This window comes from Corvus kubaryi, unplaced genomic scaffold, assembly GCF_017639235.1.
Source record: "Corvus kubaryi isolate FWS band 111438036 unplaced genomic scaffold, C.kubaryi_AGA036_p1.0 split3-37304, whole genome shotgun sequence".
Lineage (NCBI taxonomy): Eukaryota > Metazoa > Chordata > Aves > Passeriformes > Corvidae > Corvus > Corvus kubaryi.
Window position 1 is genome coordinate 1,038,471 of NW_024582087.1, and position 70,542 is coordinate 1,109,012.

The 70,542-nt window shown below is 50.5% G+C and overlaps 3 protein-coding genes across 14 annotated transcripts in view; 1 reads left to right on the forward strand and 2 right to left on the reverse strand.

Annotated features, from left to right (window-relative positions):
* RUNX3 (RUNX family transcription factor 3) overlaps nt 1-4,912 on the forward strand; it is a 35,571-nt gene extending 30,659 nt beyond the window's left edge. The window contains exon 5 of the mRNA XM_042015621.1: nt 1,464-4,912. Coding sequence (XP_041871555.1) covers nt 1,464-1,987 — 524 coding nt within the window. The 3' untranslated portion in view covers nt 1,988-4,912. The remainder of the gene's footprint in view (nt 1-1,463) is intronic.
* Nucleotides 4,913-30,034: 25,122 nt separating this feature from the next.
* On the reverse strand, nt 30,035-56,714 carry CLIC4 (chloride intracellular channel 4). Its single transcript, XM_042015388.1, has 6 exons — nt 56,523-56,714; nt 41,959-42,068; nt 37,133-37,258; nt 36,168-36,274; nt 34,807-34,988; nt 30,035-34,055 (listed from the first exon to the last, which is right to left on the reverse strand). Exons 1-6 carry the CDS (start codon nt 56,592-56,594, stop codon nt 33,891-33,893), a joined length of 762 nt encoding a protein of 253 aa, XP_041871322.1. The 5' UTR covers nt 56,595-56,714; the 3' UTR covers nt 30,035-33,890.
* A 12,898-nt stretch (nt 56,715-69,612) lies between these two features.
* SRRM1 (serine and arginine repetitive matrix 1) overlaps nt 69,613-70,542 on the reverse strand; it is a 17,235-nt gene continuing 16,305 nt past the window's right edge. For 10 of the 12 annotated variants that reach the window (XM_042015432.1, XM_042015436.1, XM_042015431.1 and 7 more), the window contains one exon: nt 69,613-70,542. This exon is cut by the window's right edge and continues 62 nt beyond it. In XM_042015432.1, coding sequence (XP_041871366.1) covers nt 70,500-70,542 — 43 coding nt within the window. In that variant the 3' untranslated portion in view covers nt 69,613-70,499. The other 2 variants (XM_042015428.1, XM_042015425.1) reach the window with 2 other exon arrangements.

The window sequence follows — 70,542 nt, forward strand, 5'->3', positions numbered from 1 at the left end:
CGCCTTTCCCCTCTGTGGAGCCTGCGTGGGAAGGCAGGCGCTGCCGGGCGCCCGCAAAAGGGCTGCAGGGGAGGGAGGATGCTCGCCTCCCCTTCTCCTTCCACGGCTGAAGGACTCACCTGGGATCAGAAGGGAGGTTCACATCAAATCCCCTCCATACCTGCTCCTCCAGAGCGTGCCCGTGTCACTGGGTAGCTGGAAGGGATTAAATCAAGTGTTTTCTCCTGGGGAAATGCTTCAGGGCCTGGAACGCCAGCCCTGAGAAGTTAAAAATGCTTCATTGTAATAAAAAAATCTAAAACACACGTCCCTGTGCATGCAGAGCAGCCACACAATCCTGTGTGTGTGTGTTTGTATGGATACGCATCTCCAAAACCAACGAGCGTGTTTAGCATACTCACCTCGCATTCTCTTGCTCTGAGGGATACAAAATCCAGCTGATGTGACCAAAAAAAGTCACTTTTGAGGCTGGATGGCATCCCACTAGCAAAGGAGAAAGGCCCTGCTTTTAACAAGAGGAAAATAAAGGAGGTCTCAAGGACAGAGGTTTCGCTTCTCTGCTTGGAGCACAAAACTCATTTCTCCCTGCCTTGATTCACCGAGGCCAGAGGTTCCTGGGCTCTGTTGGGGATGGCACCAGCCTTGGGACAGCGGAGAGAGCCACAGGAATGCCTCCAGCTCCTCAAAGGAGCCTCTGCTGTGGATTCCCACCTCTAACCTTAGCTTCCCACAGGAGGATGGGATCCAAAGCCAAGGTTCCTCTCCATTTCCAAGCTGGCTGTGACCCCCTTTGGGGTTAGACCCTCCAGGAAAAGGCATGAGGGGCTCCATTATCCAACAGAGCTGGGGAACATCCCCACCACGCTGCTCCGAGTCTCCCTTCCCCCAGCAGAGAGCCTGAATTTCTCACTCTCTTTATCCTCTTGGAAGGAGAAAAATACACAGAGAACTCAAGCAGAGGGATATTGTGGCTCCTGGCTTGGGAGTTTTCAGCTGTGTGTTTATCAGCTCCATCCCCTGATGGTATCAGCACGAACAGGCCACCCACAAGAAGGCTTAGCAGGCTGGTCTGGGCTCCAGCTTTTCCTGCCTGTCTCCGTGTGTGTGTGTGTGTATACAGCAGGGATGGATGATCCCAGGGCCCGGCCGTCTGGGGCCTGCCTCCATTTATTTACTACACAGCTGATGTCATGGCTAAACATCTTTTTTCTGTGTTTATGGGGTGTGCTGCTTTAATCTGCCGGAGATGAATAGACCCCTAAGAGAAGTCAGCTTAGCCGTGTCCCTTCTTGGATAGGAAACAACAAATTTTAGGACAGGAAATGGGAGCAACTTAAACAAATGGGTTTAGGGTTTTTATTTAAGTCCCCCCAGCTCTCTTCCCTGGCAGATCCAAGAGGTGCTTTTCCTTCTAATTCCTTGGGAATGATCTAACCACCCCCTCTCCTCCTGCACCCCGCCAGGCACGTCGGAGCTGAGCCCCTTCTCGGACCCGCGGCAGTTCGAGCGCTCCTTCCCGACGCTGCCGGCGCTGACGGAGACGCGCTTCTCCGACCCGCGGATGCATTACCCCGGCGCCATGTCCGCCGCCTTCCCCTACACGGCCACGCCCTCTGCCACGGGCATCGGGGGCATCAGCATGACCAGCATGCCCACCACCACCCGCTTCCACCACACCTACCTGCCGCCCCCCTACCCCGGCTCCACGCAGAACCAGAGCGGGCCCTTCCAGGCCAACCCCTCTCCCTACCACTTGTACTACGGGACGTCCTCGGGCTCCTACCAGTTCTCCATGGTGGCAGGAGGCGAGCGCTCGCCCACCCGCATGCTCTCGTCCTGCACAAGCGCCTCGGCAGGGAACAACCTGATGAACCCCAGCCTGGGCGCGCAGAACGACGGCGTGGACGCGGACGGCAGCCACAGCAACTCCCCCACCACCATGAGCACCACGGGGAGGATGGATGAGTCCGTCTGGAGACCCTACTAAGGAGGAACTCAGCGGGGCACCGATGTCTTTAACTTAATCAGCCATCGTGGCTCCTTTTGGGAGCGACCGAAGCGATGCCGAGGGAAAAGGTAAACCAAAGTCTCCCAAACCCAAAGCAAACCAGGATCCTCTGCATGCAAACATCAGGCGAAGATGGACCAAGACCTTCGTTACATTTCAAGGTGAACACCCACGAGGCTTGAATGTGTCGCTTGATGTGGTTCCTTCCGTATGTTTTAGGTATGTGGACTGTACATAGGGAAAAAAACCCCGAGGACATGTGGAATCAGATGTTCGGTACTTGCAGAACACTTCTCGTTCATCTCACTCACACCTCTTCCCCACATAAAGCATTCAAAAGTGAGAAGAAGCTCACCCTTCCTCTGCAAAATGGTTCAGAGAAGAGAAAACACCAGGGAGTCGTCCGAGCCATCTCTCTGCCAGTGCAGGAGGACCGAACTGAAAAAAAAAAGGAGAAAAAATAGAAAAAAAACCCCCATTGTCTCCTGTCCTTCCCTCCCTGCTGGTGAAGGGTCCCTGAGCACCAAAGAGCAGTGGGGTTTGCAGCACAGCCAGGGGCACTGGGGCTCAGTCAGCCATGTGAACAGGAGCTGTGATGTGATTATTGTTATTATTTGTTGACGACAGAGGTTGTATTGTTCATTTTCGTGTCATTGTCGTCGTTTGTCAATCAGTAACGTGGCTGACCCCGGGCCTGGCCGACCCCTCCCCTCTATGTTTACACATGAGATGTACTTTTTACGGAGATGTTTTGTTTTGTGTGTTTGCTCTCTTGTCCTGACCTCACCATTCAGCTCTTTGCTCCCCTTAGCAAACCTCAGTGATGGTGGCTGAAGTGAAGGCGGCTTTCAGGACAATCCAAGATGTTTGAGATGCACTTCCAAGGGGCTCAGGAGCCTTTGGCAAGGCCTTGCCACCGTTCTCCAGGTGTTCCTTTCATCCCCTCTGAGTGGCAACACTCGCAGCTAGTGGCAAAGCATCACAATTCTGTTACGGTCCTTTCCCATGTTCACCCACAGAGGATTAACACAACTTCTTATTCTGACTCACACGTGTCAGTTCATCCTGAAAGCCCTGAGATCTGGAGAAAGGAGCAACTTCTACTCCTGGTGGTGGGAATGTTGTGAATTGACGCTGTGCAGCCTTTTCCATCCCCTCACCCTCCTGTCCCTCCCCCAGGTGACCCCGAGCACGGGGATCTGGCTGTAGAGGAATAAGCTGAAGAGGGGGCACTCAAGGTGCCTTTGGTGGCGGTGGCATCAGGTGGCATTTGCAGGAACCAGGTCTGCCAAGCACCACCCACCCTCACAGCTGATACCAAAGAGATTGCAACCAAACAGGGCCGTGATGGGAGGCAGCTGGAGGGGTGGTGTGGGCTTCTCCAAGGCCGGGTCAGGGGCTTGGCTCTGATGCACAACACAGGGTTTGTCACCTCCAGCAGGCCAGCTGTGCCTTCTGCTGGCATGGGAATTGGGGCTGGATTCAGGATTCCTCGTGCTGGCAGGGCTGAGGGTGCACAGACAAGTTCTTGGGGATCCATAACTGCAGTACCCACTGCCCTGCAGAACCCTTCCCGCAGAAAGAGGACAGTCCCAGTGCCACCAGTAAGCACGCCTTTTTAAAAAAATTTCCCATAAATCTAAGAAAATTGAACCCCCAGAGCTGCCCTCCCAGCCCCTGTGCCTCAGTGACACCATCCCAGCCTTGTCACCTGTCCCCAGCTCCCAGCTGGCAGCCGGTCACCCTCAGCACCGAGCGCTGTAATTGCACTACCACGGCGAGGCTGGAGCAGCACGTCCTGGCTGCCCTGGAGAGCTGCCATGACCACTCAGAGTTCCATAAGCAACAAAGAACAACTCTTTTCAATAATAATAATAATGATAATAATAATTTTTTTAAAAAGCCTTACCCCAGCAAAACTGCAACCTCCACTTGCCTTAGCGCCGGCACTCGCTGGCTCTGGAGCTGCACAGGGCAGCCTGGGTTTTGATGCCTTTTTACATTTGTCATCCCATCCCACTGGTTGAAAGCACAAAGGAAACAAGGCATTCGTAGTTGTAGGTTAATTTAAGACTGTTTGTAGTGAGTTTTAAAAGAGAAAATAATAAAAAGAATGGCAACGATGTTGTTTTTATGACATATTGTCATGTGAAGGTGTAAATAGATGCACCTCTGTTGTATGCAAATGGTCACGAGACAGGCCAATGTTTTTTGCTTTGCACTATAATTTGCTTTTTTTTTTTTTTTTAAATGCACAATCGCTTGTACAGTAAAGCCCCTTTGTCTGGCTCACAGAATATTTAACTATAAAATCTAATTTTTGATCTTACTTGTTATAATAATATAATTCTTAAATGTGTTGAAGGATACGATTCTTAATAATGCTTCTAATACTTGTATGTGCAGGGTAAAATAACACCAGACTAAGGAGATGAGATCACAGATCTTTGTAGATAAAGAAGGCTAAAGTTATTGGGTTTTTTAATGGTGTCTCACGATGGACATTAAAAAAAAAAATGCTAGTGATACCAAAAAATGTGGTTATTTGTGTAATACCCCAGCCCTACTTGAAGGTAATGCCCTATATTTAATATGTAGCCCAATTTTTAACCTGTAGCACTTGTCACTGGGGAGGGGGGGAGGTGGGGAGGGGGAGAGGAAGAGGAGGGGCTGCTCCTGGAGAAGTCCTAGGGAAAGCTGCGGCTGGAGGAGTCTCCCTGCTCTGGCTTCCCTGAGAACGGCCGGGCTCCGCGGGGATGGCGTGGGGACAGAGCCACGGCTCGGGGGACAGCTCTGCTTTTCTGGGATGGGGTCATTTCTGCTCCGATGGCCGTGGCCGTGGCCTCGGGCCGCCGTGTAATCCTGTCAATGCCATGTGGAACAATAAACAAATGGTTGCAAGTGGCCGCGCTGCCTCCCGCCTGTCACTTCTCGCCGGGGGCCGTGCCCGGGGCAGGGGGAGGCTCCTCACGGGGCTCTTGCTCTGCCCCGGTGCAGAGAAAAGTTCCTCGCGCTGCTCTTTCTGCAGGCTCTGATTTTCCGCTCATTCATAGCACACCCCGGTGCCAGACCCGGTGTCTGGGAGCTGCTCTTGGCCACACTTTGGCACCCCAAGGGTGTCCAGGGGGAGGGCAGGCAGGGATGGGATGGGATGGGATGGGATGGGATGGGGATGGGGATGGGGATGGGGATGGGGATGGGGATGGGATGGGATGGGATGGGATGGGATGGGATGGGATGGGATGGGATGGGGTGGGGTGGGATGGGATGGGATGGGGTGGGATGGGATGGGATGGGATGGGATGGGATGGGATGGGATGGGATGGGATGGGATGGGATGGGATGGGATGGGGTAGGATGGGGTAGGATGGGATGGGATGGGATGGGATGGGATGGGGTGGGGTGGGATGGGATGACCTGAGCTCCTTGAAAACCCATTTAAACCTCTCCAGAGGGGTCTGGAGCACTCCCCGTGCCCGGGGGCAGCCCTGGCGGGGTGATCCCTGCATCCCCTCCCTGCTCTCCGCCTGTAAGCGCCGTCCCGAGCCGCAAAAGTTCCACACAAATCCAGCAGGACCCAAACTCCCGGGCGGAGCGAGCCCAGACCCCTCAGCACTCAGCGCTCGCCTCCAGAGCCCAAAGGACAGCTGAAAGGCAAAACGAAAAAGATCCCAGCCCACAATAGGATCCGATGCCAAGGCGCTGCGGGCCGGGGCTCCCGAGGAGCCGGGGCACTCAGCGCCAGAATTATTCATGAGCCATTCCCAAAGCTCTGTCTCCCCTCTGCAGCATCTCCGTGAGCGTAGCCCACAGCGGCGTTTGAGTGGAAAGAGAAAAAAAAAAAAAAAAGAAAAAGAAAAAAAAAAGAAAAAGAAAAAAAATTAGGAAAAGCCCAAACCAAACCACAATAAATGCTCATACCCGGCTCCTCAGCCCTGGCCAGCGGGAATATGTTCCAAGGAAAACCCGAGACATAGCTGCCTTTTCTTCACAGCTACCGGGAGAGGAAACACCCTGAGGTGTAGCTGTTATTTACAGGAACTTTCTGTTCCAAACGGATCCGTGCTTTTCTCACAGCCTCGGTTAGGGCTGCAGTGGGAAGAGAGAAGGAGAAGGAAAGGGGTGAAAAAAGAGGATAAATAAAAAGGATTGTATTGTCCTGACATGCAGTGGATCATCCATGAGATCCGTGGGGTCCAAGCCCTCTGCCAGGTGGTTTTGGTGCTGGTGCCCATGGAGGGGATGAGGATGAGCTGGACCAAACCAGTGCCAGGGGAACAACAGCACCTAAAATCCTGATGGGAGGCCAAGGGAGCTGATGGTGCTAAATGTGCCCAGCACCTGAGGGCCAGAGGGGTGTGATTTTTATATGGGCATTATTTTTATATCGGCATTATTGTTATTTGTATGATTATATGGGTGATACTTTCATAAGGCTGATGTTTTTATATGGGAGATATTTTTACCCGGGCCACCTACCACGCTCAACATCCAACGTGCTGCTGCTGCATTGTGCTTACACACAGGTTTTGCCCCAATTTGTTGAATTTAAATGGGAAAGCTGGACCTCAGCACAGCAGTGTGGGGCTGTGGGGTGCATCAGCCTCTCCCAAAGGCTCTGAGGACTCCCACTGTTCCAGGGGCACGCTGAAAAACAGGGCTGGAAGCAGCAGAGTGGGGCAGTCAGAGCAGGAATGTTTGGGTTTTCTTTTGCAACAGAAAACTGAAAGAGGGAAAAAAATAGCTGGAGCTTGGAAAGCTATTTTTTTGAGCATTCAGATATTAAATTGTGTGGAGTTTGGACTAAAAAATCTCTTAGGGAAAATGAAGACTATTTCCTTTGAGATCAGAGCTAACAAAAGTCTCAGCAAAAAACTTGTTATGTTCTCATTCCAGCCCGAACTCTAAAGCCCAGCCTCTGTTTCAATGACTCTGTTGTGTCCAGATCGCCTTGGTAAATAATCTTTTAACTTGCACAAATTCTGGGGCTACACAGGATGTAGGGGAAAGATCCTGTCTCTTGCCTTGCCCACATCAAGCCCTTAATGAACCGTGCCCAAATGTGCAAATCAGCATCATTAAGGCCCACTTCTGTTCATCTGAAATAGGAATGAAATCCAGTTCCTCTGAAATGGAACCAGATGGCCCTGAGAGGTGCAGAGCACCCATCCAGCACCACCAGGGACCCGTGGACCTTTGGGCACCCAGCTGGAGCAGAGTGAGATTCCCACTTTGGCATCACCTCCATGGGCATCCACGGGGGGTTAATCCTGCTGCAGGGCCTTCCTGCTGGAAAGGATGGGAGGTTTGTGGGGTTGGGCCGGGTGTTTTTGTGAATGCTGCCTATTTAGAAGCTAAATGATGGAAAACATGGAAAATTCATTAGGGTGTCTGGGCAAGTGTTGGGTTACACGTCATTCACATCCACTTACTCAGCAGGACCTCGCGCCTTGGGGGAGAGATATATTTATATACATTTATATACATGTATTTTATATAGAGGAGTGGTTGGGGGGTTTTTCCCCTCCATTTAATTCCCGGACAGGCACAGAAATGAGACTTTTTGCTTCTCTTCAAAACTCGCTGGCCCCCTCAGCCTGGGCTCTCTGGGCTCTGTCCCCTTCCCACCCCTGAGAGGTAACTGGTGCCATTCCCACTGTTTGGAAAAGCCAGGAGCTCTTAACACAGGATCCATAAAGGGCAAATCCACGGCCAGGCCAGGACTTGCTGGCTGGGATCCCCAACTGGCTGTTCCTTCAGTGCTGCCTTGGGGAGGATGGGAGCTGGGAGAGGAGCAGCAGGTGGAGGGCTGGTCCAGTGCCCAAAGTATAAAACCCTAAAAAAAAACCCCAATCCTTCATTCCTGATAACTCAGAATTTCTCCAGTTTGGTGCAATACAAAACCAACCGAATAAAAACATTGTTCCGAGGTCATAGGGGCTGCTTTGTTCAGGAGGTTCCATTTTTCAGGGAGCTCTTTCTCCCCAGCTTCAGCCTGTCCTGACACCACCCCTCCAGCCCTGAGCCACATCAGAGATGCCACCAAGCAGGACCGTGTCACCTCCTGATGGCACCAAGACCTGCATCCAGGTGCTGGCAGCCCCAAAAACCACATCTTGAAAGCCTCAGCAAGCACCTCGTGTGCTGTTCTGTGGCTTAATGGCACATTTTATTTTTTTTTAGTCCATGCAAACCAAGGCCCCCGTGTAACTGTTAATTCCTGCCAGCAGCAGCCTGGGACGCAGCGAAGGTGTTTTCTTCTGCAGAGGCTGGGCTGGGCCGGGAGATCAGAAGAGTTAAAATAGGCTCATGTGAGTCTTTATTCTTGGCTTAGCCCACAGAAGCTAAAAACGCTGTTAAGCGACGCAGCGCCGGGATCCCGCCGCTGTCAGACACCCGGCCCTGAGCGCAGCTCCACTTCAAAGCGCCGGGGCAGGGCACGACGGAGAGCGAGGCCCCATTAACCCTGGGACTGCGTTAGATGGGCCGATAGCGGGCTCTAATTAGGGCAGGAGGGGCGGGCAGGGGAGCCGGGGCCGCGCCCCGTGTGTGAGTGCGCGGGGCCGTCCCGGAGCATCCCCCAGGTGAGCGCCCCGGGCGGGCACCTGCTGCGTGGGCCGGGCTCACGCGGGACGGGGCAGGCCCGTGTGGCGGGGGACGCGCGCCCGGCGGCTCCCGGAGCCTCCCGGAGGCACCCGCAGCACCCGCAGCTCCCTCCGCCTCCCGCCGGCCCCACCCGGGCACTCCCGGCCGGCGGGTCCCCTCGGGATGCGCCGCTCCCCCCGGGATGCTGGGCGCTGGCGGGGCGGGATCCGCCTGGGGAGCGGGGTTGGGAGCGTCCCCCCCGCTGCTGCAGCCCCCGAGGGTCAGGCAGGGCGCTCGCACGGCGGCTGGGGTTGTTGGTGATGCTCCCTGGGCTCCTGGCAGGCGGTACAGTGTGCCTTCAGCCCGGCGGGGCTGGAAAAGCCACGGAACTCTTGGTTGGGCAACCAAACCACCCCTGGGATGGCGCCGGGGCATCAGGAGAGCGCTGGGAGCAGCGGGTGCTGCCCTGAGCTCCTGCCCAAAGCACCACCGTGCAGCAAAGCAGGAGGGCAAGGAAACCCCAGGCATATTCTGGGGGCTGGATCACCCAAATCCCGGCCCTGGGATCACCCACACCGCGATGCCGACGGGGTGGGCGGCCAAGGATCAGCTCGGGGTCTCCATCACCGCACGGAGATTCAGCGATCCCCCTCCGGAGATGCCGGGAGCCCCTTCCCCAGCCCCGGCCGGGCTCTGGCGGCGCTCCAGGAGGGATATTTCACACCAGCGCTACCAGGCGCAGTATTTCCTTTCCATCCGAGCGATTTGCAAAGCCCCCGGGTCCCTGCAAACATACACAGCGAGGGTTTTAATTCGGGCAGGAAAATAACCACAGCAGAGCTGGGTTTGGCTCCGGAGGGCGGTCCCGGAGGTGCCGGTCCCGGTGCAGCTCCCGGTGCTGTTCCCGGTGTGTCCCCACGGTGGCTGCAGCCCAGACCCCACCTTGGCAGGTTTTGCTGTTTGTTTTGCACCCCGTGGGTTTATTACGGCCGGGAACACCCAGGTTTTTTTTCTCTGTCTGCCATGAAATCGATACAGTAATTTCATTTCTCAGCCATAAATGAAATGAGCTGTAAAGCAAAGTTGGGTGTTTAAGCCGGAGTGAAAGAATGAATTGTTCTAATGGGGGACGTTAACGAGGGGATTAAATGTTCCTGCGAGTCCTGAGGTTCCCCAGGCTGCCCCGACTGTCACTGGACATTTCTGGGGCTCCCTGCACCCCTCCCTTGTGCTGCCTCGGACCTGTGTGGTCCAGCACCCTGTCCCCGCCTGGGTAGGCAACAGAATTTCACCCGAACCCCACCAGGGGCCCCTCCGGGCACGGAGTGACTCCGCGGGATTTGAGGCACTGGTGGCTAAGGCAGAGACCCGAGGGAAGGTCCATGCTGTGGATGGGGCTGGTGGAGAGCTCTGCCAGTCCCTCATCACCAGCATCCTCCTCATCCTCATCTCCTCATCCTCATCACAGCAACACTTCCACGTGGGGATAGACTAAAAGGAATGGGAAAAACAAACCCAGACCAAAGAGATGTTTGTTACCAGCAGCCTTTCAGCTGACCCAAAGCAACTGGGGGGGTTTTATGCCGAGCTTTTTCACGGGGACACAACCCCTGCTTCTTTCCGAGGAGGGTGGGCAGAGGTTTCCCCTCCTGGGGCCGGGCAGTTTGCAGCTCAGGGGATGTTTTTCCCTGGCACGGAAGGCAGGAGGTTTGCCCAGCTCCACACCATTAAAGATTAAGCCCAGAATTTGGTCTTTGCTTTCCTGCCCGCAGCCTGGCAGCCCGACCTCGGGAGCCCTCCTCTCATGGCAAGTGCCCAAGACCCCCAACTCCCCTCCTGCCCCTGCTCCATCATTTATTTTCCAGTGGAAAATAACCCAGTGCTGATCCAGAGCACTTTGACAAGTCCAAAAACACGAGGCCACATTATCTTTAAACCATTTTTTAAAAGCCCCACAGTGAAAGCCCTATTGGGGCAGGAGAAACTCCAGCCAAGTTCCCCACGTCCGCCCCCTGCTCCAGTTGTATTCCCCTGGAAATCCTCGCAAAGAAAAACACAAGGCCTCAAAAAAAATTTGGTTTTCATTAAAACCCTCGAATGTGAGGGGTTCTGTAGCTTTCAATGGGGCTTTGATTCCTATAGATGATGGAATGTTTTCAGAACATTTAAAAAATGTTCTCCACCTTTCTATCTTATATCGGCGGGGAACTGCACCGGAGTTTTTCTCCCTGATAGAAGTGGAGAGGGCTGGGTGCAGATCCAAACCCTTTCCTTTATTTACCTTGAGGTTTCGGTTTAAAAATGTGATGATATTTTCTTGTGGCTTTGGAACCAGAGGAGATAATCCATGTGGGGGGAAAAGAAATGGGTGGAAAACGCTGCAGGAATTTTCTTCAAGGGGGATTTTAATTTTTTTTTTTTTTTTCCATGGAGAGGAAGCGGGGTCACTCAACACATGCAGGCACCCACGTACCTCTCTGAGCTACGGAGCTGAGAGGCATTTCCAACCCTCTAAATCATCTCCAGCTTTGTGGAGATTGCCTAAAGAGATGATTTTATTGCCCTCTTCCATCCCTGCTCCTGGGTGCGCCAGCTGGTGGCTTTTCTAAATCCCGTTTTATAGGAGATCAGCCTTTTAATGTAATTTAATTCCATTTTTTTAGTGAGTGTAAAGTAGGTTCCTGGCCTTGGCATTGCTGAGGGTGAGGTTTAAAGGGCTGAGGTGCCCCTTTCCATCACCCCCAAGCTCACCTGGTGCCAGCGATGCCCGAGGAGCCCCAGGATGCTGCACATGCTCCGGTGCCAGGCTGGGACAGCTCCGTGTCCCCTCCTGAGCCAGGGGTCACCCCCACCCCAGGGAATGTCCCCAGGGCCCAGCCATCCACAGGGATCTCTGCACGCAGTTTTATTCCAGCTTTTTTCTGCCGCTGTGTCCAAGTCACCATCCGTGTCACCCTCCAGACCTCGCCAGAAGCCAGCGCTCCCCTCCTCACACAAACCCCACCCGAACTGGCATTTTGGGGTGGCTTTGTGCTTTTTCCTGCAGGAAACCCCAAACCAAACCCCTTTCCTGCACCTCGGTGGGGCTCTGGGCACGCGGCGGTGGGAGGAGGAGGTGCGAGCTCAGCCCTGGGCGCCTGGTGCCGAAATTGGGCACCGTGCCGGGCTGGTCGGACCGGTCGGGCCGGCTGAGCCGTGCCCGGGGCACCCAGACACGCCGTGCTCGCCCCTACCGCTGTCCCTGCCCCTCCCCAGGTGGCAGCTCAGCCTCAGCTCAGCTCAATTACCGCTCATTAATCGCCGCCCCAGAAAGGGCCACCCAGGCTGTGGTGGCCCGGTGCCACCGCGGGTGCCCGGCCCCGCTGCCCGCTCCCGGGGAGCACCTGCAGCGCTCCCAGCCCGGCTTTATCCCCGATTCCTCCCCTGCGATTAGAGGGATTTGAATAAACCCGAGGGAGCCGAGCACGAAGTGCCAAACCCCGGTCCCAGCCGTGCCGTGCTGACCCAGCGCCTTGGGAAGAGGGTTTGGAGCTGGGTTTGGAGCTGCTCCCCGAGTCGGGCTCCCTGCGGGTGCCTGGGTCCGAGCAGCAGCGGTCTGGGGGGCTGGGATGTGGTTCCATGGGATGTGGTTCCATGGGAGCCTGGCCATGGGGCTGCGCTTCCCCAGGCAGGGATGAGCCCATCCAAGGGTGGGAACAACGCGGGGTCGCGGCTTCTCCTTGTCCCCTCCAGAGCTCCTGGGCTGCCAGGGCAGGGGGTGACAGCTCTGCCCATCCCAGATCCCATCCCGGCTCCCTGCTCCAGCTCCGGGAGCTGAGGAGAGCGGGAGTGTGCCAGAGCTCACGTAGGCAGGAGGAGCTGCTGCCTCTCCAGGGCGGGATGAGGACGGGATAAGGACGGGACACGCTCCCCTCTCACTCCGGGCAGGCACCAGCAGCAGACACGAGGCCGGTTCCAAGCTGGGAATGCCCAGAGCCCCGAGCAAGAAGCCAAACCCAGCACCCGGCTCCCCCCTGCCACAAGAAATACAAATATCATTAATTTTTTAATATCTAATTAAGAAGTTTTAATGTGCTCCCCTGGCACGAGGGGCACAGCAGCTGCCTCTGGAGTGGAGAGGTTATAAACACCCCCACGGAGCCTTTATGGATTTGAGCATCTTTGTTAATTGCTAATTAGCACACGGAGCTGGGCTGGGTTAATAACCAAGGTCCTTGTGTGGCCATGGACCACCACAGCATCCCAAACCAGCATCCCAGCACAGCATCCCAAACCAGCATCCCACAGAGCATCCCACAGATTCGGGTGGTGCTGAGCCCCTCTGGAGCTGGGCAGCCACAGCTGGGCAATGGCTGAGCCCCCCCCGGTCCCTCCCAAGGCTCCAAACAAGCTGAAATTATCCCGCTCAAAGACCCCTCTGTAACCCAGCCCAGGCCTGATCTGTGCCTTGAAGAGCTCCAGCATTTGCCTACAGGGGAAAAAAAAACCCTTATTAGATTAAAGCCAAGCCCCTCTCCATGAATCCTCTCCCTCTTCCCAAGCCCGGTCACTTTAAAAGGCAGAGATGGAAAAAAAACCAGCCTGGGACAGGTTTAAAGGACTCAGCCCTTCAAAGGAGATACCTCAGCCTGCTGTAACCTCACAAATAAACTTTGCTTTGTAAGTTTGACTCGTGGCACAGTTTTGGCAAATTCAGACCCCTTCGATGCAGCATTTCCTGCATTCCCGATTGCTATTGGAAGGCTTGGGAAAAATATACAGGTGGAGGGAATAAATGCAACTCTTTGCTCCCCTACCTCACCCCCTGAGTCAGAAAGAGCTCAGGGCTGCTCCAGAACGGACCAACGTTCCCGGGTGGGGAACAAATCTCTGCCTCAGCAGCACAGGGAGATGCTTGGGATGGGCTCAGAGAGAAAACAGGAACTGGGACTAAAGGAAAGGGCTGGAAGTCAGGCTCCAAACCAGCTTCCCACTGCCTGTGCTGGAGAAAACCTGGGGACAAGAGGGTTTCCATATCCATGGAATGGTCCCTGGCTGGCATCAGTTGCAGAAGCCCTGCAAGGTTTCACAGCTGCAAAGGGATTTTTATTCTGGGTTTTTAAAATGGAAAACGGGGTGATAACGATAATTTTTGTGTGAGGAACCACAGCCCCAAGCCTCAGGTGAGGCTCAGGGAGGTCTGGACTGGCCGGGGTTCATCGAGGAAAACCCAGGCACAGCGAGTCCAGTTTAATTCCCTACAAATGCCAGCAGCCCAGCTGGCCACAGCTTGGCTGGAAAGCCAAATAAATGCAAATAAAGTAACAATAATTAAACAAAAATAACAAATTAAAAATGTCAGCCAGGCCTTTTGGGCCTGGACCAAGCAAAAGAAGGAAATTCCATCCCGTCCATGCCAGCTGCCACCGCAGGAAGGTGCTGGAGGTGCCCAGAAAGCGGCTGGTAAGAAATGGAGGGGCTGGGCTGAGCGGGAAGGACACATCCACACGGGCATGGAGGGGCTGGATCCGGCCTCTTCTTCCCTCCAATCCCAGATATCAGCCTTGGCCTCGCTGGAGCGCAGGGACAGGAGCACTGGACGTGTGTCAGCAGGGACATTGCTGAGGGACAGACGCCTCATGAGCTCCCAACAGCCTCCCAGGAGGAGCAGGAGCTCCAGACCTCCCAGGGGAGCGTGGGTGCAGCTGGCAGGGATGCAGGGCCGGGAGCAGGGATCCTGTCTGGGCCACGGTGGCTTTGCTGGTCCCCGTGGCTCCGGGGCCACCAGCGTGCAGAGAATCCCGTTCCCAGCTTGCAGGGACCCGGGACAGCTGGGGAGGGAGGGAATTACTCATCTCCACAGGGATTGCGGCTCCCGGGGGAGGTTCCCCATCCTCCCCTCCCACCAGGGATGGATTTTTCCCTCTCTGGGGCCAGCTGGGGCCTCGCTGAAGCAGTGGGGCCAGAGAAAGCCCCGTCCCTCCACGGCTCAACAAAGGGACCTCGGCTGCCTCCTCGGGCACCTCTTTAATTGTAGTGACGGGGATTTGGAGTGGGTGAAAAAGCCAAAAGATCATCACAGGACTCTGCTGAGGCTCGGGCTGTCCGTCCCCCGGCCGGGACAGGCTGGCGGCCCCTCGGGGCCGGGCAGGGCCGGAGCCGCCGGCCCCGCTCCCGGCAGAGGCCGGCCCGGAGCGCCGAGAGCGGCGCAGATCGAAGCGCCCGGGAGGGTTCGGAGCGATGGACAGCACACAGCGAGAGGGCGAGCAGACAGAAACCTGCCCCAGCTGGGCCGTGCGGGGCTGGGGGGAGGATGGGGAAGGTGCAGGCTCCGAGCTCTGCCCCGGACTGAGGCAATGACCTCAGGCGCTGCTTTCATGTCCCTCCCTCTCAGCAGATCCGGGTGAAACGCTGCCCCCGGTGCTCCTGGGCTGTGTGGATGGCGAGTGGGAGCAGGGGCGGTCACCAGGGCCTGTGCCGAGGCTGAGCCACTCCAGGGCCCCGCTGTCCCAGGAGCCACCGGCCTCAGGTGTCCCCAACATTCCTCATCCACTCCCCCCACTCTGGGAGCATCCCCAAACCCCTGTTTTCTCTAAAAGAGGGGAGAAATGCAGAATTGAGTCCAACTCCGGCTTTGCAGCGGGGGGAGGAAATTTGGGCATCAGAGGGGAGCTCCTTCACTCACCATCAGCCGCCTCCTCACTTCTCCAAGGGATGGAGCAGCAGCAGCAGGGCCCCTCTGGCCACATCAGGAAGCAGCACCAGGAGCTGGGAGCAGGACCAGGAGCCGGGGTCAGGAGCAGCTCCCTTTGGGGCCCGAACCCCCGGGATTCACACGCTGCCCTGCACCAGCCCTGCTCTGCCCATTCCCATCTCCCGGGACCTGTCCCAGCTCCCAGTGCTGGATGGGGCGAGTGAGAGCGGCCGGGATGGACCCGGCTGTCCCCGAGTCCCTCTGGGGTTTGCCGGGACGAGAGGAAAGCACAGCCCGGGGAGGTGTCCCGGGTCAGCAGCACAGGCACTGCAGGGGAGAGAGCAGGAAAAAGGGAACCGGAACCCGAACCCACCTTCTGCTGGTTTCTGGGAAGGGTTTGCGGTGACCACAGGAAAAACACACAGGTCTGGGCAGCTGCCCGGGCTGGGCAGCACCTGTGGGGTCACAGCCTGGCCTGGGGACGTGGCACAGCGGGCACTGCCAAGGAGATGCCCAGCGGGAAGGCAGGAGGGATGTGCTGACCCCAACGCCATCATTTCCCACCTGCACCCGGCCATGGAGCCTCCCTTCCATCCTCTCTGCATGCCCCTGCACGCACCGAGGTCCACCAGGACTTTTCCCGCTTGGAAAAGCCCCTTCCCACTCCCAGCGCCGCTGTTTCACAGCAAACCCGGGGTGTTCGGGGAGCTCTGCCGGGCACATCGGCCGGGGAGCAGCCCCGGGCCCCCGTTTCCCTTGGCTGGACCCTGTCAGGGCAGGGCGCTGATCCCTCACCAGCGGCTGCAGCGTCCCCAGCTCGCAGGGAAAGTGGGAGGGGAGGCCGGGCCGAAGTTGTGAAATCACCCCCGGTACCTGCCCGGCTTTGAAATGCAAAGCGCTCAGCTCCGCTCCGGCAGCGCCGCTGCGGTCTGAGACAAACAAAGCTCTCAATACAAACGGGCTGCAGTTGCTGATCAACGAGCAGCTTCAGACCGAGAGGCATCTCGCATGCAAATGGCATTTACCGCTAATTAAATGCACAAAGGAGATTTTTCCAGGCATCCAAGGTTGCTCCAGCAGAGTCTGAACTCCCACACGCGCACACACCCAGCGCCTCTGCAGAACGAGGGCTTTTTCTGCGCACAAAGCACTTCATTTCCATGCGCGTGGATTGGGCAACGCTGCCATTCCCAGCTCCCTTCCCTGCTCCCGCCGAGGACATCCTGATCCAGCACCAGCTCCTGGGGCTCCCGGGTCCACTCCCGTGTCCACCTCGGTGGGAATCAGCACTGGGACGATTTCCAGGTTTCCAGGTTTGGTGGAGCTGAGTGAGGTCTCGCAGGTGTTGGGCTCCTGCAGGTTTGGGAAAAGGGTTTAGTTTGAGGGACAAGGCCCACACGGTCCCATGTCCCAGAGGGAATCATGATGCCACTTGTTCTCCTGTCCTCTGAGGACAAAGTCCCCTGTCCTGTGATGACGTGCCACTGGTGATGCCCCATGAGCCAGACCAGGGATTGCTCTGCACCAGCTGCTCTTGGTCAGCCCCGGGGTGTGTCACACACCAGTGCAGCTGCTCGAGGGGTGTCCCAAGACCGGGACTTTTCCCTTCCCAACTGGTTTTGGGGCTGCCATGAGCTGACACCGGCCAGGAGCCACCCCTGCCCAGCACCACTGCCCAGGGCCATCACTGCGAGGAGTCGTCACGGGACACATTTGGGATGGGTCAGAGGGGGGTGTCCAGCAAAGGCCTCAAGGCCCAGAGCCTTGGACAGAACTCCTGACACAGCAGAGCCCCGTGTCCCAGTCATGTGCAATCAGGGAATGACCAAATTGTGATCGAGGCAGGGAGAGGATAAATCCCAACTCCAAATCCAGAGCAGGGCTGATGCTTGGGATGCTCCAGCAGCAAGGCTGCAAACCCAAGGAGAGGGAAATTCTCCACATGGAGCAGTTAAATGGTGAAACCAGCACTGGGACTGAGGGTGGGAAGGGGCTGAGAGTGTCCAGGCTGCAGGGGACAGCAGCTTTGTGTCCCCAGGGGTGGGACTGCTCAGGGGAGGTGGCACAGGAATAACCCCCAGACCTCCCCCTCAGCTCACCCATGACCCCTTCTTGCCATCGGGGCAGCCCGGGGGACATCACAGCCTGTGTTATCCAGCCCCTCTCCCCTCTTCCCAGCACACCCAGACCCCCCAAAGCCAATCCCAACCCCAACCCTCTCCTCTGCAGCTGCTCCCAGCTCTCCCCAGTGGCTCAGCCACATCCAGGCTGCCCAGTGTGGACACAGGGACAGGGATCCCCGAGGCCAGGCTCTGGAGGGTCAGGGGGCTGTTGGAGTCACCCCATTCGTGCTGGTGAGGGGCAGCAGGGACATCCCAGCAGTTCCCAGCCCCAGGGGGACGCAGGGGACGCTCAGGAGTCAGACACGGCCACGTTTCACAACTGCTGATGGCTCGAGCTCCCCCCGCCACCACCACCCACATTTGGGGTGTGTTTGCAACGCCGAGATGTCGAGTTTGTATCTCCTGCTCATCTCCAGCTGAAGAATTCCTGCTTGTTTACTGGTCCTCTCCCCCAGTCGCAGGATCCCAGTCCAGCAGAGGAGCTTTCATTTCCTGGGGACATCTTGCATTCATTAGGACATATTGTTATTGACTTACAAGGCTGCTAATTCTCAAGGTCCAATTTAGCCCTCAAAACCACGAACATGTGTGCTGGGGAGTTGCTACATCCCTGCCAGCAGCCAAGCGTTCTCAGCAGGCACAGAGGGAGCCCAGACTTAAAGCCAGGGAGGTTTGGGACCTCTCTGCTCCGTGCTCAGGATCTCCAGCCCCCAGGGGCACCTGCACTGGTGGCTCTGCAGGGGACACGGCCGCCGCGCCAACCCAAATATTCGCCCTCTGCAGATGGGAAAAAGAAGACGAAAATCAGCTGTGGGGTGACGGGGACACACCGTGGGGTGACAGGGACAGCTGGACCCCCAGAGCAGCATCACTGAGGCTGCAGACGGAGGGGGCAGCAGGCAGCCCCCGGATCAGGGGCAGGCTGTGACCCTGGGGTGGGAGGAGCAGGGGCAGCGCCTCTGAGGAGCGAACCCCGGCGGTTCGAGGAGTTGCCTCAGCCGCGGCTGAGCTGCACCAGCGACCGCAGATGGGCTCCTTGTCTGGGCCCGGCTTTGGGTAAAACAGGTTCGCTTAACTCCCCATCTCGGGGTATCTCGCTGCCCGTGGTGCCGGGGGAGGGCAGGGCCCAGCGCGGCTCCCGCAGCCCCACTGCCCGTGTATATAAATACACAGATAATGGATGGTGTGGAGAGAGCGAGCTTAACTCGGGCCCCCGGGGGCACTGAGTCACCTCAGAGCTGCATTAAAGTCGGGTGGCTGAAGCAATTCCAGCCCCCGGCTCCGGCCCCACCCCGGCCGGGAAGCTGCAGCCCCCGGTGGCGGAACCACATGGAAGCGGCGCCCGGCCCGCCGCGGTTCGGGGCTGGGCAGGGAAAGCGGCGATCGGGGCAGCCCGGGCCGGCCCCGGGGCCGCGGAGCCGCAGCGGCCCCGCCGCGATGGCTGCAGATTGCGAGGAGGCGGCGGCAGCCGCGGAGCCACCGGCGGGGATGCTTTGGATGCACCTGCGGAAGGAGCGCTGCGGGCTGGGACCTCTTGTCTGTCCCAAGGGTGGGCACAGCCTTGGGAACGCTTTTTCCTCGGCCAAGAAACCTGCACAAAGGGAGAAGAAACGGAGCTGAAGCTGCGGGTTCTGCTGCTGCACGAGCTGGGATAAAGCACGACCCCACTCCCACCTTCCCTACCCCACTGTTCGCAGGTTTGGAGGGCACTGGGGGCAGGACCCCCTTCCCTGAGTGCCCTTGTGTGGGACCAGGAGCTGAGGCTCCCAGGGTGGCCCAAAGTCCTTCAGAGAGGAGAAACCTCTCCTCTGAGGCTGAGGAGCTGCAAAGGTCTTGCTTAGGGACACAGGGACAGCAGCTCTGCCTTGAGCCCAGAATTCCATGGGAATGAGCAGAGGCGTGGGATTGGCGTCCCGAGGTCCAGCTGTGCTCCACACCACTGGGAAGGGGGCAGAGGGGTGGCAAGTGCCCCCCAGGAAACAGCAGAGCATCGTCAGCACCCAGCGGGCTCAGGCAGCTCATCCACCTTCCTGCAGGAATCCTGAATCCTGGGAACGGGCTCCAGGCTGACCCTGAATCCTGGGAATGGGCCCCAGGCTGATCCTGCTGCTGCAGGAGTGCCGAGGCCCTCTTGGAAATCAGGCTCCTGGAGTGCTGCAGGAAAGGTCAGGAGCTGCTCTAGGAGCTCATTACCAGAACCAAGTCCCAGGAAACCCAGCCTTGGGCTCCTCCGGAACATCGATTCCCAGCTCATGGCCAAGAGGGACGAGAATTCATTACCATGGATTTGGAAAATGCAGATGAAGAGGAGCTGGGGCAGGACAGAGGCACCTCACTGCAGGCAGCCTCTAATTAAAGGCTTCAATTAGTTCTTCCCAGGGTCAGGTCACCACTTCACTGCCCCTCAGAGGACTTTGTCCTGGGAAAATCCCAATCCCAGCCACGGCTGGGAGCACGTCAGACCCAGAGAACCACCTGCTGATGCCAGGATGGGACAAGAACCAAAAAAGTCCCTTTTGGCATTAAAAATCTACATCTCACCCTCGGAAAAGCAGCCCCAAAAGCCTTTGGTCGGGGATAGACATCTCCAGATGCAGCAGAGGCTGAGCTGTTCGTGGAGATCCAGGAGAGATGGGAGAGGGTCTTCCCAACACAGAGCCAGCCCTTGAGAAAGTTGAACAGCTCCAAATTGTTTTTAAAGGCCTTAAAACAGCAGCTGAAAAATCCAACGGGATCATTTCCTCCTGGACATATTTGGGAACGTATTTATTTTATATCTTGTGGAAAAAAAAAAAAAAAAAAAGAAAGAAATTCCAGGCTGTAAGTGAGAAGCCAAGAAAGGGGAAAGAAAAAAAAAAACCAGAGGGGAGGGGGAAAGAAAGAAAACAAATTTGAACTGGGCCTGTTTTATGTGCAGTATTAAATCTCCAGCACACAATGAATCATGCAGTCCTCGGCCTAACAAGGAGGACTCCAGAAAGTCTGTAGGATGAAGGAGTCACTGGAGACTCCAAGAAATATGACAAGCTTGCTCCAAAGTGCTCAGAAGGCTTTTTTAGTAAAGAAGAAAGAAAAGAAGAAGAAAAAAATCTCTGAAATGACAGCCCTAGGACAGCCTCATTTGTATAATCCCTCTCAGGGCCGGGGGCTGTTCTGCAGCTCCCAACAAGACCAGCAGCAGATGACAGAAGCCAACCAAAGGAATATGGATGTGAACTCTTGTCCCGGATCCAGCGCGTGTGTTTATGGTGGGACAGGGAAGGCCCAGGCCAGGATGAGCCCACAAACCCCAGAGAAGCAGGGCTGGAGTCACCAAACCTGTTCCCCAGCCCCAGGCACCCGCTGTTTACCCAGCCCGACGTGTCTGGGTGCTCCAGCACGGCCTTCACCCCAACAGGGGCACTGCCCCAGCAGCTGGAGGTTTTTCCAAGCATCCAACCTCAATCTGCACCCTTGGCTTCCTCTCCCTGGGACAGCAGTGCCCTCCGTGGGGATTGGTGCCTCTGCCCAGTCCTTGTTTCTCCAGATGATGCTCCCTTTCCCTTCATTTATCCCGCTCCAGGCTCCCAGTCCCTCCTCTCTTCCAAGGAATTCCAGGAAAAGCCACTTTAACCTCTCAGGTTTGACCTTGCAGCCTCCAGCCCCGACTTCCTCGCTCAGGGCAGGACAAGCCTCAGGGAAGCCTCCAGCAGCTCTGGCCCAGCCTCTCCTGCCTCTTCCCATGCTCAGGATGTCCTTACTCATGAGCAGGAGCCACGTTCCTGTCTCTGGGGCTGGACATCCTGAGGGATGGAGCTGAAGGAAGATCCCTGGTGGTTCTGAGATTGAGTTGGGTCTGAAGAGAGGGCACAGAGCCGAGAGCTCTCCAGGATCTGAGGAGCCCAGGAGCTCCGGCAGCGATTCCAGGTGTGCCCTGAGACAGAGCTGCTCCAGCACTTCCAGAGCCCAAGGAAACCAGCAGGGAGAACCAGCTACGGGCACAGCAGAGACCAGAGGCCCCTGACCATGGTCCCACCAAGGCTCCCCAGCCCTACACGGATCCATCTGCCACTTGAAATCCCCACGGCACAGCAGCACTTCCCTGCCCCTCTGTTCTCCAGAGTAAAACCTCAGGATCTGCAACAGCAAGAGGCAGCTGTGGGTCCTGGGCAGAGCAATCCCTCGTGCCAGGGGCTCCTTTCCCTCTGTGCCCTGACGAGGAGCAGCCCAGCTCCAAGAGTTTGCCCACACGTTCTGGCCAGGGTGAGCCCCAAACTGCGCGGTCCAGAGCAGAGGAATGTCACACCCTGCCCAGTCCCACCGCACTCCAGCTGGGGCCATTCATCTTTGGAACACATGGAAGGACGAATGCCCAAGTCAGCAAAGAGCAGGGCAGGTGGGGGAGGCTCTGGAAGGAGGGAGCTGCCCCTTTTTTGGGTGGAACAGGCTGCAGGAAGCAAAAGATGAAATTGGCACTCAGCTCAGCCTGGCCACCATTCAGGCAGCAGAACTCTCTGGTTTTGCTCCATCACCACCATCACAGGTCCTTCTGGGAGCTCCTTGGAGTGGCTTTGATGCAGGATGGGTGCACTAAAAACCTGGGGAGGGGCAGAAAGCTCAGCCCTGGGCAAGCACAAGCACAGCCAACTCATTCCTTGGCCTTTCATCTGCTTAATAACGCTCTCTGTGGCATCTCGAGAAACCTGGGAATGGCAAAGAACATGAGCTCGTCTAAAGCAGGGATCCACCTTCTCCACGTGTTCCTGGCTGTGATGGGGCACAGGGAGCTCTGTGGGGACAGCTACCAGGGAGCAGCAGAGCCTGGGAGCAGCTGCTGAGCCACCAAAGCCTCCACGGTGTTAAAGCTCTCCTGGCTTGATCGGGTGGGAAATGGGAGGAAGAATTATTGCTCTGGTAACACCCAAAGGGCTCAGATCCAGGGAACCCAAAAAAACCCCAAAACACCTCGAAGTACAGAAAAGCACCACAAGGAGTCCCAAGGTCCACCTGTGGTCACCTCTGCACCCTCAGAGTGAGGCACAGCTCAGCACATCGGAGACGCGGCAGCCCTGGGATGGGGGACAAACATTTCTCCAAGGCAAGCCCAAATGTCCCCGTGTTCTCCCCTCTGGGTCAGTCAGGGATGTCGCAGGAGGGCAGCGAGAGCCGGCAAACCTCGGCTGGGCGGAAGGTGCAGCCTCAGAGGTTGGGATCGCCTGGAGCCGCCGGAGATTCCCCGAGCCAAGGCTGACCTCCACAGGCCGCCGGGATCATCACAGCCCCGGCTGCTCCTCGGGAAAACATTCCCAAACCCTGCCGCCAGAAACGGGGCCTTTCCCCGCCCAGCTGTCCCGGAGTTCCAAAGCTGGGGACGCCTGTGGGGTCCGGGAATTCCTGCCTCGTGTCCCAGGAAGGGCGGCTCCGTAGGAAGCTTCCAGCTCCGGACACAGATCCTGGGCTTGTTTCTGCTCTCCATCTTCCTGGTATATCCAGGACTTCTTCCTGGGAATCTCCCCCACTGTTTCCTACGGGTCTGGAAATTAGGAGGGTGTAAGAGACAGGGATGCTGCAGGAAGGGAAGGTTTGCAGTGCACGGAGCTGTCGGTCCAACAGGGATCTCCAGGGCCCTAAGGAGGCCTTTGCACACAGAAGATGAAGCCCCCAGGCCAGGAGCAGATCCACAAGTCCCAATTCCCCCAAATCTGTATCACCTGCTCCAACAGGTGATGACAGGCAAGGTGGAGAGGCTTATCCTATATCCCAGTAATCACTAAGGCAGCAATTTGAGTATTTTCAGCTCAAAAAGAGGGCAAGATCCCATCGGTGGAGCTGGTACCCAGGCTCCTTTTCCAAGAAAGTCTGAGCGAGCACAGCCCTGACAGAGCCAAGTCATCCCTGCAGGGCAAGGGCAGCTCCTGCCGGGCTGGGGTCTGCACCAACAGCTGCTGCTGTGAGTTCCTGGGCACAGCCTCTGCCTCCTCAGAGCCTGGGGCTTGTCTGGGTGTCAGCACCAGATTCCAGAGCTGTGTGTGACAGGAAGGGAAACCTGGCAAGGTCCCCATGGAAGGGCAGCTGGAGCTGCTGCTGCTGGGGGGGCTTCAGAGCAAGGGAATCCAAAGGAGGATCAGTTTTAATGCCTGGGGGAGAGCGAGCAGAGCAAAGCCAAGGACTCCAGAGTGGTTTGCGGCTCTGAGATTTGTATTTGAGGACATGGCCAGGTGGGACAGGAGCTGCTCTGTGTCCCTCACCCCACACCCTCTCCACTGGGAACACAGCTCCAGGTTGCCCCAGAGCTGCCCAGCCCAGGCTGTCCCACCAACACAGGAACCACCCCCTCCCCTGCATCTGCAGCACTTCCAGCACTCCAGGGGCCGGGGTTTCCCTCTCCCAGTGTGGGAACAAGCGATGCCAAAGGCAAAACAGAGCCCCTGACACGGAGCCTCAAGACCTTGTGGGACTGTTGTGCCACCAGCCCTCTCATGTGGGTCACTGGGCTTGTTGCCCCACTGACCCATCCTTCCTGGCCTGAGCCTACAAGGAGATTTGCTGGGCTGGTGCTGTGAGGGCACAAGGAAAAGGCTCCCACGGGAAGCTGGGGAAGGTCCCTGGCACAGAGTTTGATGTGCAGGCACATCCTGCAGAGCCGAGTGTTTACTGCAGAACAGGAACGCACCCCGGGCTGGGCACAGATCAGCACCACAGCGAGGCAGTAAATAAAATCAGGAGTCCAGCACTGATTCCAGTTTGCCCACTAACAACGCTCCCACTCACTCCAGGAAACATTCCCAGGAATTGCTCCCAGTTGCTGGCTGGCAGTTCAGGCTGGTTTTCCCCTCTGTTGGACCAACGTTCCTGATAAAGCCGGGAGCCTTCGGGCTGCTCTCTGAGCGTGAAGATGCAAAGATCCCTCACCTTTCATCCCCCGTTCCAGCCAGACAGCGTGACCAAAGCAGGGATCCTGGGGGATCAGGACTGCTGGATCCCCTCCTGGGGTTCTGCTGAAACAGGGGCACGATGAGATCAACCCTTGGGAGCAGCGCAACCACGGCAGGACAGCCCTGCAGAGGGGCTGTTCCACCCAAAACACGGCTCTGGCCCGGGGTCAGGGCTGGGGAGCTCTGCCCCACGCTGGGGGCCTCACCCCAGGGCACCCCGAGGCGGCTCCTGCACCCAGGGAAGCCGGAGGGACCCCCAACGACGCTGTGGAGCTCAGCTCTTCCCAGGAACCAGCCCCAACTTGCCTGGGATTCAAGGCCTTCTCTTATCTTCTGCGGCAGCTCGGGCTCGTTGTGAAATCTCCCCAGTGGAGATGTTACCAGCCAGGATTTATGGCTTCTGTAGTTTCCCTTTCATGGCTCCAGCTGGGGAAGCGCTGGCGAGGGATGAAAGGTGCTGCTACGGGAGGGATGGCAGGAGAACACTTCAAAGGCTCCCGAGACACCGAGTCGCGTTAGGATACTCGGGATCCTTCTCTTCCAGCCATCCAGCACTTCCAGCAGCCTCTCCCTCCTCAAGCACAGGCTTAAAACCATCTGGAGCCAGAGTCAAGCACCTGCAGCTCAGCTCTGGAGCAGGAGCTGCCCTCAGGAGCCCCCAGCAGGTTTTTCATCACCCCCAACCTTCCTCCTGACCCCAGTCTGCCCCAAATCCTGCACCCCAAAGACAATGAAATGCCAACTGGCTCAGGCAGGGCAGCAGCCCCTACAAACCCAGAGGCTTCATGGGAAAGATGAGCAAGTTTTGCTCATAAGGGAAGTCTGGGCTGCAGGGGAAGGCCAGAAGGAGCGTGAGAAGGGGTTTTGGACACTGATCCCTCTGGAGCACGACCCCCTCGGGCAAGTCACGCTGTGAGAAGCTTTGCTCGTGTGCATCTTTCACTGCCCACTGGGCCAAAAGGATCTCAGACTCCCTGAGCTGGGGCTGTCACACTCTGGTGCCTGGAGGGACCCAGGGACAATCTCAATCCTGTGAGCTGCCTGCAAGTGTGCAAAATTTCCCTCCTCAAGGAAGCTCACAGAGAAGAATTCACCCAAAGGTCAGAGCAGCATTATTTCACACTCCTCCCTGGGTGCTGACTCCGGCTCCAAGGCCACAAAAAGCTGGGAAATTAAAGGCCCATGAAGAAATCTCACCCTGAACACTTCAAACCCACCAAGCCCAAGCATGGAGCCTGCAGTAAACGTTCCTGTGCTGTTGTGGATCTGATTCCTGGGTGAGTGGGTGCAGCAAGATGAAGAGCCAACCACTGCCTTAAAAAACAACCAAACACAGACAGCAGGAACTCCCAGTCCCTATAAGAGCTATTGCCTGAGGAAATTAAAACTCAGAAGTAGCTGAAGCAGCACATGCCTGCCCACACCTCAAAGCCCCAAAAGCAGGAGCTGTAAAAGCTCCCAGCCCTTTCCTACCCTCTGTCCTTGCACAGGTCATCGTGGCTCCTGTGCCACAGGTGATGCCACCTGGCAGCCAAGCACCAGCTGAAGTTGCCCAGGTGCCCTGGGTGACAGAAGGAACAGCACAGGCTCCAAACCCATCCCCAGCAGGAGCCCACGGATCCAGATCAACCCACCCAGGCTGGATGGAAAAGCTCAGCTCCAAGCTCTAGAGCGGGGCTGAGCGCTCACACAGCTCTGTGGCCCTGATGGAACCTCATTCCCAGCAGCCAGAGGAGCTGATAAACTGGAGCCACCGTGACCAGCACTGCTAATAAAAGCCAACTTCCTCAGGGCACGTGTCCTTGTCCTCAAGCAGCCTCCAGGGCAGCGACCTCAGCTCCCTCTTCAACCCAGGAGCCTCCTGACGGGAGATGCAGTAGTGCTGGGACTTTTCTGGAGCCACACGTGAGTTTGGGCCAGGGCAGGTTCAGCAGCTGAGCTCTGCCCTCCAAAGGGTCTCCACTCAGATCTCAGATGATTGTAGCTACAGATGGGAAATGGCACCAAAATCTTCCAAAAGAAATGAGCACTTCGAATTTTTGAAATGAAATTAATTGAAATGAAAAAAAAAACCAATCAAGGAAAGGGGAATAGTTCACCCTACATTTTAATTACCTACATTTCCACTACAAATGGGAACAGCCTGACACAGACAAGAAGTGAACTCATGGCCTCTAAAGTCAACTCCAGGGATCCAGATCATCCTATTCCTCCTTAGGCTCTTCCCAACAAGAACTTCACCCCAAAAACAACCTCCAACAACTGTGCAGGAGCTCCACGTGGCTGTTCACAGGGCCCAGCTCTTCTGCTCTGTGTTTAAAGGGCAGCAAAGCCTCTAACACAGCTCAAAGCCTCAGGCAGGAAACGGTTCAGGAGGACAACTGGGGGGTCTTCATCTTTTTCCTGGCATCCCACAAGAAGGGCAGGAGCATCCAGGAGCTGGAGTTCCCCTGGGAGAGCTGTGTGCACACAGCAGGACGTGCACAGAGCAGCTGGGAGAAGCTCTTTGCAGCTACTGGGCTCCCTGCAGGAGGCTGGAGCTGCTCTGCATCGGAAACATCTGGATGAAGGCAGCAGCAAAGTCATCGAAGCAAGGGAGAAACAGGAGAAGCTGTCGAAGATGGAGGGTCCTTGATGCTGGGAATGGGCAGCCAGGACTGACCAGTCCCCACGCTGGGCAGGACTCTGACCCACACCAGTTCCTGTCCCTCTGCAAACTGGACAGAAGGAAGAAAACTACAAATAAATCTGTCTGCTCCCGCTCCCATCACCAACTTTTGATAAAATACTGAGCAATCCCAGTCGGTGGTGCAGGGTCCCATCTCCCCGTGGGCAGGCTGGGAATGCACAGCAGATCAAAGCAGCCCCTGCTGCCGAGCGGGGCCGGGCAGGCGCCGCTCCCCGTGCCCCAGCTCCCTCCCTGGCAGCCTCTCAAACCTGCTGCCTTCAGTGTCTGCCTGCTCCCAATCGGCTTCTTAATCACACATCATTTAGAGCCGTGCTCTGCACCCAGAGCTCAGCCCCACACATTTCTCCTCTCGCCCACATTCCCCCTGTGCGTGTGGACAGGGATGTTCTAACCAGGCTGCCTTCGGACTGGCTGAGAGGAGTGGTATCACTTCAATCAGCCTCTTTAAAATGAGAGTTCTGTGTGCAAACTGACAAAGTCATTCCCTCGGTCCTGCCAAGCCCTTCGCCGTAGGCAAAGGAGCTGAGACGTCCCTTAGCATCAGTTTTGTTTGTTTATTTATAAAGTTCACGTTTGATCTTTGTTTAGTGACTGTTTTCATCTCCCTGTCCAGTGGTAAGAACACAGCAGTTCTTCCCTTGAGTCAAAGAATCATGAGTTCTCTTTTCCCAGCTCTGGAAAACATCCAGCATCAGCTTGGAGAGCTCATCCCCAGTTTAGCCAGGCCGAGTGCAGGAGGCTCTGTGGGAGAAGGGCTGCTCACCTCGACTGCTCACCTCTCCCAGTCACAGGCCAGGCTCTGGATGTCCCCTTAATTAAGACTTTTCAGAAATTACCTCGTGACTAATTCACCTCTCCCACTGGGGTTGGTTTTGAACGCTGCCATCATGACTCCAACTTGCTCAGTCACAGCTTCTGGCAGTCCTGGAAAACACTAACCCAGGTTAGAACACTCTGCTACTGCCAGAGCTGCTGCATTGTCTTTCCTGGGAGGCTCAACTGCTTCCAGTCTCAGCCCTCTGCCTACAGAGCTCAGGACACCCCACAAACCCAAGCACTTGGGAGGGAACCGTTCCCCAGATCCAGGGAATTTTGCTTTTGCAGAGGGAATTCAGTGAAGCAAAGGCCTCAAGAGCAGTTCCTAAATTTTTGGGATTGAAGTGTCAGTCAACTCCTCATGGACCATTCCCATTAAACACCATCCCCTGATTCAGGTCAGTTCATCAAAGGCTCTCCTTGGCCTCTTGTGATCCATGGAGAAGAATTTGGGAGCCATTACAGTTAAACACATTCTTGATTAGTGAGTCTGCACATCCATCCTCTCCTGGAGACCTTCAGAAACAGCAAAAACATTCAGCTCATCCTCAGCTTTCACTGCCCAAGAGCCCTCAGGCAACCACGTTGCACAAGCTCCTATTCCACCCCAATGAATACAAAGGCTTGTCCAGGTTTCTCCCTTTTCATAAAAATCTCCACCACCCTCTAACAGAGTGTTCTATTCCTACACCAGGAAGTGCATCTCTCCAAGATGCTCCCAGGGTCTCCTCAGCCTTTCAGCTTCTGTATTTTGCTGCTGTTTATAAGGAAAATGAGCTGAGGAAACAATTAGAGATTTGTTTCTGGGATTTCCACAGCACAATTGGCACAACTCTGGGCAAACAGCCCATGTTTTAGTCTCTTTGCAGTGAGAAAATTGGACCTTTGGGAGGAGGGAGGTGGCACAGGGAGAGCACAGGGCATGTTCAGCCTCACCAGCTCCCCTCAAGCTCTCAAAGTCCCCCATTGCTCAGTCCGCAGCTACACAGAACTGTTTGGCCCTGGGCTCCACAGCTTTCTCTGGAGCCAAAATCCAGCTGGTTTCTTGCTGGGATGTTCAGGAGGAACCTGAGTCACCTGGGGTGTGATAAAAACAAAATCTAGCAAAAATACAGAGGTCATTAACAAGGTAAGAGCAGCAAATCAGGATTACACACAAAACTTGTCCCATGTCCCCAGACATTTGCCCTGTGGGACATCATCATTCCCGGCTCAACACTTCCCTGTCAGTGTTCCACACACAGAGGGGCTCCTGCAGCCCTCTCTTGTGGATTTATGTGACCAAAGACTGCAAATCTTACAGCAAAACCACCTCCAACCTCACACCTCAGTCATAAAACCAAGGGATCCTGGTTTGGGCTGGAAGGGACACACAGAAATACAAAGTATTTAATCCTACCAAGGCTTGAATTGCTGCTCCTTCCTGCCCAGGCTGAAGCTCAGGTGATTGCATCCCAGATTACAGGCTCCAGGAATGTCTTCTGGATTCCACAAATTTCCTTTCAGAAACAAAAATCAGAGCCCAGCTACACCCCAAACACTCAGCAGACAGCCGAGAGATGGATGGGATAAGGCTGGGGAAGTCTGGGAGAACACTTCCACTGGTGGCTGGAGGTCCCTGCTCTGCAGAGCCAGGGCCTCAGGGGCACCCTCAGATTAAACCCAAGGCTGGGAGGGCTTTGCTGGGGTGGTGGAGACTTCTTTGAAAGCAGGAGACAGTAAAGAAACATCTGAAACTCAGGAAAAGAGCACTGAAATCCAGGAATTCTGTAATGGGATCAATTCAATCTCAACTCCTGAAATGGTCACCCAGGGGATAAAGTTGAACCAAACTTGAGGTATGTTTTGGATGTCTTTTTAATTGAATCTCACACATCTCTGCAAACCTGTATTCCACAGAAAAACAGGCTACCAAGATTTGTTCTTTCCACTTAAAATCTGACAAAATAACTCACTTCTCCTAAAGAAATTGTGGAAAGTCATTGTTTCTCAACTTGGTCTTAATTTTAAGAAAGTTCTAAATTTTCAAGGGCACCACAGCTGGTTATAAATGTCAGCAATAACACCAATTCTGCCTTAAATCACATCACCACTGAAAAAAACCCCTAAACCTGAAGGCCAAAACTGGAGAATATAATTACTGATAAGTTGTGTTGTATAGTTCAGCCCATCATCCTGCAGTCCTGGATGACACATGAGATCTTGAGAAATAAGAGAAAGATCTGCTTGGTAGTGAAAATATAATTTTATTTAACAATAGCTGCCAGCAGTATACTGGTATATCTGTAAAAGATGTTCCAGAAAGTGAAAGACATAAGCAAACTACAACAAATTGTATCAACTCTTCAAGTATTTCTGCAAACCACGCTCCAATCCTCCATGTCCTGTCTCGGGAGTCTCCATCCCCTAATCCTGCTCCCACCCCCTCCAGAAACTAAACACGGGAGTTGGTGGCACAGGTTCTGAGGCAGATGGAGCATTTCTCACTTGGGTTACTCCTGAAAAATGTTCATGGGATGTGCTCAGGTAGCTCTGAGTGGCACAGGGAGCACGGCAGAGTTGGCTGCACTTCACCACTCTTTGCTCTGCACCCAGATAGGCATCGGTGGGTTTGGCTCGAGCAGCTCCCATTTATTCCTGTCTGTGCTCCTTTGATACCAAATGCTAATTTGCTGCTTTAGCATAAAAATTTGATTACATCTCTCTTCTTATCATGGAGCTGCACGCAGCTCTCGATCAGTTTGGACATGCCCACTGCAGAGAAAACACCGATTTTATGGGAAACTGCAAAGCTCTAAGCTGGCACTGCCCGTGTGGGACATCCAGGGAGGAGATGGACTGGGAAGCTGTGGAGGGAAGGGAATTGTTCCACGAGCCCACATGGCTCTTCTTTAACAGGCAGCCTTTCCACAGCAGGGATCTCTTCAAGAAGGAAAGCTTTGTTAAGGGGGGAATAATAATAATAATAATAATAATAATGCATCTAGGATAATCTGTTCTCCCACACAAAAACAGGGTGCAGGTGATGGATTTTCCCTTTGTGTTCAGGAAATACACAAGTCACCTGTTTTAATGCGAATTTAAGCATATTTCAGCTTGAGAATAAAGTAAGTTATTCAGCATGCTAATACATGCAACCAACTTGCAAACAGGAATGCTTACTTGAAAGGGTAACTGCTGTTTTTAAATTGGAGAAGGGGCTAGAAGCAGCATTTTAAATTTAAACAGGGGGTAGATTAATTGCTGTTTGATGAAATTAAAAATGCATTTAAAGATCAGATTGTAAACAAGTTGACAGAAGTCAAGAATTTACATAGTTATGAAAGGGCTTTTTTAATTAGTGTGGAGCTGGTGATTGGGGCCAGATGAAAGTGCTCTGCCCACACCAGACGCTGCCTTTCCCCAGTGCTCTGCAGGGATCACCTATGGAGCTGGGAGCTGCTCCTCTCCACCAGATTCCTGCTCCCTCCCCGAGCCAGGAGGGGCTGGGCAACTCCTGCCACAACAAAACTGAGCAGCAGGAAGCCTGAAAAACACCCGGGACAGTTAGCAGTGCCAAGCTGGTGCTCATTGGAATTCCACCTCCGAGGGAAAGGCTCCGTTGTGCCGAGATAAGAAATCCACTGGTCACAGACAGAGCTTGAACTTTGTTTACAAGCTCTCAGACACAATTAAAACACTGAGAGAGAATGAGAATGGTTTGAAGGCTGCCTGAACAGCAGAGGGAATGGATTATCTCCAGAAGGAGTTGGTGTTTAAGGAGGTGGGGGTTTGCTTGCAGCAGCTGCACCCCAGGAACTCCCGGCTGTGGGTGATGCTCAGTGCTGTGCCTGGCACTCTGCACTCCAGGGATAATTCCCTTGGGAAGGGAGCACGGCCTGACTCCTACAATCCCATCAACATAACTTCCAAGGGCCATCCTGATCTGTTTTTGAAAGGAGAGCTAAAAAACTTAACAAGGATATGCCCACAATCACATGCTTCCTACAGTTTTGTGAACTCTACCATGGCAAAGAGCACCAAACCAAGGAGGGCTGGGCTTGGGTTTTTTTCTCACCCTACATGTCATTAAAAATGCTGTTCCCTAAATAAAAAAGCCATTCCTTTTTCTAGATGTCACATTGTAGCACAGACAGAAGCCCTACAGAGGATTCTTATGGCTGAGAAACTTCATTCAGGAGGGGAACGTGACACGAGAATACAGCAACTATTAAAGGGCCACAGTTAAGGTTTTCCTAACCAGGTCACTCCCCAGGATTTTCCCTCTGTGCCTAAACATTCCTGTAACAAATCAAAACAGGGATTAAGTGTACCTAAGAGAGTTGCCTTTGAAAGAGATGTGACAGGATTGCTAAATGCCTTGATATTGGAATTCTAGCTCTAGGAAGGCAAGGCAAGACACCACAAGCCAGGTATACAAATATGGATCTTCTACGTCAGACTAACTCCACGGGTATATAAAGTAGCAAAAGCAGGATGCTTAGAAAAGTCAGGCTGGTTTTCAGAAAGCCAGTGCTTACCAAAAAAAAAAAAAAAAAAAAAAAGAAAAAAAGAAAATTAGTGTATAAAAGTGTTTATGTGAGCATTTCCACGTTATTGCAGAATGTTAAATATTCCAAGAACAACCTAGCAGGAATAGCACTTTCCAGCTTCTAAAATCAGTTAAATATAAAAGTATCTTTACAAAAAAATAGGCATATAAGTCTAGCATTCTTTGGAGTTGTTTATGATGGTCTCTTAAAAATAACCTAGCAGTTTATTTCGTGCATCAAAATCATTAATTTTAAACTATTCCCTGGTTTAGAAACATTTGAAAATTGGTTTTTAAAAAAATTGTAGTGCTATTCCTCAGTGTTGCTGTAAAAAGATTTAAGTATAGTAGTGCAATGATTGTGAGTATGCAAAACTGCAGTCCAGGTGCACAGACAAACAACTGGGATAAACTCAATGGAAAGGACTGGATTCCACCACCACTTCTTACAAAATTCCCAGATTTCCTTTCAGGGAAAAAAAAAGCTACTATCATTTAAGGCAAATGTTCTCTTTAAAGGTCACTTTAGCTTTCTTCAGAGAAGAAAGGGCATTAAGAAGTTCCCATTTCATGGCTCTCAGTCCATTTTGCATCACTAATCATTGCACTGCTATTCCCCACCCAGAGTTAGGACACTACAGTTTCCATGGACTTGGGGTATGACAGAACAGATTTTTAAGTAAAAATCACCAAAAAGACCTATACAAAACAAAGGCTCTTAACTACCAAAAAGAAAACCACTTGCAATTCTTTAAGGTGAACAGAGGGCAGCTTCCAATTCTGCCATTTCCTGACAATTATTTGTTTGCTGCAACTCAAAATTCAGACAATGCAGGTGTTTAAATCTCCTCAAGCTCTTGAAGACACATTAAACATTGAGCTTTGAGCTTCCTGCCCCAGCTCTCAAGCCTGGATTCAAACTTCCCTGATGCTGAGGTCATTCAAATCCAAGTTCCACATTGAGTCCATTCTCAACCATTACTGTGACTTCAAATCCAAGAGATTTAAAAAAAAATACAGCAAAACCAACAAAACATTGCCAAATATTTTGCAAATGGCTCTTTTGGATACTAAGTTCCCTTCTCTATGTAAATAGGATAGACAAGCAGGTACAGTTCAATGTGTCACAGGCATGACAATTGTGTACAGATCTTCTGGAAAAGCAATAAATTCCAAAATACATAAATATTCCTTGTACCATAGAGTGAGACAGGATCCTAAACCAATTCCTGGACAAATCATGGACCACATGTTTACAGAGAAAAGCAGCAGGGGCAAGACAATCCTTCACAGTGAAGAATCCAGAGTCACCCCAGTGCAACAGGAGCACGACTGCATCGATAATATTCAAAGGCTGTGAGAGGAGGTCAGGAAAAACAAGCCTGTAATTAAGTCTGCAAACCTTAGGTAATTACTGTACCTGGTCTATCCACCGTGACTTGGAGTAACTGCGAGTTCATGCAAAAAACAATTGCTATTTGATATGAAAAGAGCAGTCTGTTAGAAGCATTGTTATGGGATATGCAGGAAGTCATCCTTTGCAAGTGCTGATTACTTGGTGAGTCTCTTGGCTACATCACTGTAAGCTATTTCAATCTCCTTGTCTCCAGGACAGGTGTTGGTGAACTCATCCCTGCTGTAAGCATTTGTCAGGTATCTCCAGATCCCTGTCATCTCCTTGGGAATCTCGAAGTTGCGGTATTTTTTGGCCACCACCTGGAGCAAAAGGGTTACGTTATGAATTTACATTCTTCAGCTTAAAACACTTTTCCAGCCCTGGTCACTCTCTTGTGAAGTTATCCTTCCAACTTGGACACCTGGGGTCACTCCTGAAGTTTCCAGAAGTTGTTCCTGAGGGATGCTCCTGCCTCGCTCCCTTTGGGGTTGCCCTCAGCCAGGGAAACTCTTCTGCAGCCAGGCAGAAACTGAGCCTGTGGCTCCATCTGCAGTACGGAGCTGACACACATCACTGCAGGCAGGGAGAAGAATCAAACCACACTTCTGTGGGCACATCTGCACTCCTGTGGTTACCCCAAGCTGCCTCTTCCAAGATTCCAACCTGGTTTTATTTTATGCAATCCCTTTATTTCCCACTTTGTCATTTACTGTTCTGGAGCAGTTTTCCCTGCAGAAGTGAGCAGACACCACTACAGCCATTACCTGCTCACCTGATCCTAACCTTCCTCCTTCTTGTGAGCTCTGCAGCTCCCTGCAACCACGGGCTCAGTGCAGGGAAATGGGCTTTGGCTCCTGCCATTCAAATCCTCTGCTGCCCAACCTGTCCACAGCTTCACACCTGCACCCAACTCCACTGCTCAAAGCCCTTGTGAATGACTCAAATCTTGCACAATTTCAGGTGTTAACAGTGCAGTTAAGCTTACGTACAGCTGAAATTAGGCAGGCTCAGGAATGCCACAAACCATAAATATTTTCTCCTGCATTTCCACTTGAAACCCCCAGGTTTTACCTTGACAATGTGCAGTTTGGGCAGCAGGTTGCAGTCGGCCAAGGTCATCTCGTTGCCATCCAGGAACTTGCGGGTGGAGACTGTGACATCCTCCAGGCTGTTCTCATCGATCTCATCGGGGAGGGGGGAGTTCAGGTACTCGTCCAGCTTCTGCAGGGTTTTCAAGAGGCCACGTTCTAAGGCTGCACAGGAAGGGACGATTTCAAAACAAATTATAAACTGAGACTGGTGCCACGTCTGAAATACAAACGCCACATCCCTGTGCTACCCAGAAACTCTGAAGGATTTGTAATCCTCGTTCAGTTTTTGTGGCCACAGCACTGCTGGAGCTGCCTCTGTGGTCACCAGAACACTGAAACTGGACCAGAATCCCTTTAAATATCCCACAAATGCAGGTTATTTAAAAGCTGGCTAATACAGGGGTTTGCACTAGTTTAAAATACTGTAAGACTGTCCACAAGGGTTTATTTTTGGTTTAAAAAGTGGCTTATGTCGGTTTCTTAAGACTGCACCTAACTGGCTTAAACTGATTAGAATTAAGCTATGCTGGGCTTTATATACATTTAAACATAATCTGTTTAATGTCACATGCTCAGCAAACAGCCCTGACCAAACACAGAGCACCCAGGCTGGTGCTGGAATACAGCAGGATATGGAACATGGCAGCAGGTTTATGGAATGCAGCAGCAGAGGGCAGCACACCCCATAAAATTCCCTTTTATTTTCCAACTGTTTACAAATATTTTGCATCTCTCCCTTTGAAATGCAGCAGAAAGGAATCCTGATTCCCTGAGTTTGGTTTTCCCTCTAAGTTCTCTGAGGACAAAATTGATTTGTACTGAACTACTTAAAGGCCAAACTGTGACTTCTTTACCACTTATTGATCTCTCATGTTAAATCTCCTGTTTTCCCTCCACACAGAAAGGTTTTAATCCTTTGAAGTGACACAAACTAAGCTTAGCTCAGAACTCTGGATGGGAGCCCTCAGTCCTAGAGAGGTGAAGTAAGTGCAGCAGATGCACAGAAATTCAACCAATGGGGCACGACACAAACTCTGCCTGAAATTTGCTTCTGGATGTCAAAATATTTATCCTTCATACGAGAGTTCTGAGTGGCTGTTGCACACAGAAGTTCCAATACCAGGGATGTTTATAAACCATGCACACCCCACAGAAATTCTGATAGAACTGAAGTTCTCTTTCAAATGTTGAAATCTCTGACATTAAATTTAAACAAGATTTAATTCATGAGATTCTCAAGTGTCCATCAGTTGAACCTGTCAGGGAGACAATTCCCACAAAGCTGCTCTGAAAAACACAAGGCAATGATACCAGGAGTGCACTGTCCCCCCAGTGACCCACCTTCATTAGCTTCTGGTCTAGAGTTCTTGATAAATGCAGAAAATTTGGCAAATATATCCATTCCAGCAGTGTTGGACTCTGGATGCTTTGGTGAGAGCTTCAGGTACCTGAAAAGCAGCAAGGAACAGATCTACAGCACATTTAGCAGAATTGTGCTCATTATCTATTAACTAGCAGCACTTTAAAAACTATTTTACATCAGGTAGATTTACTAATTTATCTTTTTCCAGGCTTGCTTCTGAAGTGTGGTATCACACACTAAGGTTTTTAAACCCAACACTTTTCCAGAGGAACACCAAAGCACATTCCTGCTTTCTGAATCACACATTTGTTACAAGCAGAGTGTCTGAGGCAGACACCAGAGCTCCCCATATCCAGGGCTGCCGAGGGGGCACATCACAGATCTGTAAACAACAACACAGGGTTTTTCCACTTCGATTAATATCAGCTGTTCCAGAGAATTATGGACTCCACAACTTTCAACAAAAAACCTGAAGTCTTGCCATGGTAAAAAGACAAAACAGTTCAGTCTGTGAAAGGCAGTGTCTGGATCTGCCTGCCAGCTGAAGAGCAGAAAGCCAAGAGTCTGGAGAAAGTTTGAACACATTAAAACAGATTCTCACTGTAGTTTATTACAGGTCAGGACTGAGTTTTGTACAGCAGACTCATCTTCCCTTGCGTTATTTGGACACATCACCAGAACAGCCTGTGCCTGTCACCAAAAGGAAGAGTTTGAAAGAGCAGGAAGGATGACAGGGCCATACAGAGGGTAATTTAAAAATAATCTTTAAGAGAAAACAGTTTTTGATATAAAGATGAGGGAGCTGGGGGAAGAAGGTACGACAAGCAAGAATTATTTTCCATGTCTTCAGTTTACTGATGCTGAAGAATATCCTAATTAGGGCAGAAACGCCCTGTGAGAACTGTGCCTATCTGAGGTGAGAAATTATTATTCTAACACTTACTTGGGTGGGGCCAGAACATCTTCCAGGAACTCTTCGATCTTGTTCACATCTGTTCTCACCTCCCCATTGTATGTGATGAAGGGTGGGTGAGTGCCTGGAGCCAGATTCTGAAGGTCTGCTGGTTTTCTGGGGTGAGATGCAAACCAATGGAGAGTAAGCAGGGGACATCATTTCACTGCTACAAACACAAAAGCACTGCTGAGGCTTTCACATCCTCCGTTTGAAATAGAGACACCGCCAGTTTTCTTTCTAAAAAGTGAGTTTACAACTGAGCATTTTGAATACACTTGCTAACAATTAATTTAAAACTGTTAAAAACAATTTCCTCCTACCTCTGGCTGTGTTTATTCTCAAATCAATACAATGTTGACTAGAAGAGGGATATCTATACACACACCACACAAACACTCTCCCTCTTTCCCAAGCCCTACAGAACAGTTTATATATAGCATAATCTGTGCTAATCCTCCCCCTTCACACAGAGCTGCTCTGGAAATAAGCAACTCTGATACAGCACAGTGAATAAACCATTTATTACGTGCCCAGGGAGTTCAGTTCTGGGCAGGCTGACAGATGCTTAAATACCAGGTTTAAAATTATCCTTCAGTTTCCTCCAGTGGAAAAAAGCTATTTACAAACAAGAGCAGCACACCTGGGAGAGGAATCCCCTCATTTGTATTTGACATGAGAGAAACAGCAAAAAGCTGAAATACTCAGCCATTTCTAACTCTAACAGTTCTAACACTCCCTTCAGGCAGAGCAGAGCAGCCTGGCCACCACCTCCTGCTGGCCCAGCAACAACAAACACTGGCCCAGCTGAAAACTTTGCCAAGGTAAAGCTGCCCCTTTGGTGCTGTTTGAACAAATCCCGACTGGACCATAAGTCCTGAACTGGGATCGAGCCTTGTCCAGCATGACCACGTTCCTGAGCCAGCTCCAGGCATCCAGGAACTAGATTTACAGGAAACTGGAACTGCAGTTCAAGAAATCCTCCTGACAACACCAGACAGGGAAACTACACTGGTGACATCCACACACACAGTCCTGCAGGGCAGCATGAGAAAGCAGCGTGTTCAGGGAGAGCATTTGGACTCTAAACTGAGCACAGCTTACAAGTTCATCTTGTTTCCCATTTCTTACGAAATTAAGAACCCCTGCCAGAATTTCATGTCCTGCCCACTGCTGCCCCTTCTGTAGTGCCAAAGTGTGTTTACTTGTAAGGCTGAATGAGAAAAGTGATTTTCATACTTTAGAATATTTCATGCCCTGCTTTAAGCTAGGGGATGGAAATCTTATGAATACAAGAATTTAACTCCTTTCAATTTTTAAGCTTCCAATAAGTTATTTCTCACTAAGAGTTGCCACCACTCTCTCACTTTTAGGATTTAAAGTCTGTCATCGGGTAATGCTTTAAGGAGCTTAACACTTCATTTAAATACAGCTTTGTAACTCCCAACAATTACAGGAAGTCATCGTGGCTCCCTTCCAATTCCCCATGTTGGCCAGATAAAATTCCACAAAAAGAATGTTATTTTAAAAACAAACATGGGCTAGACCACCGGCTCTGCAGGAATACTATCAAAGGCAAGCTTTAGCTCAGAAACAGATTATTCCAAAAAAACTAACCAAAAAACTTCTCCAAAGGACCACAGTGCATCTCAGAGCACTTTATTGATCCAGTCAGACCACCTGGATCTTTCAGGAGAAAGAAAGCAGAGATTAAGATCCCACAGCCCAGGCCCAAACATAATTCAGGGTTTGACTTCAGTTTGCTGCTCCTGCCAGGAGATTATAAACAAGCCCTGCTTTATTACAGCCTTTGGAGCACAACTACACAGGAATGGCCTTAAAAGGCTCAGAGTACAAATCCCCTTAACAGTCAAACAAGAAGGCAATTAATGTAACAGTGAAGTTTTACTGCAGAGATAAATCTGGAGAGCTTAAAAAACAAACCAAACCCAAACAAAAAACCCCTTCTATAACCACTCCAAATAATTTCAAGATGGTTTGTGCCTACCCCAAAGTTTACCAGGGGTTTTGGAGGCAGGGCCACATTAATTATCTGGCCATCACTACCCCCAGAGTTAAGGTGTAAACACCTCATGGCTTTGCCACAAACCAGAATAGCAATTAGCATGCAAATTATTTCTTGTAGAGCAGACAAAATCCAGCCCCCAAATGTAATACATTTATAAATTACACAAGTACTGCAATGAAGATCTGAAGAGTAACAAGGGGAAAAGTCAGCACTCAAACCCCAGTCCCTCAGCAGTATTTCACACTGCTGAAGTTGGATTCACCTCTGGGAAGTCTTTAATTTTAATATTTAGCATTGTTATTTAAGCTTTGTCTGTCAAAGGAACTGCAAAAACTCAAAATGAAGATGTTTCAAACAGGATTTCAGCACTCAGCTGAAGGCAAGCTGGCCCTGAATGTTGTTCCAAGCCCAACAAATGGTTTATGCACTGCAGCTCTGCTCTGGCCTCCAGAACAAGCCAGAGCTCTGAGCACTGAAATGCTGCTGCCCAGCAGGGGAAGAATGAAGCCTCTGTGTGCCCGAAGAGAGGGAAGAAATGCCTGACTCCTTGCAGAGGGTGGGACAGCCCTCCTCGTTCGCCCGTGTGAGTATCCTGTGTGTGGAGAGCAGAGCTGAGAACTGCAGAATGTGCCTTTGTTAGCACAGTGCAATTATGGAGGGGAAACACTCGGCAGTCAGGCAATCCAGGCTCAGTTTTTCCTGTGTCCCAAGTCCCTCACTTGCGAACTTTTGTACCCAACCATGACCTTTTCAGCCTCACAAACAGAACTGGCCTTGCTGTTGTGCAGCAAGGACGTTATGAGGCAGAGGCAAGCAAAGCCTTTTTTCTCTTTCTGGCCAACAAAATAAATTGAGTTGTTTAAAACAATTCCTGCTCTGCTCTTCAAGTTCGTGTCTAACAGGAACAAAGAGCAGAGGAGATAATTGCCTTGAATAACATGCTTGTAAAGCAGCTTCTTGTGACAATATTAAGGCACCACCTAACATCTATTATCATTCTGATAGTGATAACAAAGGAAAACAGCCCCATCTGATATCAAGCATTTCCTATTATGCACTTAGCTGGATGTGATGTTCTGCAAGCTACACTGCTCTGCCACTGGGTATTGATCAATCCACAACGTTAAAGTTGTATTTATGGACATTTAAATAAAGTCTGAAAGGAATTAAGTTTGTATTAATATCTAGTCTGGCCTGAATAAGCTTCAGCTGTCCTTTGTTTCCCTTCCCAGTGCACAGCACAGAGGTGGTTTATTTGACCTGTTCCCCTGCAGATCTTGAATTTTGCACTAATTTTGTGTTTTCCCCTCTTCAACAGAAAAAAAAAAACCTGAAAGAAAGCTTTCCTTGTATAAGGAAGGTCAACTTTAAACATCTGCAACCAATTTATATGCTAAAAGTTAGTCTTACATCCCATTCCCCCGTCCAATTAACTCCAAGTTGCCAAGGGGACACAAAATAAAGCCAATTCATCAGGCATATTCAGCATTTTAATGATATCTAAACTGGTTCAGCAGTAAAAAGCCTTCCAAGCCTAAAATATCTCTGTCTACTTTCTCCTCCTCCCCACCCCAGTAACTGCAATAGGTTAAACACCACCATCATTAAAGGTAAAGGAAATCCCAAACCCCCAACAGTCCACAAGCACAAGCTCTGCTCCTGAGTTTCCACAAACCACAGGCAGGGCTCAGTGGAAGATGTGACACATTTGGTTTATGGGGCTGGCAGCACCAATATTTGCAGGGAAATCCCACACTGGCCAGAAAAGCTCTTTGAGCAGCTATAAATGCACCCAGAGCTGACAAAAGCTGCTTTCTCCCACTCACCACACATGGAAGTCTTAAACACTCCTTGCCAGCACTGAAGCAGCAACTTTAGTGATTTTTAAAACCCAAACAAGTCACCTCCCTCAAAAAAAATCACAAGAGGTTAAGTCCAGCAGGGTGATTTCTGCCTCATATGTTGGATTCAGTGGAGAACAGTGTTTCTGTTGGCTTTATTCCTGAAATTCAGGTTTGGAGGCACTGGCAGCCTCCCCTCTCTGCAGAGCTGTGACCAGCAGAGTTTTACATCAGTGCTGGGAAAACATGACTTCACACCCAAAGCAAACACAAGGCCCCTGCTGAATTTAGCACTTTCATAAAAAAGAATGCCCAAGCTTAGGAAATTAAGACTCCTGGATTCACTTCTCACCATTTTTAGCCACCAAGGTGCTCATTTCATAGAGGAGAAGTTGCAATTTAGGTGACAGCATCATGACTTATCTGGCTGACACCAAACAAAGGCAGAATATTCTACATTTTATTCCTACCATTTCACTTGGACTTACCTCATGGACAGGTATTTTTATTATTATTGCACAATAACCAAAATGATTATTTAAAACATTAAGGAAAGGAGTAGGTTGCACATTGTTTGTGACAATTACCCAACAGTCACTGGAGATTTGACCAGAGGGTGATTGACCAAAAGTATCCATCTGTCCCCACTTAGGGGATCTTGATGTGAAGTCAGAAAAGGAAGAGTCAATATTCAGTTATAAAAGACTTTGTGTGAGTTTTACAGAAGAGCATTGCTGAACAAATTCAAGAGAACTTACCAGACCCATTATTTTCGGTTAAACCATCAGTGAATGCACCATTTACATCCAGGCTGCCTCAGTTTATTAGGACAGATTTTCTTTTTAATTTCAGAAAATCAGCCTGTAAGCCATAAAAGCTCTGGCCAAAGCTTTGTTACACCAAGGGTGCTGAACTCTTGCTGGTCCAATAAATCAAGTATTTCTTACCTCTTCAGGTCCACTGTTGTGACACTGAACACCACTCCCTTCAGCCACAGAATCATGAAGAGCCTCTGGGAAAAGGGACAGTTTCCTATGCTCTCACCATCACTGCCAGCCTGCAGGACAGAACAGAGCATCAATCTGGGTAGGACTGTGCCATCGACACATCTCACAAACACTGGAACATCTTCAGTTAAGCACACACTCAGTACAACTGAAATTGCCACATTTATGAAGTTTTTACTTGTCGTGTCCTCTAGCTGCTCAAAGAAGTGTATAGAACAGTATTTCAGCCAACAAAAGTTATCTTTGACACTGAAGGTGATGCAGCTGCCCTTGGCAGCAGAACATCCTCCCCTGAGCAGCCACACCTTCTGATGGCAATTTTCCAGCATCAATGTTGTTCTTTGCTCTTTATTATTCTTTTTTCTTTCTTCTCCAAGGCATAGCTAATTAATTGTAGTCATCTTCCAGTTCAGTGCTTCTATCTCTCCTGGTGCAGAGCTACCGGGAGCCAACTGCAGCCAGGAACTGAGAATTGATTGTACTGCAGGTGTTGTGAGGAAAGACATAACTGTGAGTACATAGAGACTTCACTGACAATTAAATAATATCCCACAGCCACTTTTTATAGGCAATTTATCAATCAGTCTTTGTCCTACCACAACAAAGATCCACTAGAAAGCAGCAGCGAGCTCCCCAGTGATAGCACACATCTCATCATCGCTCTGACAATGAAGGATGCATTGCTGAGCTGGAAAATTTTAGTTTTTACTGGGCTAGAATGAGGCACTGGAAACCTTTGTTATAAAATTCAGTCCTCTGAGAACTGGTTCAGTACTTAAAGCAGCCATATATGTCAGATTATCCTGATGTGTACTTTAGATTAGATGAGTTCCAACAGATTTTGCTTCTTGTTAGAGTCCTTCCAAGAGTGATTTTCACCAGTACAATTCTCAAAGCCTGGCCAATTCTTTCATCATCACAGAGAGGAGAATTAAGAAGGACTTTGCAGGTTGAGAAGAATCACAGCAGGATTTTCAAAGGCCAGGAAAATAGAAAGATTTTCAGTGAAACTGTCTTAAATTCAGAAAGCTGGTTTGGTTTTTGTAAACTCATGGGGCCTTTGCAGATAAAGCTGAGTCTCCTTTAACAGCTAGTGAGGATTTATAAACTAATTAATGTTCCTACAGCTTATGGACTCATTTGTGCAAGTGTCCCTCCTGTCAGAGCTTCCAAAGATCTGGCTGTAGATGCAGAGTCAGTTTTCTTCAAACCTTTATTAGTGTCATTAATGAAGACTTGAAAGAAAAAGGAAGTTGTCTTTCTGCCCTAAATTACAAATTGCCTGCTTTATCTTTGGAAAGGAAAGTCAAACTTGCAGCAGATTATTGTTACTGGCTTGTCTTAAACTCTGCCATGTGTCTGCCCAGGAGACTGAATTCCAGAAGCATCCAGAAAAAGGGTAAAACAGAGCGAGTTTGGGCACTCTGCTCTGCACAAGCTCACCCCAGGGGCAGGTACCTGTGTGAGGATCCAGCCCCGGGGCTCCCTGTGCTCCTGCCTCACCCCCACACTCACAGCAGCAGTGCCTTCACTCAGCGCTCTCATCCAGCAGCTGTGCTTTTATGGATGTTAATATTTAACACATCACTGTCCCTCCACACAGCAGGGTGGATTTCAGCAATTCCCACCACAATTACATCCCTGTGTTTACACTGGAACTGACGTTTCCTACAGGTAAATTATAGATTTATATTCATCTGCTTTTTTCTGCTGCCATGTGTCAGATCTGATCTACCTTTAGAAAAAGGCATTGAAAAGCACAACACTCCATCCCATCTAAGGAAAATACGTATTTTGTACTGCCTGGGGTAAGCCATGTTTTGAAGCAGAAATAATTCTTTGACTCAGAACTGATCTCAGTCTTCAAACTTAAAGCAAAGCCTGAGCTACACTGCAGTAACAGCACAGGCTAAAATCCCCAGCCCATTAAACTCTTGGCCCACTGGAATCCAAACCAAAGCAACTTTAAAACCACAGAACTGCACAAAAAGTTGTTTAAAATTTCAGGCATAGCACTGACCTGTGGCTTTCACTAAGATCCATCCTCCTAAGCCAAAATCAAAGTGACCAAAAAAGGCCAAACGCATTTACTTATCCCAAAACTTTCCTTCTCTCCCAACACAAGTGCAGCATTCAAAGTGAGCAACCAACCAATAGCATCTGCTTTAGTTTAAGCAAGACAGGATTTTGGGATTATTTAAGTCAGAAGAAAGGATTAGAGCCCAATAACAGCCAGTGCTATGAACAAACCCTGATGCACTTTCAAAGCCCAACAGCCTAAACGGAGCCCAGACTTTTCTGTCTGCAAACGTTTGTCCCACTTCTGCTCCAAAAAGTCCCAAGTTATTCTGAGCACATACTGGAAAAGGAATGCACTCAGAATGCCAAGAAACTTTGGCTCCAGTGCTCTCGAGCCAAGGAATTCTGCCCTGTAACTGTTTGCCCGAGAGGCCCATTTTGTGTCTCTGTGTTTGATGCACCGGCTGCTGCAGCCCCTCCTCAGGAGCAGCAGGCACTGGATTCTCCCTCAGTCCCTGAGGATTCTCTTCTGAGGGTCACCAGTCTGATGGATGTTCCTGCAAGAGTCACTCCTAGCTCTGATCTTGTCCACTAGAACAGAGCTGTGCTGGCAGTAAACTCTAAACCTTATATATTCCAAGAATATTCTGAAATCTGACACAATTTGTCACCCAGGGGGTTAATCATGGAATAATTGTTGCTTGTCATTGCCTTGACTTCGAATTCAGGTAGGTAATTCTTAAAATTCCAGGGTATCTTCAGTGTCTAATCCTCATCACCATCAGAGTAAAGCAAATATTAAATGTTGACTTCTTTACACTAACCTCAGCACAGGCTATTTCTTAATTTAACAAGATTATAGTCATTCTATACTGAGGAGCTTTAGGGTTTTATTTCAATTTCTCTTTAAAACCAGTCTAAAAATCCTTATTACCAGTAATACTACTAATGCCAATCTGCCTGCAACTAGGGCTAATTTTCAATTCTACCATTGCCCACTGAAGGATATGTATTCAAAAACCTCACCATTTATCTAATTTCACTGAATTTCAGGTTTTCAATTGTAGGGATTAGGACCAGACAGAAAAAAAAAGTGCTATACCTCACAGCGAGGAAAGATGGAATTTTTCACTTGTGTGTTACCCTCTACAAACTGAATTAAATTAGAAAAACTTCTGAAAAAGTGGCAAAAAGGACCTTGTTAATTGTAAGACGTGGCACAGGGAGAGCAGAGCACACACACCCCAGAGCACTGCCGTACCGTGTTCTGTGAAAACAAATAAAGCTATTTTTAAAGAAACATTAAAGAAGAAAGGAAGTTCAAACAAGAATGGGAGAGTTACAAGGCAGGAACACAAATCAGCTGCTCATTGAGAAGTCAACCTGGTTTATCACAGCCACAGTGAAATTCCTGGCAACTCCCAGTGCCCAGCAGCTCAGCCCATGCAGGAGTGCCAGCCCTCTGGAAAGGGAAAAACCCCAAAATAAATCTATTTATCCCATGTCTGGAAGTCTGAGCTTAGCTCGGAAGCCACCTCCTCCCTTTCTCCTCCCCTGAGCAGTGATTTCATTCAAATGAGTCTGTCTTTCCAAAAGAAAAACCCCAGAGAGTACAAGTAATAAGTAATCAAACATCTGTTTGAGTAGCTGAACAAGCTAAGGGAAGAAAAAAAAAAATCCATTTAAGTTGTGAAATGTTTGTCTTTACAGCTGCATAAAAATTAACCTGAGTCCTGACACGAGAACCTGCGTGGATTTACTTTAGCAAGGGAATGCTGAAGTTTATTGCAAGACTAACAAAAAAGCAGACAGGCAAAGAAACACTAAAAGGGCACAAAGCCCTTCTTATACAGCACAGATCTGAGAATTCTAGAAATCCTTGGTCCAAAGACTCCTGCAAAATTGTTTCAAATATGACCCAGTTAAAAGGAGCCCACTACGAGTTTCCCAAACTGGATCAAATAACTGCAGAAATAATAATAAAGTCAAAGTGCATCTGATGAACAATGTAATACAGCTCAGTCTCTGCCTACAATAATAAAACAAAAGGAAAGGGCAGAACACCAGAAAACCATTTAATTTACCCAAAACTCTCAAGGGAATTTCTCCCAGATCTGACATACCAGAAGTGGTAAAAAAAGTTTGGATGAAGCGGGATAAATGCATTTGAGAAGCATCTCCCAGAATACTTTTCACCAAAGACAACTACTGGAGCCATCTGATTGCACCACCAAGGAAATCCCCACTCCTCCAAGGAAGAAATCTGCACTCTGCAAAGTCTGGAAGAATAATGCTCCAACCAATAAACGGATTGGGGGAAAATGAAAATAAATGAGAGGATATGTTCAAATTTTGAACTCAGCAGTCTTGAAACACATCTCGAGTTTTAACAATGAAAACCAAACCTGCTGAGAAAACTGCATGAGCAACCCAGCGTGATGCAAAGCCATTGCCTCAAACCAGCAGATAACAATCAATTGGGCATGTTTAATGAGCAGTAAGCTCATTCCAAAACTGAGTAATTAATAATAATCCTTTAAGGATTACTGTTTTGAGAGGAAATGGTTTAAGGTGAACTAACAAAGAGATTCAAGTGAAAAACCTGCAGCGATTCCAAGGTCTGAGATAAAGGAACAGAATACAGAAAGGAGTGGTTTCATGTTCCACACATGAAAAGGGTCTGGGTGTATCAGCCCAAATCCTTGGACCTTTATCTTGCCAAGCTGAACAGACAGAATTCTGTGGTGCTGACTGAGGGTGTTTTCAGATAAGATGTAAAGAATTACACCCATGGAAGGAGTGTGACAGTAATTGATGTAACAAATACTCCCCAGAGTGCCATTATTCCAGCTCTTCCCTGTGTGCTCAGGAAGTGGATGGATGAGCCTCAGGGATGCTCTGTGCAAACACCCTGCAAACCAAAGCAGACCTTAAAGGCTCCCAATGGCTCAAGTATTGATGAATATTGATGTTTTCCTCTTATTCAAAGAAGAAAACAAGTGACAAGGCAATGAGGTGCAGAGACCAGGGCTGGAAAAGTTTATCTGCAATAGTGTTCCACTCCTTGTCACCCTTCCAGATCTGCAGTTTGAGAAGGGAGTTGGTTTGTGTTTTTAGGGGAGGAACAGGTCAGGGAGCAAGGCAGAGTCAGGCCTTGACTAAATCCGGTTGAACCAGATTTAATCTGAGGGCTGAGTGACAGGGACATTTCCTCCTGTCACCTCTGCCTCTCCAGGACAGGGCACAGCTGGGGCCACAACCTCCAGGGCAAGGCTTTTCCTTGCAAAAATGAGCAGGACATTTCAACACAGGGTGGCACAAAAATGGGGCTGATACTGCTGACAGCCCAAAGAAGTTCCCTGCCACAATGAACAAAAGCAGGAGAGGTGGGAATTAGGAAGAAAAACCCAACAGCCCATCCTGCAGAGGATTCAGGATATCAGAAGGACCTTCATGCCCTGTTTCAGTGCACATCAAACATTTCATTCCTGTCACTGGGAGCCTACAGAGACAGGCAGAGCAGCCACTGTGGGGACAGACAAGAACTGAAACCACCCATTGTCACTGTCTTAAAGCACCGACAGTGGGCAAACAAAGCTTTCTCCAACCTTCATATGGGAAGATCATCTACAGATACCACCACACCCCACCCAAATTTAGCTCTACTGAACAATTTAGGCCATCACTGCTACCTTAAATAGCCATTCCTTTGAGGAAAACACAGGCAAAATGGGGGGGGGGGGGGGGAAGCATCAGGTCAATGCTCACACCTGGAATTCTCAAAGATAATTAGCCTAGGATAATTAGTGTATATTTGCTATATGCTGACTGACATTAACACAGCCAGGGCAAAACCAGCCTGAGTTACCACAGCCTCTCATGAGCTCCATCACCTTTGTGCCATTTGTAATCAACCCAAGTTCCACATCAGCTGAAATTCCTTTAAACTCAAAACATACTTCAAAATAATTAACAGAAGTCCCTGCATTTATTTGAGATCTGGCTCTTACAGCAGGGAAAGGAATGTTTGTCAGTCCATTCAAGCTGCCTCTTAAGTCATTACCTTTCTGATAAGTCACCACTGTGTCACACACTGGACTGGAACAGCCACTGGCCATTTTAGGATGATGTTATTTTTAGCCCTGTGATGCTGTTCCCAAGAAAATAATTAGCAGACTTGTCTTGCCCACTTCCCTGCAACTCTTACTCACTGCTACCCAGTTCTCACTGAAAAGCTTTGGCAAAAAGCTATGGGATCCTCAGGATGTATGGAAGTAAGTTCACAATTCAGCAGAATTGAATTCAGTGCTTCTAGTCCTCTGGAGAACAGGAGATTCCATGCTCATCCTTTGGGAGAATCAAATGGAGAGTCCCAAACCTGCTTTAAATACAAATCACCATTTTCTTCATTGAAGAAATTAGCTTAATGATAGAAACACAAAACCCTGGGTGTATTGTGGACAGACAGACCTAGGACACTTCCTGCCCTGGCACAGGAAAATTCAATTATTCACTAATGGCACAAGCCTGGCATCTCTGCTGTGGCAATACCTTGAACAGAGAGCTCGTGTTGAACAACCCCCCACATGATCAGCAGGGCTACACTGACTAAAATGTGCTGGGTAACATCTTGACACAATCTTGTAACATTCTGGTAGGAAACTGTACACAGACAATTAACTCTGCAGCACTGAGGGTTTCTTTTACACTGCCTGACAGTTGGCTTTGGGTCTCTAGCACATAAACCTAGAGCAGGAATTGTTCATGACAGTGATTCTGTCTCCCTGCACTTATTAAATTTGTTGAAGTACAGTGTGTGCCTTGGCTACAGCCCAAGAGACCCATTTCCAAACCTCCCCCACTAAACCATGAAGCATCAACATGAGAGGAAAGAGTTGCAAACTCTGTCACTGGGGCTCAGAAGAACCGAGTCAAATTTGTATCTGCGGCATTTCAGAGTTCTTCAAATAGACCTCTGACTGTGCATCACTTCCGTGGGACAGGAAAACACAGAGCTGTGTCTGTGGTATTTTATAACCTCATTTAGAGAGAGATGAGCCAGGGGCTGGGCAGATGAGCAGAAAGAACAGCCAAGAGCTGCTCCAGCTTCACCCTGGGCTGCTCCTCCTCCTCTCGGTCACTCCAGCCCAGCTGACTCGGACTGAACCCTCCCAGGAGCAGGAGAGCCCAGAGCAGGTTCAGGTCAAAATCCCAGCCCAAAAGGCACCACCTGGGAGCTTCCAAGGGCTGGCAAAACACAGGATGTACAGCTACAACCACAGCTGCCTCCAGCCTGGGCTGTGAGCAGCAATGCCCACAGAAGGAGGTGTCAATGAAGACAAACTGCCCAAATTCTCAGCAGCCTCTCAAAGAGCAGTGCAGTCCTGAACCTGTTCCCCTGCTAGCAGCACGTTGAGAAGCTCTGGGAAGGAAAAACATTATCTGAGACCAAAAGTGGGGCTGGAATTTTTATTTTAGAATGAAGGGTTTGAGGAAGGCCTGCTCCCTCTCCAACACAAGCAATGCACAACTAAAAGGCACCTCCCTGACTGAATTCCCCCTCCCCTGGGAGATGGGATCCGAGTTTCCTCCTCTGGGACACGAGTTTCCTCCTCTGGGACATGTGTCCTTATCTCCCTCAGCTCCAGAACAGGGTGTCTCACCAGGGCACCTAATGCAGCACTCTGAAAGGCCACAGAAATCTACTTAGGCTTGCTTTGATTTTATTTTTAGATAAAACCACATAAAAAAGCTATTTCCTTTATTTCAGAAAAGCAGCTCTCCAAAGGACACGGCAGCAAAGTCCAGCCAAAATAGTAAAGCTTCAAGAGAGCCAAAAAACTCTGAAGCTGGTCCAGTAGCACTGACTGATCCCAGCTCTCCCCAGGAAAATATACAGATATGACTTCACTCCTGGATTACACTCCTATATTTAGTTTATGCCTAATATGGAGATTCAGTGTGCAGAACTCAGTCATTTCCTTTCCTCGGGTAAGTTCCTTGCCCTTTGTCTGGCCAACAATACAAGGAATAAGTCTGAACTCTCATAGAATTCCCACACAGAGATGTTTGTAATTAATGGCAGTTTAGCTTATGTTTTTCACTTCAGCAGAAGCAAACACCCTAAAAATCCAGATTGCACCACAAACTCATTTGACCTGAATTAAAAACCCCAAACTACTCAAAGCAAGTTTAAGAAAATCAACTATCTTTTTTTTTAGGGAAAAAATATTCTAAATAAAGGATTTAAAGCTCGTGAAGTCAAACCTCTATTTAAACTCCCGTGAAGACAACATAACAATTTTGGGTTTGAGTGGTTTTACTGTTAAAATATGCACAAACTCTTAATACCACAAGGGAGCACCTAGCATCTATTTTAAGACTAAAACTGTATTATTCCACACTGAAAAATATGCAGGAAAAAAAAAAACACCAAACCTGATTAGGACAATAAGCTGTTTGTTACGGGTTATTTACCAAGATACTTTGAAGATAAAAATCAAATTAGATGGATAACAAATACAGATGTAAATTATTTTTCCATGAACCATCAATTTGCAACCAACCACCACCTTAATTAAATTTTGTTGTCTTAGACAAACTAAGCGCCTACCCTGGCAGACAAAAACCACCTTGTTTTCTCCCACGCTGTCCAGTTAAAACTTCACAGAACTGCACTGCTCAGTTCACTGGGAAAAAAGAACATCTACCAGAACAAGGCAACAAATCCAATTACTGCCAAGTACAGTTATCCACTCTTAAAAGTCCTTCTTGTGGATTTTTAAGTGGTATGTCCAGCCCAGCCAGAAGCTTGGATTGATGTAGGCACTGCTACAAAAGCTTGCAGGCCTTGTGTTTGTCACATCACAATAAATGTTTCTTTTAAACACAATCTCAACACACACTGGTGAGAAAATAACAGTTCAGGGCTTTTTTTTGTCCCTTTGAGCTAATGAACACTTTTAAAAATCTAACTTTAGAGTCCAACAGTCGCTTCCCAGAGTACACAGTTTACTGTTTAGCCTGGAGTTCAAGGAACTCCCCAATTAGATCCTGGAAGATCACAGATTTCTGGAAGGGACAACTCAGCCTTCAAAAATCCACGTCCAGAGAACCAACAACTTCTCTATTCTCCCCATTCCAACTAAAGGACAGACAGCCTTGCTCCTTGAATAAAGAACTCTTTCCATCCCCAGGATGAGGTCAGGATAACCATGGAAGGACTAGACAGTGCCATGAGTCACTCCAGGCTGGGAGGGGAATGATTACCAACTTCTTAGCATGCTAATCCTGTCCCAGTGCTGCCCACTGCCAGATTAGCAGGCCCTTCCACCCACTCCCTAAGTTGATGTAAGGGTTCCTCATATCTTGTTAGTTCTCAACAATCAAGTATCTTTATGTCCACACAAAACTCTCTTTAAAGAGGATCTCACTCTCTTTATACATTTTCACAAGAACGCTGGTGTTCATGATGCCCTTCCCTGCTTTGTGAACTCATCACTGCACACTCACCCTGTCACAGACTGACACACAAAAGCTTGGACAAGGCTTGGATCCTCAGTGTTCATTTATCCCTGACTTTTGACAGCATCCAGGCCCTAAGTTTGCCCCACAACACGTGCTCTGACACACAGGCTTCTTCCACTTCCAGCCCTCAATGCACACCCTGAGAAATCCCAGCTGGGAAAACTGAGGATAGATTTGTCTCTTGTAGCAGGATCTGAGTTCCAGGAATGTGTTCCCTGGCATCTGACCCACCGAGGGAGTGACTCACAAGCACCACTGCCCATGCCCATACACCCCAACCCCCAGCCTGTGAAGGGTCACGAGCTGAAATCTGGGAATTCACACAGTTTGCAGATCCCTCTAAGGGGAAAGGAGGAAAAGTGCCTGCGTGCTAAGACACATTTCAGCTGCAAAGTCAAACACAAGTTCTCCTGACAATCAGAGCTGTCTGGATGTTAATCATTGGGAAGGGGAGAAGGGATGCCAGGGAATACAACCATTACTCAGAAGCAATTCCTGACTGAAAGAAAGCTAACTCATCTGTGTAATCCCTCTGGAAATTATTGCCAGGAGGTTTTAATCTTACTTACCAATGATGTGCAAAAAAAATTGACATTTACACTTGTGACCATCTCTGTACTTTTAAACAACTCTGTACCAAGAGCACCAATTCCTGAATCACCAACCAGACTCAAATCAAAAAGCCAAGGATGTTTCTGGCTGTGAGAACTTTCCCAGGCAGAATTTAAAGGAATTACAGTTTGCTGGCCAGAGAAGGAAAAGGCCTGATTTATACCCACTGAGCACAGGATATAACAAAATGGTTACACCTCAGTTTATAAAGGGCTCCTTTACAACGCTCCCAAGAAATAACCCTCACATGACATTTTGCTGTCTACACCAAACACGTATCAAAGACAGGCTGAGGAGGTTCTCAGCTGCTGAGGTTACATCAAACCCTCCAAGGATGATCTGGTGCATAAGGAGGAGACTTATCTAATAAGATTATCAAGCAATAACCCTGCTAAGGCTATCTCTGAGAAGCAGCACTGCATGTCTCCAGTCCTGTTGTTTCCTTGTACCCATGTGCCTTTATATTGTACAGCTATTTTGTGGGTGAAAAAAAACAACTGATGACAAAGAAGCTCATGGATGGTTTGTTATAAAGCAAGGCACAGAGCTATAGGGCTGCAGAGTGCCACAGCAGAGCTTACAAAGGGAATGAGCACAGGGTGAGACAAAGGCAGACCCGAATCCACACAAATCACCCTGCTCTGCCCAGCCCTGAGCTCCCATGGAGATGCTCATGTCCCTTTCCTGCCACGGCCCCAGCACTGCACTGAACAAAACAGACCCTGAGCCCGGAAACAAACATTTCACCTGCCAAGTCTCTGTTTGGTTCAGATACACAAAAACGGAGACAAGCTTCTGCTACAATCACTGGGAGTGTTTCAGAGTGGGGTATTTATTAAATGTGAAATCACAGCTTTTTTTTTTTGTACTGACAGTACAATTCAAAGGTAAATAGATAGTAGACTCGATCTGATTTTCAACACAGGTGCCCAATTTCGCAATGACATCTTATTTGAGAGCTGCCAGAAATCCAAGGTCTGATTAATTAGCAAGTACACACACGTTACTCAGTGAAGAGGAGAGACCTTCCTCACTGGTTCCCTACATCTGCTCCAACCTATCCCATGCCAGCAGATACACAACTGCGAATTTCTGGTTTGTGGAGTCTGTTGCTTGTTTCCTTTAACACTGAACTTGTTGACCCTGTGTGTCTTCACCTCGGTATTAGCAGAGGACGCAAGCACTGAGTGCCCTCCAGAACACCCAGGGCTGAGCTTTCAGCAGCTCCATCCTCACACACTCCCTTACAGGAACTGCACAGGCAGTTTTGTAACTCTGTCCTCACAGCTGAGTGGGTCTATTTGACCAAGTCACCTCACCACGTTTTTTATTTACAATAAAATTCCACACACCATCAACTAAAGCGCAGCTATTATTCCAAGTGACCTATCTGAGCTGCATTCAGATCCCAGAGCTCAAGTTTCTCCGAGCACATTCAACACAATGCAGCCTTCACTGCTCTGAAATGCCACTAGGGCACATAAAAATATTCCTGTTAGACAATGGAAGCCTCCCTCATTAATAAAACATGGCACATACGAGGAAACTAAATGAAATCAGATACATCACTGGTTTTCTCCTAATCAGCTCTCAGGAGAAAAGACTTGGAAAATATTTACAGTTGGTTTAAAAGAGACCACAAGCAGCCCACCGTCTCTGGAATGAAAAAGTGCTGAAAGTTTTCACTGTGACACCAAGAAACAGATTCATCACCTCAGTTTCAGCACTGTAACGTTTTCTTACTTAAGTATTCTAATTCTGCACGGAGTTCTCATAGAACTATGAAAATATAAGTTACAGCAGATTGATACATTGTCTTCTGGAAAAAATCATATCAATTTGCTGGTGACAACACCCTGGTGGAGTTATTCCTAACTGAACCCCAGCCATGCGTGTACTCCTCCCCTCGCCGTGCCCATCCTATTTTGTCACTGATCACAATTTAATAAGGCTCAAACCCCACAGTTCGGGCACGGAGCCAGACCCTTTCTCCTGCTTCACAGGTTTGTTTCTCAAGCTTTAATCCCTACCTTTGTTTCATCTCCGTCTGGCTGCTACAATCCTTTGTGCTCAGGTCATGCAGTCACCGCCCCTGGGCCGCGGGCGCTGGGCTGAGAGCTCGAGTTTGGTCCAGAACTCCTTCCACTACCTCTGCCTGAAGAGCTTCCCTGGCTAACAGTGCCCAGGTAGATCCCAGACACGGCTTGAAAAGTGATTATCTGTCTGGAGAAACACTCGGTAACTTCAGATTTTTTCTAGATTCAACCACGTGAAAAACTGCAACTGAGCTCGTTGAAAAAAAATTACTAAAATCCAAATTTAGCGCTCCTCTAGACAGACACTGTGGGTTCTCTTCAATACACATATTCTGCTTGCATTTTCTGAAGTGGCCATGTAAATGAGCCAGAAAACAAGATTCTATTTGCTTTACAAAAAGAGTGTCCCGATAATCCTCAGCAGCTTCAATAAAGTGTGGGACAAGAGCAACACCCAGATGAAAAAACTATTTTGGTCTATCTGCTGGGGGTTGTTCTTTATCTACAGGGTTTTACAGGGAAATTACTTTTACCTGAAGATTGTGAAGGCAGACGAGAATACCTTCTTATTTTAACCTGAACTTTATCCTTAGGGCAGACAGTGCTCAGCGTGCAGCAGTCATCCATAACACAGGGAAAAGGTTTCCTTGAGGGTAAAAATCCTCCCTGATAACCCCAAATTTAGTCTTCTTAAACCCATGCCAATAAAAAAATTTCAATTGAAAAGGACAGAAAAATTCCCTGATTTCCCCCTTTCATATCATCTCACAGCTTGATTGGTCTAATTCTGATTTAATCACAATGAACACATATCTCTCGAAACTATTTTTACAGCTTCTTCCATGCCACTCCTCATGCATGAAATATTCTCTTTAAACACACCCACAAAGCTTATTTCCCTCTGCCCCCAAATCATTCTGCTATCAATCACTGCTTGAATTTGTTTAAAAATAAGAAAAATCAGCTGACGAACTTTAGGATAGATGAAGATAAACTGCCATATTATATTAAAGACCCACTGCTATAAATAATTCAAAGTAATCTGTAACTTAATTGCTGCAGTTGTAAATTCTAACCTCTACAATAAGAGCCTAAATATTCTAACCAAAATCAGGTCTGGAATCCTCCACTGCAATGCTCTCCCTGGGTCCCGTTACTGCCTCTTGATACTATTACTAAGAAGTACGACAAGTGGAAAAATTCAACACTTTTAGAGTATCATTTAAGAAATAAAACCTATACTTAGTAACTTATTTTCAAAGCCCTAGCTGAAAATTTTCATGTTTGTCATCGTGGCTTTTATACAAAGCAATTCCCAAGTTCCCAGGTGAAGACATCTCTAATTTTCTCACTGCTATTGGAAGAAACTTCATCTGAAGAACTTGAATACTTTTCTGCAGAGGCTTTCAATTAAAAGATGTTTAAGCACAGAAAGAGAAGATTGCACAGAGTAATTGGTGCTACTTTTGATATGAAGTAAAAGTAAGATGCTGCATCACAAGAGCCCCGGAGGATGCAAAATATTGCATCATACAGCAATAAATGAATGCAAAACATGTGGAGATACCATATGGTATCTTTACCAGATAAGGGCAGTCCAACACATGCTCATTCTCCTAGCTTGGATAAAAACCTGCTGTTACTTTACATATTCACTTCCCGACATAAAAAGTAGACTTTTGGGGCGGGGAGCGAGGAGTAACTCGTGGTTTTGCTGCCTTTTTGCCGCCTTCCTGCGCTTTGCTGGGCACACAATGCCGAGCGAGGGCGATCCATTGTGGCGCTCCGTTCTTCCCTTGTGCCAGCGCTGCCCGCGGTCCTGCCCCGCACCCGCGGCACCCTTTGCTCCGGGCAGAGAATCTTCCAGCAAAACGCACCGGGGCCGCACTTCTTCCCAAAAAAAGTGACTTTGCTTGCGGTCCGTCCGCGCTATCGCCCGCTCCATCTGCGCGCTCTGACTCACCGTGGCTCCCGCACTCCCTCCCGGCGCCCGGGCACACGCCCTCGGCTCCGCTTTTGTGCCCGCACCGCGCCGGGAGCCGCGCCGGGGGGAGCCCCCCACGCTCGCGGGGTGCTCGGGGGGTACTCAGAGGGGCTCCCCCGCCGGCACGGAGGGGATCGGGGTCCGCAGGGAGCGGCCCGAGGGAGCCGTGAGGGGACGCGGAGCCCCCGGGGCGGGAAAGCGGAGGGAGGAAGGGCGGGGGGGGGGGGCGCCCAACGGTCGCGGCGCGCGCGCGCTCGGCGCCCAGACGGGACGAGGCTCCCCCGCCCCACCTCCCCTCCCCTCTTTTGCCTCCCCCCCGGCCGTACCTTGACGAAGAGCTCGATGACGGGCTCCTTGTCGCCTTCCTTCAGCCCGTTGACCGGCACGGACAGCGCCATTGCTCTCGCTGCTGCAGCCCCCGCCCAGCCTCGCCTCGCCCGCCGCTGCCACCGCCGGGACAGCGACGCCGCTCCGCTCCCCTCACCCGCCCTGCGCGCGACTGAGAGCGGCCCCGCCCCGCGCCCGGAGCCCGCCGGGGCCGCGCGGGAGGGGCGGGGTCTGCGGAGGGGCGGAGCAAGAGCTGAGGGGGCGTGGTCTGGCTGGGAGGGGCGTGGCCCCTCTGAGGGGACAATGCTGGGCAGCGCTGAGGGGCGCGGCCTCCGTGAGGGGACATCTCTGAGGGGACAGCGCTGGGCAGCGCTGAGGGGCGCGGCTTCCGTGAGGGGACATCTCTGAGGGGACAGCGCTGGGCAGCGCTGAGGGGCGCGGCCTCCGTGAGGGGACATCTCTGAGGGGACAGCGCTGGGCAGCGCTGAGGGGCGCGGCCTCCGTGAGGGGACAGCGCTGGCCGTGGCGGGCGCGGAGTTCCCTCAGGGATGAGGGTCTCCACGGTCCCCCCCAAGGCGGTGGGGACACCCCCGTGCTAGCCAGGGGTGCCCCCGGCGTGGGACACCGCCCGCGGCTGGTGCCGTGCTCGCTGACAACGTCTGGGAGTGGCCTTGGCAGGGCTACAGCCGTGTGGGCACTGCCAGCCCCGGGGAGGGGGTCGGGGTATGTGTCCCCCACATCATCGGCTCAGCCCGCCTTACCTTCAGAGAAAAACTTCAAATCTAGAAACTTCCCCCTCACGGCCCTGCCACACCAGGGAAGCACAAACAGCTTCTTTCCTGACGGGGAAAAATCCATCCCAAGAGGCAGTTGAGTCTCCAACCTAGTTTTCCTCCAACCTGAGGAGCCGGCCAGAAAAATGTGCGGGAGAACTGGGTGAAATGTCGGAAAGCAAGGAAACCACGCTTTTTTCCAGCCTTTCCACCAAAACAGCAGAGCCCGCGATCACATTTTCCCCATGCGGCTTCACGCCTCGGGAACAGAGCGGCTTTCATGGCTCGGCGCCTCCCGCCCTTGCTCCCGGTCCTTGCTTTTCCCTTTGGAAGCCCAGACTCTGTTTTTAATAGTCTGAGTGGAGCTGCACCTGAGCGTCTCGGCAGAGCCGTTCCCAGGGCAGGCCGGAGCTGTGGGATCCCCCGAGGTGGCACAGAGTGACTTCAATGCCGTCTGTGACCCGGGATGAGCCTCCCTGTAATTTGTACCCAAATGCAGCCCGGGATGGCTCCACATGGAATGGTTACCAACGGAGCGCTTGCTGGAAATAACAAAACCTCCTCTCTCTCCAGGCGTTTACTGCCCTCGGTTCTGCATAACCGGATGTCTTTACGCAAATATCAGCTTTGAATGTCCTTGAATTCATCTGGAGCAGGAAAAACTGCTGTGAGCCCCTCTCTGCAGCTGATAGGGCTGGGCCACTGATGTGACAAAGTCCTTTTCATTCCCATTCCTGCAGCTTCTGGACAGCCCCAGCTCCCTGGGAGCCAGTGGAATATTTGTCTCTGTTCGGTTTAGAGTCCAAGGAATCTCGCTGATTCATGGGGTGGGACGGTCTGAGTTGGAAATCGGTGTGTCACTGGAACCAAACCGATGTGGGGCCGTGCAGTCCAGCCCTGGCCAGGAACCTCCCTCGGTAATTACCCATTAATTAATTGCAGCCTGTACCACGAAGGACACCGTCCCACTGTTGTTGTTGTTGGAACGTGGGTGGGACAGAAGGGAAGGAAAGAAATTTCCTTTAAATGGGGTTGTCCCAGAGACTCCACAAGCATCTGTCTTAGGCTTTGCCTTCGCTTTTCTGCACGGCAGAGTAGGGAATTTGCACCAGCTGGGGCCAAATGTGGATTCAGGGACTGGTTTAATGAGGGGCAAAGAAAGTTGTATCCTCTGTCTGCTGGGAAAGGCAGGAGCTGACTCCTTATTCCAGGACAAGGAACACTGAGCCAGGTACTCCCCCTCAGTTAGGGACCAACCCTTCCTCCCTGCTTCACCAAAAAGTTTAAAATCACAGGTTTTTTTCAAACTTGCAGTACTTTCCAGAGCTCCCCACAGCACGGACCCACCTGCTCGAGAACAGGCAGTGGTTTAGCACAAAGAAACAGCTCTCCCACAGCGCCCACGAAGGTGGGTGTAGAGCAACAAATTTGAGGTCTGCGAGGCACTCGGGGCCTTTTTATGTTTCCCCAGCCCCACAAAGGAGCTGCCAGGGCTGTTTTTCCCTCGCCACTGCTGCATTTCTGCTCGAACAAAAGCTCTCCCCTGCTGGTATCTCGCAGAGCAGCTAATAGCTTATTTCATTTATACCCAGCTGCACCAGCCCTGGCTCTGCTTTAATATCTTTTCAATTATTTCACTTTCAGATGACATTTTGCTGGTTTCCAGCTGCCACTTACCAAACCCCTCATGCTCCCCATTCAAATGAAACCTCTAACAATGCTCAGAATGGTCGGAAAGCTCTCAATTCTTTCCTCATTCAGTAATTGCTGCTTGTACCATTCTGGATTTATTTCATTTTTTTTCATAACACTTAGAATTAATTTGTCCACGCTTTACATAATAAATCACCAGTGCTCCTAACAATCCATAGGGAAATGAGCATCACCCACCTTTAACAGCGGTGAGGAATGAGTCAGGAAAGTTCAGTGACTTACTCAAAGCTAAATTTGCACCGAGCCAGGGAGTGGGGACAAAGCAATTCTGGCCCCCCACATGTGCTCAGTGGGTCACTCCCTCGATATTATTTTATGCTGCATTCAGGAGCTTCGTTCCCATTTGGCAGAGCAGCAAAACAACGTGGGATTGTTTCACTTCTCCAGCACTTTTGGCCTTTCTGCAGCAATTTTTCCATCTCAAACTTTCCAAATGCTTTTGGAACTGGAGGCATCAGACGTTAAAGATATCAAAGCAGGCCCTCTCCTGCCCTGGCTGTGCGCGTTCCTCCGGTGGAATTCGCTGCCACGCTGACCCCGGGGCTCAAAACTGGGTTTTTATTTCCACGGGGAATTTTTCAGGCACGGGAGGAGCTCAGCACACAGGTCATGTTGTCACTCAGTGGGACACATGTATGAACATCCCATTTTTTTAATTATAATGAAACTGCTGCGAGAAGAAAGGTGCTGAGGAGGTTTGGGAAGGAGAGCATCCAGTGCTGGCCGTGGCTGGAAGCAGGAGCCTGTCCTGACTGTCAGGTTCATTAGAGCTCCTTTAAAGCCATGCTGGACGCAGCTGGAGAAGAACCTGCCCAGGGACACCTATTAAAGGAAAGGCAGGGCTGACACACCCTGGTTATAAATACCAGCATTCCCATTCCAGAGCTAATTCGGGATCCTGGGCTGGCACACAGCAGCGGAAGCGCAGCCACTGCAGGCCCAGCCCTTGTGTCACAGATGCTCTGCTGAGCTGCTGCCCCCTTAGCAGAGTAACCCCAGGAGCTCCAAGTTCCTCCCTCCCATCCTGGCACCAAGAGGGATTTTGGGCTCCATCCATCACCTGCCTCCTGGGAGGGACGATTTTGTTATGGCTCACTCCTCTTTGATTGCCCCTGCACTGAGCAGGGTTTGGTTTGGAGCTGCTGGGAGGACAAGAGCCCACCAGATTTCAAAGGAGTGCAGGGGAAATCCAACTTCTGCTGGTGTCAAACTGTTTGCAGCTTGCTGTAATTCCCAACCAGCTGTCCCTGGATAGTTCATTTTCATCCCACGTGGCTGCCAAACTTTAGGATTAGCTGCAGTGAGCAGCTGAGGACACGCATGGAGCCGGCCCCGGAGCTCGCAGCTGCACTGGGGGAAAATCCACAGAAAACAGCTCTCTGCTGTGGGCCGAGGCAGAACTACAGCAGCACAGGACACATCCCATGGCATTATGTGGGAAGGTGACTTCATCCCACAATTTCTGGGTCACTCCTCTGCTCCCCAGTCCAAGTTAGCACCGCTCCGAGCGCAGAGGTTGGAGAACTCAATGTTTCTAGGAAATGTTCATCAAGAACTTTTGGTGGCAATAATGGCACTTGGAGTCATTTAACAATCAATGGACTTTCCATGCTTCTTCCTTTTTTTTTTCTCCCCCTGGTTACTGGCATATGGTCCTTCCCCCGGGGAGCTGGATGGTAATTAATGCATTTCGTGGTTAAATGTTTGGACTCAGCATCTCAGGGCACCCGAGGAGCAGGGAGGGGACAAAGCAGGCATTGTCTGCAGGTTTCCCTCTGCCGCGGGTCCCCTCCCCGGAGGCACCGGGGGCAGCTTTTTGGGAATGCTGACACAGGCAGAGTTTTCACCTCGGTGCCGCTGGAACACGGGGGGGAAGTTGAAGTGCTTGTCACCTCCCTGCCTTTGGAGGTGATATCCAAGGAGGGGGAAAAGGAAAGTTGGCTCCCAGGACCACACGCACAACAGGAGTAATTGAATGCCTGACTCTCCCCTTTCAGCGGGAGGCTGTTGCTGTGCTCTGCCCGGGGTTTCTCGCTGCCCTACTTTCCAAATTCAGTTATCAGCCTGTCCTCTGCTGTGAGCATCAGGAAGCAACGATTTGGGCTTCTCTCTTCGGCAGGAAGAGAGCTGGAAAGGATCAAGAAGCAGAGATGGAGCTGAGTCTGAGCGCTGGGAAACCTCCCCATGGCAGCACCATGCAGATGCACGCGGACAAGGAGTTCCTTCAAGAAAAACCCCAAATCCGCTGCATTCCTGGTTTGAAAAGTTATTTCAGAAAGAGAAAAAAAAATAGTTTTGTGAGCCTGATTAAAATCTATATTTCCCCACCTTTATGTACAGAAGTTGCCTGAAAGTAAATAAATTCAGGTATTGGCTGTTTTCTTTTAAGGTTAGTCCCCAGGTGATTCAAACACCTGGGCTGATAAGGAGATCTGGTGAAGAAAAAAGCACTACACAACCTGCTTCTCCCCAAATAACAACCCCAGCTTTGCCTGGCTGAGGTTGATTAAGTGGTTAAATCAGCCACACTCCCCTGAAGCAGCAATCAAATGCCACCACCGAGGTTTCCTGCTGAATTTTCATCATCTGAAAAGCCTGGAAGTTGCCGGTAGCTGGGGGCTCCCCTAATGAGCCCTGTCCATTATATCCCAGCTGGGCTTCAGCACCGTGGACCGGCTTCTGTCACGGAGCTGGAATGGCAGAAACTCTGTTTGATGTGGGTTTTTAATGGGCTGCAGGTTCTGAGGGACCCGGGGGAAGGGGAGGTGTGGAAAGGCAGCGCAGCCTCTGTGTGCTGCCTGGGCCTTTGTGTGTGGGGAAGGAGGAAGCAGCAGCTCCAGCTCCAGCTCCTTCCCAGCTTCCAGCCACCCTCCCATGGATCTGCAGGGATCAATCCAATCACAGCAATGACACCAAGATGCTCGATTTTCCCTCTGGGGTGCAGCCCAACATCAGAGAGAAAAACATCCACAAAAAAACAAGTCCAACACAAAACCTCTTTATCTCCAGGCTGGCTTGATCCAAAGCCATGAGTATTAGGAAAAAAATCCTTCCCTGTCAGGGTGGGAAGGCCCTGGCACAGGTTGTCCAAAGAAGCTGTGGCTGCCCTATCCCTGGAAGTGTCCAAAGATGAGCAACCTGGGATAGTGGAAGGTGTCCTTGCCCATGGCAGGCGTGGAACTGGATCATCTTTAAATTCCCTTCCACCCCAAACCATCCCATGATTCTCTGATTCCATCAGTGCAGGCACCTGATAATCCATCCCAGTTTAGGGCAGGACCGTCACCTTCAAAAACCCAAACCGCTTCTGTACAGCTGGGCACCATCTGAAGTTTTACATCTCTGCTCTGCCTGTGGGGTGAAGCTGTGCACCCCAAATCCCCCGAGCTTTCCAGGAGGTTCTTTGGGCAAAGTCCACATGGGGGATTAATGACATTTATCCCAAAGAACAAAGTGAACACATCTCCCAGAGCCACCCTGCTCCGGACCGATGGCGTAAACACTGATCTGACTCAAGCAGTGACATGATGAATGTGGGGTTTATTTCCTCCTATCTGAGTCACACTGGAAGGAGCCAGATTTTTTCCAAGTACTCAGGAAAGAAAAGGAATTGTGGGCAGCACAAGAGGCCAAGATCTCGCAGTTCTACCATGATTTGGAAATAATCTTTCTGATTAAATTATTTGCATTGCAGCAGCACGTAGAGTGCTCCAGTTCTCCAAACACAGGGACAGAAACTCCTCCACCTTCTCCAAACCTCACAGCCTGAGGCGCTGCCAAGGGAAGGACATCTCAAATCTCTGAGATACCCACAGTAGGACAGGGAACCGAACCCAAACCTCCTGAGTCACCAACACCAAAAGCATCTGCGGTCCCCAGCAGAGCCACTTGTGCCCTGCAGATGGGGAGAACAACAACAATCCTGTGGGGCAGGACCAAAGAGTTCCCAAATCTTCCCATCTCCCTGCTCCTTATCTGCAGCACACGCTCGACCTGCTCAGGCTGAAATTCTGGTATTTCAGATCACTGGATACTTGCTTTTGCAATTTTAATTATCACCTCTTTACTCCGGTGGTTTGTCTGTGTAACGATTGCTGTAAGGCTCTTCGGGCTCCTACAGAGTAACCATAAGAGCCAGCTAGAGCCAAAAGTTTAGGCACAAACCCGAGATAAATAACTGAGGACTGGAGCCACCCCTCTTCCCCCCAGCCCAGCCAGGGATGTCCAAACCCACCCAGGCTCTCAGAGCATCTCTCTGAGTACCAAGGCCGTGGAGATTTTCCCCTTTTAAATCCTTTGCTTTCATCCCAGCCATGAATCCCAGCTGATCACTGCAGCAAGGTGGGCAATGGGATGGACAGGGGAGGAATTGCCACTGAGGGGGTTAAACCACAGGCAGCTGCTTTTCTAACCCTGCCCTGATCAGCTGCACAAGAGGTTTCCGTGATTCAGGTTTCTTTCACAGATTTAAAACTCATTCCAGATAAGCAAATGAGCAATTAGCAGCACTGCATCTGTGATGTCATTAAAATTCAAATGATACCCTGGCTGCTCATTAATAGTGGGATGTGCAGTTGGAGAGGATAAACCCAAATCCTCTGTTGGCAGCAGGGAGAAATCCCACTGTCCACAGCCCCCTTCTCCCGGGGTTGGTACCAGCAGGGCCAGCCCCTCCTCGGCCTCTCTGCAGCAAAGCGGCCTCTGAGCGGCCGGAAGAGGCTCGGTTATCAGCACACGCTGCTCATCACATGAGCTCCATCAAGCTCTTTATCAACAGGAATCCTCCTTACTTCACAGGGAATGCTGAACCCGCGGTGCTGAGGGGACACTGCGGCAGGAGGGGAATCCCACGAGGATTCCCACAGCGTGTCAGCATTCCCAGCTCAGCACCGACCTCACCCCCTCCCCGCAAAAATCCCCCCGAGAAGGGCAGGGAGCAGAGAACTGGACTGACATGGGCCGCAGCGTGTCCGTGCTGCTGTGCAGGCGGGGAAGGCCCTGGGCTGAGGGCAGGAGGAAGGAAGCGGAGCTGGAGAGGGGCCAGATCCCCACTGGAAACGCGGCCTCAGGGCTGCAGAGCGGCTCCTGCAGCTGATCCAGAGCAGGATGGAGAGCCGGGGGTGACTCAACTCATGGGATGCAGTGGCCCAAATGGTCTGATTCCCCTGGGAGGGGGGAAGGCTTTTTTCCAGTGGAGAAATTCACCCTGTGGCGAGCTGGGAAACCCACAGACCACTGACACATCAGTTATCCCCAGGGCCCTGTTCTCCCACAGAACATGCGGATTTCTCCCTTTTCACACAGCTCCCTTCACTTATCTCTGTCCTGGATAACAGCAGGTGTCCACTTTCCCCATCTGGAAAGACGAGGTAAACTGAAAGTGGAGTCTGCCTGCAGCCATAGGGACGGCTCCCTTTATCCTCCCCTATAAATAATAGAAGGATTCATTCACAGGCTTGTAATAGATTAAAAATAAATAAATAAAAAAGAGCTCAATTTTGTTTTGCCAATCATGCACTTAATGTAATTTTCCCTTCTCGTCCCTTTGTGCCGGTGGACTCACAAAGGTTTTAATAAGCTGGAAAGGTGCCAAACCATTTTTGTCTCATTAAAAAAATATCAGCACGGTGACAAAAGTAATTTTTTTCACATCAGTAGTCAAATCCACTTGCTGAATTAAAATCCAGCTGACAGGGAGACTATCAATTTTTAATGGGAGCTTCCTCCCTCCTGGAGAGGAGAAGCCTGGGGGGTTATTCTTAAAAGGGATCCACATTTCTCACAACCGTTCCGCCAGCTTTGGTTTCATCTGAAGCTCGAGTTTTAAAGCCTGAATGAGGAATTACAAAAAGCCCCCCCATGTAAAAAACCTCCTGAGAGCTTCGCAGGCTGTGCCCCCACGGACATTCCCTTCTCCCGCTCCACGTGTGGGTCAGGAGATGGACCCCACAGAGGCAGCCGAGCTTTGTGCACTCGGGGCCAGCCCAGAGCAGGACACGGCACCGGCACAGGTCAGGGGTGGGGACAGAAGCCAGAGGAAGGTCTGGCTGAGCAGATAAGGACTGCACGTGCTTTGGAGAGTCCGGCCCCTCACGCTGACCCTCCTCTCCAGGGGCCATTCCCCAGCTGACGGCGGCGGCAGAATTCCATTTATTTCATAGCCACAACAATTTACGCGAGCTGCAGCTCTGCCCCTGGACTGAACACAAAGCCTCTGTGGGGGAACCGAACAATTCCTTACAATTCCCCTCCTCCCCGCGCTGCTTTCCCAGGACAGCTGTTTTCCGTGTTTTCTTTTAAGTGAAACAGAAGGATCCTGAACTTCCCTGAGATTGGGAGCATCGCTCCCCCCACGCCCGGATCAGCACAAGGCCCAGCCCCACTCCTGCCGCAGCCGCAGAGAGAACCTGAGCCCTCCAGGATCTGCCGGACAAGGTCCTTCTGCACGTCCCCGCACGGCCCCGCTGCCCCCGGGGTTAACAGCTCGCTGCAAGAGCAGCCGCGGCTGCAGCGGGGTCGCTGGGGGAGCCACAGCCCCACAGCCCCCGGCCCGAAGCTCAGCGCACAAAGCCCGCAGCGACGCCGGGAGCTGCCCGGGGCAGCCGCATCCTGCCTTTGTGTGGGAGGAAGGATGCTCCGGACCCCACATCCCTCCTGCGTTCAACTCCTCGGCCCGGGGAAGCAGATGTGGGAGTTCAGAACGATTCCTGACCCCATCCCGGGCTGGGTGGCCTCCCCCGGGCCCGGCCTGGAGGTCAAGTCCCACACCTGGCCCTGGGAGGTGTTCACCACACAATTCCCGACGGATTGATCCCGAATGAGAAAAACCACGACTCTTACAGAATCTGCCACAACACGAACGCTAAAGATAATTAATGACTTGGTGATTAAAACACCTTGCACTGAAGGCTCAGAGACTTCTCCCCTGCAGCTCCATGGGGAGCTGTGCTCCTGGCACTGACCCTAGCCCCGGTTTGGGAGCCAGCACGTTCCCTCCCTCCTGCAGCGCTGATTTTTAGGATTATCCAAACCCCAAAAGAGGCCCGGCCCAACCCCAAAGCACGGCACAAACGGGCACGGGTGGCCCCGCGCGGCTGCATCACCGTGAGTCACCCCCGCTCCAGTCCAGGCTTCACCCAGCCGGGTTTGGCGTCAGACCTGACTCACCTGCCCCGGGAGCTGCCGGCTCCCATTGCAGAATCCGACACTCCCAGCTAAGGAAGAATTTCGCAGCGTTTTCCCTCCCTGGGAGATGGGCTGGAGCTGCACGACTCCTGCTCGCTGCTCGGGCACAGCCCCCACACAAGACACCAGCAAACCCCAGAGGGGGCACCTTGGGCTCTTGATTTTAAATAAAAGACTGGGGAAAAAAGGGAAGAAAAACCCCAAACTCTCCTTTCCAGCTCCATGACAAACTGTGATCCTCACCCCTTCAGGAACAGCTTCCAGTCCATCCCTGGCCTGGTGAGATAGAGTCAAAGCCACTTGGAGATGTTTAGGTACAAACCTACAGTGAGAACTGGGGATCCCTCTGAACATCATCTCCCTCTGTGTATTGGTTGTTCTAATACTTTAAGGGCCTGATTGCCTCCAGCCAGCCAAGGAAGCAAACACAAACCGTCACCAGTGGACCAGAAGATCTTTAACCATGTTAGGTGTTCCCTGAGCTCCACTCACAGCAGAAGGAAACGCTCTGGCTCAAGTCAGAACTAAACTGAACAAGTGATAACAAAACAAAGCACTTCTTTCCCCCAGAACCCGGCTCAGAACAAACCAGGGCTGCAGAACAGCCGAGCTGTGTCACCCCCTTGAGTGCCACACAGCAGGGAGGAGTCCAGCTCCTGCCGGACTTGAAGCAGGGACTGATTCCTGAGCCAGAGGGAGCCAGATAAGAGTGGCTGGTACAGGACATCCTCTGCCTCCAGCCAGCGGCGGGGAACCATCCCCAGCTGTTGTTTCACACCCCAGCTGAAGAGACTCCAGCAGTTCCAGCCTCTTTGAACTCATCCAGGATTGCTGAATAAAGTTCAAAGGTCAAACTGGTGATTAAAGTCTGGAAATACACAACTCCCTACCCAATTGTGCTGAGATTTAATAATCTTTTTATTATCCTTGAAGAGATATAATTACTTCCAACAGCCATTTATTGAAATGAGTTGGACCTGATTTCACAGAAACACAATTCCATTGGAATTGTCAGTGCTGTGGCTGCTTTGAGACATTGGTGACATCCACAGTGGACTTCAAGCAGACATATCAAAGGTTTATGAGATGATCCTGTACCAAATCATAACTTATGACACACAACAGCTGGGATGGAACTCCACCAAAATACAGCTCTGTGCACTGCTGAGCTGCTCCTCCCAGAGCTGCTTTTTACACCAACACACAGAGATTTGGAGTTTGGTGCTCAAGGAATGAAGTCAGAGCGCAGAACTGCTCCTCTGAGCCCAGGCCCCTCCCTGCAGCCCTCACTGCTCAGGACATGGATTTGTCAGGTGAGGGAGGTTTTGGGATGGCTCCCAGCACAGAACTCTGCCCTGGTGCTGGGATTTATCCCTGGGCTCCCAGGGAGCACCAGGCCCTGCCCAAGCAGCAGCAGAACAGTTCTGTATCCTGAGGCAATTCAGGGCAAATCCCTCAGCTCAGGGAGCTCCACGCAGCACTCCCAGGCAAATTGCCAAAGTCACACAAGTGGAAAAATTTAACAATCCAGCCCTGAGCTTCTATAAACTTGGAACTGTTGCACACACACACCTGCCATTGTCCCACCTGTTGACACAACAAACACATCTTTCTCCAGAAGCAGCTACACCGACCTGTGACTCACCTCACGCTCACTCCTGGGGACTCAGTTCCATTTAAATTACACAGTCCGATTAAACTTTTTGTGGAGTTAAAAACAATTATTGCAGCAAACCCCTTACCTAGACCCTGTGTCTGTCACTTCATGAAGGTGGCCTAGGTCAAGAAGCCAAAATTCAGCAAGAGGAGATCCAGGATACAAAGAAGTGAGATCCAGGCAGCTCCTGCCTCATCACACCAGGCACCTGCAGGGTCATTTCTGAACCACAAATAAAAGGATTTAAAAACAGAGAGAAGAGGTTAACCAAGAAGCTGGAGTGGGGAAGGGATCAGACAAGTTTGGGTTTGGATGACAGGAGCTCAATTAGAGGATCATGAGTGAATTCAGTGGTGTCATAAACAGAAGAGACACAGATGGAACCCAGCCCAGCACAGATTCTGTGCTAAAAAGGGTCTGTGCAACAGCAGGGACAGGGACAGCTCAGGAGAGGAGAGGGCTGATTATCCCAACTGGTATTTAAATGAAACGTTAGTATTTGACTGGGTAAGTAGGAAGGAATTACAATATTAACCTACACACAATTTAGAAGTTTTATCCTTTTTAAACACTGCATTTAATTGCTCTTTTCAAGCCTACACCATTCTTTATGGATAGATGAAAAAAAAGACAGGGAGCACCAACAATAGAAACTCCAAAAGAGATGGAAAGGTGGAGGGAAGGCCTGGCCCATCCCAAACCAGCAGAGGTCCTCTATCAGTCCTGGAGGGAGGAGATGGAAATAGGTGTGAGGGAAGATACGCAGTGACTCAGGTCCTGAGTGTATTTAAAGAGCTTCTATTAGTGCTAAGATTAAAAGGCATTCAGAGGTCACTAAACCCGGGTGGAAGCAAGATTGGGATGATAAAGGAGGAGGCATTAAACCCTCGGGAGCTGCACCCCTGCAGGCTCTCCCGGGACATCCAGGGAAAATCCAAGTGAGTGAGGATCAGCACGTCCCGAGTTCGAGTCTGTGGCTCCACAAGCACCAAGCTCACCCAGATGGACTTTGTGAAGAAACAAGAGATTCAGCACAAAGGGAAGTGCAGAAGGAGCTGCTCTGAATCTCCCCTTCCAGCCAGGACCTAGAGCAGCCCTGCCTCAGTGTAAATCCTGCACAAGAGCAGGGAAGACTCATCAAATCTCCCATTTCACTGTGCACATCACAGCTACCACAGCTGCAGCACAAAAAGAATTCAAAAGCATCTTCCAGAGAACTTCAGAACTGAGCTGATTTCAGAAACACAGCTTGAGTTTTTACAAGAACTCCACAGCAGCAACCCAGCAAGTTTCCAGTGTGATTAAAAGGGGGTTGGAACTGGGTGACTTGTAAGGTCCCTTCCAACCCAAAGCACTCCATGATTATGGAAAGGCAGGGAGCCCCCGGGATGCCTCAGATGAGCTCTCACACCACTACAGCTCCTTCTCTAAGTCAATCAAACCTGCTGTTCATTTCTTGCAGGGCCCTGAAACACCTTACTTGCTCTGACCAGCAATTTTCACAGCAAATACTGAGTTTAAGCTTCTCCATGCTCCCAGAGCACTGCCCAGGTAAGGCTGGTTGACTTCTGCTTTGCAAGAACTCAGCAGGAGCATCACTAATTAAAGGGCTTTTCCTGCTCCCCCAGGCCAGTTAAAAGCCCCAATTTTTCCAGAGCCAGCACAGTGGATCAAACACTTTCTCATCTCTGAGCAGTCATTAACCCTACACAAAACAAAGCTGATTAGCAAATGTAAATGTCCAGATAAAAACAGCCAACATCTGTTTAAATTTAGAAATTTATTTTGTTTAATCCACAAGCTTTATATAGCTTTAGTTAAAAAAACAAAAACAAAGAACAGTGAAAACATGACAATATCCAAAGTTCAGGTTCCTCTAAACTTTCAAAGAACACAGCTCTGAAAGTTGCTCAGACCATTCCGAAGAACCGTAACGAGACAAGATTTATGAAGGGGCCAACGACAGCTCACAAACAAAATTTATGGAACTGAAGGAATTACTTTTTTGTTTTCTGGGACTGCTGATCATGGAAACTGCCCTTTAAAAAAAGAACATAAAAATACAAATGAAATTCCAGTGTTCCAAATCAACATGTTACATCAATATAAACCCACAGTGTCCTGGTAAACAACATGCTTTCATTTATGTACCACTCTAAACTGCTATTCTTGACTGGCTTTAATGGAGACTATACAGGCAACAGTAGAAAGCATTAAAATAGAGATGTACTTCCTTGGAATTCTGCAGTGGTTTTACTCCTGGGCAAGCCTACAAACCACAAAGGTTAGTAGCATCATGTAAGTGTTACAAAAGAAGTCAAATGAGACCCTCGCAAAATCTGCTCAAGGCTCTGCTGGATTTCAAAGAAACGAGGGAACTGACGGTCATGTTTCAAACCTCCAAAACAAATTCCTACTGCTTCTAAAAAGTCTCACTCTAAATGAAATTATGCTGCCAATGAAAGAATGTCACTAGTACACTGTGGACACCTTTTGTAATGTAAATCCATGCCCTTTGTACATGGTGAACCTCAACCTAGCAATTATTACAACAAATGTTATATTCTAAAGCTCAAACACATTTAGCAATTTGAAATTGAATTCTGAGTACAAACCAAATAAAATGTACATTATATCAAAGGGTTGGCCTAGGAGGGGGGGGACACCTGCGCCTTCCTCATGGACCTCAGG

Coding starts and splice junctions, on each gene's coding strand:
- CLIC4 (XM_042015388.1), bottom strand. CDS start 56,594: ATGGCGCTGTCCGTGCCGGTCAACGGGCTGAAGGAAGGCGACAAGGAG. Junction 34,989..36,167: donor TAGACCAGAAGCTAATGAAG/GTGGGTCACTGG, acceptor CTTCCTGTGCAG/CCTTAGAACGTGGCCTCTTG. Junction 34,056..34,806: donor CCAAACTGCACATTGTCAAG/GTAAAACCTGGG, acceptor CTTTTGCTCCAG/GTGGTGGCCAAAAAATACCG.